Raw genomic sequence first — 72,089 nt, forward strand, 5'->3', positions numbered from 1 at the left:
TTGAAATTTTAACTTCGGAATTCAAATGGTTTCAGAGAACAGTATATTTTTGTCATCTGACCCCCCCCCCCCCAAGTCAAAATCCCTTGGGGGTGTATTGTTTTAACACCACTTTCAAATCTAAGACAGAATTTTATGTGTATAGAGGGAAGCATCAATTACTCTGTCACATTAACCCGCTCTAGAAATCGGATGAAGAAATGACCTGCAGTAACCGTGGCAATGCCAGCTCGAGGATTCTACAGTGGAATACAGGCCTGGTGGTGGTGGTGATTATTGTTTTAAGAGGAAGTACAACTAGGCAACCATCCTCTACATAACACTAATCAGAGGGAAAAGTAGAAGGGATCCGACACTTCGAAAAATGAAGATATCGGTCAAAGAAAGACAAGGGCCACGAAGGGCGTGAAAATGAAAGACTCCCTAGCCCTCGCAAACCTAATAGCGTCGGGGTCGGAAAAGAACAAGAGCTGACCAAGGGAGGTCGGATAGGATAGATGAAAGTGAGGAGCCTGGCACAAGTAAGTGGAAGCAATGCCAGGACTCAGCTGAGGGCCCCGTGGTCGCCAACCCACGCTCCAAAGTTCAGAGCCCTTGGGGCCCCTTTTAGTCGCCTCTTACGACAGGCAGGGGATACTGTGGGTGTTATTCTACCGCCCCCACCCACAGGGGGAATACAGGCCTGGTGTTTGAAGAAGGCACGTGCGTGAGTGTAGGCAAGGCAAGCATCGTAAGGCTTAAAATGAGCGTTGTCTCGGTCTTGTACGACAAGTTCTATATTTCGCCTATATTAGGCTATGCTAATGTGCCAAAAGACCTACATCTAGGAAATTCAATCTAAGGCAACAAGGTCGAGATGGTTCCAGGAATGCAAAAAAAGATCTGAGGCAGATTGGTATTTCAGACTAAGAAATTCATGACCACTAAACGTGGACTTAAACGAGATCCGGAGTATTGCAGTTCATCTCAGCGACCCCGTAAACTATGGATTCGACACCATTTTCGATTACTTTTATATCCCACCTCCACCCCTGAGGGTGCAATGGGTGGCTTGCCCCAACAGTGCTTTTCTCCAGACAGAAAGTCGTATGTGTACCAATTTATGAGTTATACTTAATCAGAAACTCTTGTAAATTATCGTGATAATAGTATGGAAACGCTGTCGTTTTAAAAATATTCTTGACGCTGTTCACAATCATTATGCTGATACGGAAATGTGGATCCCATAACCATAAGTATCTCAGCAGATTAACGCTAACTGTGAGTTCAAAATATTGAAGCAGAATCTCTCCCTTGCCTTGCCTACACTCACACACGTGCCTTCTTCGAACACCAGGCCTGTATTCTACTGTAGAATCCTGGAGCTGACATTTCCATGGTTACTGCAGGTCATTTCTTCATCCGATTTCTAGAGCGGGTTGATGTGCTGGCAATATCTCCATAACGGTTAGTTTTAGGCCCTTAAAACATGGTTTTCGGTCTTGCATAGTTTTATCCTTAGCATCGTAAATCTTAAAATGAGCGTTGTCTCGTTCTTGTACAAGTTCTATATTTCGCCTATATAAGCCTATGTTAATGAGCCAAAGGACCTAAATCCAGGGAATTCAATCTAAGGCAACAAGGTCGAGATGGTTCCTGGAATGCGAAAAAGATCTGAGGCAGATGGATATTTCAGACCAAGAAATTCATGACAGGAACGCATTCAGAAGATTGGTGAACAACTATCAAGGTTTCAAAATGGCATCAACTTTCAGAAGATGGAAAGGACCTTTGTCCGAAGGGCATAAACAGGCACTCGTCTCTGGGCTCAGAAGATACTGACAGGAAATCAAAGCCGGAACAAGAACAAGACCTAGGCACTAAAATGAAGTTGGTTGTTACCACGCAGCCCATAGAGGCTCAACTCGATGTATATATAATAATAATAATAATAATAATAATAATAATAATAATAATAATAATAATAATAGTAATAATAAGAATAAGAATAATAAGAATAAGAATAAGAATAAGAATAATAAGAATAAGAATAATTCTCACGACAAGGGCTGAATGCCACGACTAGAAGAAAATGCTAGGTTATATCCGACCGCGGAGCCAGGTTGAGTACCTCAAACGGTAGAACGCTGGCCTTCTAAGCCGAAAGTGGCGGGTTCGATCCCGGCTCACTCCTGTGGTAGGCCTGTTTGAGGGTACTCAAATGTGTCCAACTCGTGTCGATAGATTTACTGACGCGTATAAGAAATACTGCGGGAGAAACCAAAATTAAAACCAATAAAAGTATTTTGTGGGACAAAATATAATAATAATAATAATAATAATAATAATAATAATAATAATAATAGCATATAACAAAAAGTAATAAATAGCTATAGGCCACCTGTTCCTAATTTCCTTCCTAGTTTGGATTAATTACTTAGTTTATTACTCTTATATCTTCAAAACTTTCATTGGCTTGTATAATATGCTCTTATTAAATGGACATTTAACTTCGCTGAGTTATAAGCTCTTCTGCAATCTGCCCTCTCTTTTACGTGTTGTAATCTTGTAAGGCTGGTAACCCTGCACATGCGTGACCTATAGCGAGGTAGTTTGTAGCGTTCTTGATCTTCCACAAAATAATGGTGCGGCCAGGGGTGAGACAGCGGGCAGTGATGCTGGATTGTCTGTAGGATCGATAGACAATTTCGGAGCGAACAGAACGCAGTGTAATTAAAAAGATAAATGATTAATGTTACATCCTGTATGTAAGAACATAGACTAGCGTTATGACACATGTCCATATGAGTAAAGAAGGGCAAATGCCGGAAGTTAGGTAAAAGATGGTTGAACATGTTCAGCAACGCTTCAAGTAAGATATAGTCACTCGAAGTGAAATGAAATGAAATGTCGTATGGCTTTCGGTGCCGGGATATCCCAGGTCGGGTTCGGCTCGCCAGGTGCAGGTCTTTCTATTTGACACCCGTAGGCAACCTGCGCATCGTGATGAGGGTGAAATTATGATGAAGACAACACATACACCCAGCCCCCGTGCCATTGGAATTAACCAAGTAAGTTTAAAATCCCCGGCCCAGCCGGCAATCGAACCCGGGGCCCTCTGAACCGAAGGCCAGTACGCTGACCGTTCAGCCAACGAGTCGGACGTCACTCGAAGTATAAAGACAGAACCAAACAATACAAAATACAAGTAAATAACTGGCAAGAGAAGTATATAATGTGGTTGACAGCCATTTTGTCGAGCTTTCGAATGGGCTTTAGAGTTTGTTTTGAAACACCACTTATAAGCTGTCATACAAGTCAGCATTCAGAGAAGCGTTTTCGTAGCAAAGTGGTCAAGACGTTGGCTCTGTAATGTAAAATGCATGAATTCGAGTCTTTATTAAGCAATTTTTCATTTAATTCCCCTTTAAAAAAATAATTCTAATTCCTACTCTAATTTTTAACTGTGTGTCCTTCCTTCATACATCCTTTAATTGATAATTTGTTTCATTGTAATGTGCCGAGTTGAGTGACTCAGACGGTTGAGGTGTTGGCCTTCTGACCCCAACTTGGCATGTTTTATCCTGGCTCAGTCCGGCGATATTTGAAGATGCTCAGATACGCCAGTCTCGGGTCGGTAGATATAATGACACGCAAAAGAACTCCTGCGGGACTAAATTCCGGCACCTCGACGTCTCTGAAAACCGTAAAAGTAATTAATGGGACGTAAAGCCAATAACACTATTTTATCATTCTTACATGTAAACTGTGACAGACACCTTAAAGATAAACTGCGGTACACGATTTTACCAAAGGAGCATTTAAATCAGTACTGGTACAGTACATGCTCCACTCACGTTCATAAAAACCAGAACACCTTGAAAGACCAGAGATAGGAAGATGATATTCACAGGGCATGTGCATTATGTTCCGAAGAAATGATTAGCATTTGAACCATGTCGGCCCTCAGATTCAAGGTCCACATCGAAATCTCCGCGCACCACCACCGACTGGTAAAATGTGCCTGCGGCTTTCGTTGTCGCTATAAACCGAAGGTAATGGATCATTGTTACTTGATCAGACGTGCAGAATGCCTCGCAGACGTATGCGAGAACCGTACCGTAAAATGAGTGAGTTTGAAAGAGGGCGCATTATTGGCATGAGAGAACGTGATGCATCCATCCTGGAAATTGTTGCTCATGTGGCGCGAAGTGTGTCGGCAGTTCAACGGTTGTGTACAGAATGCTTCACAGCAGGCCGTAGATTACGACGAGATGGGTCTGATCGCACCACCATTACCAGCACACCCCGAGAAGATAGACACCTCATTCGAATAGCATTGCAGGACAGGTCTGCGTCCTTCTCAGCTTTGGCGTAACAGTGGAACAGTGTAACACTCGTACACTATCATGAGTGGCAGTCCGTCGCTATTTATTACGGTCTGGGTTACCGGCGCGTCGTCCACTTGCGCCTACCTTTGACTAATTTGCATAAGCATGCTAGACTGCAATGGTGTATGGAACAACGTCACTTGGGACTGGAATGGCAGCAGATAGTGTTTACGGACGAATTCAGGTTTTGTTTGTTGAAAAATGACTGCCGTATTTCGGTTCGCCGCAGAGAGGGGAAGAGGCATCTCATTGACTGCATTCGCACAAGACATACAGCACCAGTTCAAAACTTTATGGTGTGGGGTGCTATTGGGTGCAAGCACAAATCACAGTTGGTGCGTGTCCAGGGCAGTGTGACCAGTTTGACCTACGTGAATGACATCCTGCGACCCGTAGCCATACCCTTTCTGCATGACACCCCAGACGCCATATTTCAGCAGGATAATGCGCGACCACATGTTACTGCACGAACACGTGCCGCCTTGTTGTCACAGGATGTCAGACTGTTGGCCTGGCCCGCCCGATCACGGGACTTGTCACCAGTCGTAAATGTGTGGGATATGGTGAAACGACGGGTGCCAACCATAAAAGATTAACTGTGGAAACCGTTAAATGCAGCATGGATGGCTATGCCCCATGACGCCATTCGCGCCTTATACGCGTCGATGACATTACGCATGGAACAAGTTATCAGTGCCCATGGAGGACCCAGTGTCTGCTAGGCAACAGGACACATGCTGAACCTAGGTGACTGAAATGCGAATCTTTTCTACAGAACATACTAATGAACATGTCCTGCGAATATGAACTTCCTATCTAGTCTTTCAAGGTGTTCTGTTTTTTATGAACATTTGTGTATTAACAAGACAGAAATAACATACCATTTCAAAAGTGTTAAAACTATGAAACAGGGCATTTTAAGGCAATGTAGAGAAACGAAAGAAAGGAAATAAAATAAAGGAAACGAAAGGTTTGGTGCCGACTCGAACCCGCATTTCTTACATAATGGAGCCAGTTACTTTGGCCACAATGCTACGACAGATGTGCCAGACATACGGCTCGCAGGCAATATGCGGCCGACGTCATCACTTCAAATGACCCGTGCCAAAATATGAAGTTTCTGTTAAGTTTGGCATTAATTTATTTTTGTTTTATAGGTATAGGAAAAAAGCAAAGCAAAGCAAAGCAAAGCAAAGCAAAGCAAAGCAAAGTCACCTCCGTACAGGTCATGAAGGCCCTTGGAGGAGTGGAAGGTAAAGGCCTCCACCATTGTTTACCACGGCACGTGATGTGGTAGAGTGCTTAGCTCTACGCCCGGCCGCCTTTGCCCCCAGGAATTAACCTGGTACTCATTTTTGGTGTTGGCTGAGTGAACCTCAGGGCCATATGCACCTCCGGAAGTGGAAATCTCGTTTCTTAAACGTTACGACTTCCTGACGGGGATTCGAACCCACGTCTTTCCGGGCGAACCGAGCACGCCTTTACCGCCTCGGCCAGGCAGCCCCTTATAGGTATAGGAAACAAATATAAATTAGCCACACAGTAGAACACCTCATCTTTGGCAGGTTTTACTGTCTGTTAGGTCATCAGCCCAGAGGCTGGTTGGATCTTCAAATCGCACCACCAAAGGCTATGCAGTTATAGGGAAACCGCAAAAACCAATGGCAGAGCCCAAATGAGGCGTAATAGGCAAGATGAGGAGTGAATGTGCCACGCAGCATGACTGATCCTATGAGCAACACCTTTCATAACACTCAGACACTAGTTGTGCTCCAAATGTCATTACTCAGCACCACCCATACCCCAGCAGCTTCCATATTGTCACAGCCATGGATGAGACTGGGACTTCAGCGGAAGCTACACTTTGCTCTGGCCTGTGCCAAGAGACGGATACAAAAGTACTGCATCCATCAAGAAATGGCAACCGGCAATTTTTACTAATTGGGTTTAATACAGAATATCGCTCGGTTCAAATAAATGAAATCAACTATGTCGTCTTCAATTCTACCGTCCGAGGTAGCGTGTTCGCTCCTAGAAAGACGAGGCTCTGCAGCAGTCAGCAAGATACTTCGTGTTCGGTAGCACACACATTTGCGAACAGTTTTTCTCCCTCTGAAAACTGAATAAATCCAATTTATAAAGTTGGTTTCCAGGTGAATATTTAAAGTATTATGAGAGGTGTATCAAGCAAAAACATTTCACCAGATTTTGAACACGTGATAGGTGAGAAGCAATACCAGTCTCCCAGTACAAGATAATTATTTTACCCTATATGTCAGTGTAATTTTTTTAAATTTTGTACACAGACACGTATTGAAAGTCTGGTCTCACAATGTGTTCACTTACATAAAATTCTAATATAGTAGCATTTATATTATACCACTTTCAATAAAATAATGTTCTATATTCCGCATTTAATGTCTCGATCGTGGCCCGTTGTGCTCTCTTGCTTAATTTATATAGGCCGTACACCTGAGTTTGACACCACTGTGTTACTAGAACACTCCTCTGAATGCTGAATTACACTATATAACGTCTGGTTGTGATGATGTTGTTTGAACGAATCCCATAACCATTTATCTCTGCAGAAGCGGGAGCCTCGTTTCTAAATTTTTCGATTTCCCAATGGGGAATTCAACCTATACCGCTAATAATAAGAGTTGGTGTCTGACAGGTAAGGTTGGAGGGAGGAGCACTGCACGTGCCATTTCACGATGTTGCCACATTCCAGCATTCCTTTCTACATACTCTTACCCCTCGCTTCCGGCTCACTTGTTCCCTCCTTCATTCTGACCGCTGTGATCTGCTGTAGACTACCTGGCCAGGTGGTGTCGTCCCATTTGCGATCACTCTTATACAATCAGGTTCTTATCAGTGACAGTGACAGGTTTGGCAACTCCCAGCAAGACGAGCTGCCCTGAAGTGTTATCTCCATGGCAACCACACAGCCACTCCCTTTATCCCGCCTCGGCAGGCAGTAAACGGACTTCCCTCTAAGAAATGTCAGACACCAACTCTTATTATTAGCAGTATAACGTCCTTCAGTGTGAACCGAACATGTCTGTACCGCCTTGGCAAGGCCGCCCCTAGAAATATAAGAAGGGACAAAAAAAGAGGAATGTCTTAGAAAGATAAACGTAAATTGTGTACAAATAGATCATTATTTTTTGAGTAGTCTCTCTCAGAACGACAGATCAGATCTCTTGAGGACTCCAGGGAGAATATTTTTATTGAGAGAAGTTTGCGGTATGGACGAACGTAAATGTTTGCGCGCTTTATCAATATGCCTACGTGTGATCAACTCGTGAGTTAGTCTGACATCAGAATCGGATATAGAATGTTCATTTTTAAGGATAATTTTTATGTTTGGGGATAGAGGAACCAAAGAAATGTCGCTCAACTCACCAATTCATGGTTTTTATTGTAGACTACATTAGATGTTGAATGAAGATTCACTGGGCATTTTCACCACTGGGGGTTACGTATGAGCGGGCTTCCCACCACTTAATGGGGGGGGGGGGGGGAGGACACTACTGAGATTTGTAAGTTCTGCAATTTTTATCCCATATTAAAGAGGACAAATTGGGGCAAATATTCATTTATAAGAAGGGGAATTAGGGATTGGAATAACTTACCAAGGGAGATGTTCAATAAATTTCCAATTTCTTTGAAATCATTTAAGAAAAGGCTAGGAAAACAACAGATGGGGAATCTGCCACCTGGGCGACTGCCCTAAATGCAGATCAGTATTGATTGATTGATTGATTGATTGATTGATTGATTGATTGATTGATTGATTGATATTTTGTGAGTTAATTTATGTTGCCAAAATTAAGATTATTCTAAAATTTGGAACAGTTTGGTACTCTAGTTTCAGATTTATAAAACATTTTATAAAAATAATTTGAATATTTTCAAAACATCCCTTTCGTATCGTTTTTAACTCTTTTTACATTGAAAATCTTTTGTGGTAGTTCTTAGCGGTATGAGATTTATTAATGGTATTATTTGAAAAATTTCATTATTGGTGTTATTAAAGTACTTTTACTCACCCTTTTGCGTTCCGTTTAGAAGTTCTAAAATTTTGATATTTGATTCAAGATACCTCAGTCACATATCATTATTTTTCAGAATGGATACCAACTTTTATGCATCTCGCATGGTAGTGTAGGCATGCCAATTTTGAAGCCACTCGGTCATAAAATGCTGCACTAACATTTTGAATACTGAAAAATGAAGTTTTGATAAGCTAATTTTGTGTAAAATTACATTAATTGCATTATAACCTCCCAGAACCATACATATCCTTGACCTTGCCTTTTGGCCCGCTTCCTTTCCCCAATTTGTTAATGTGTTACTCATATTTACTAAGCCCCTAGATTAAAATACATGACCCTGTCTTGTAATGTATATTTACTAAGCCCCTAGATTAAAATACATGACCTGAAGATGGTTTTCCGTGGTTTCCCATTTTCACACCAGGCAAATGCTGGGGCTGTACGTTAATTAAGGCCACGGCCGCTTCCTTCCAACTCCTAGGCCTTTCCTATCCCATCGTCGCCATAAGACCTATCTGTGTCGGTGCGACGTTAAGCCCCTAGCAAAAAAAAAAAATACATGACCCTGTCTTGTAATGATAGATTACTGAATGTTGAAAGCTTTCAATAATATTAATTAAAGATGGATTATATATTCCATTAGTGTAGACCACCTTACACACGAGTGTTAAGGTACTAGCTCCAGTTAAGAATGACTGGTCATTCTAACACGCTGAACCTAAGTTGAATTTTGAGCTTGAAATATTCCCCAGCAAATGCAAACAAAAATACAAGGTACGTGTGGTGGACATTTTCTGCTCGACGATGATTTGTTGTCCATATCAGCGAACGCGGTAATTTGACTATTTCTAATATTCATCTGTGCACACATCTAAGGAAACTGTCCATGAATGGCAGCACGACCTGTACTTGTGTAATTGGTGGAAGTTCAAGAGCAAAAATATGAAGTATAGTGAAATCCCGAAGGAATTCATCGAGGAAGTGGGTGTGGCCTTTTGAAGGGATTTTTAAATGCCTCACTCAGCAGGACATTTAAAAACAGTCACACACGAAAAAAGTATATTGCAGCGTGCCCCAAGGAATGAGGTAACTTTTAGGGCAAAAAGATCATTTTTATTTTTCGGACCATTTTGGCTTAAAAACCCAGTAGGGTCTCCCTCTGTTCTGTGTAAATTCTAGACGTCGCGTATTCAGAACAGGGAAATGCATTATCATTGCTGATAGGGAGGAAAGAAACGGAGTTGTGGGAAATTGGTTTGATCTTATCAATGTGTACAGACAGATATTGTCGCTGCTCTCAAGCTAAGCGATAAAGCATTCGCATTCATACAGCATATTGTTTTTGGAGTTTCTTCTTCTTTAAGGAGTAGTAGACTGTAATTTCTAGGCACCAGCTGAAGATTGTGCATTTGGTTAGATTTTACCGTAGTCTGTTAACCGAAAAAATACCCCTTCCCCCGGTTTCTTGCTAACGGTTGAACGTCGCACGTCGGCGACGATGAGAGACAAAAGGGTTAGTTCTGGGAAGGAAATTACCATAGCCGTAATTGAGGTACAGCTTGGTGTGAAAATGGAAGTCTTGAGGATTGCAGGTGGTGGGGCTTGAACCCGAATGCAAGCTAGCTACTACACGGCGTACACCGCGTAGCCAACTCGCTCGATCATAGACCTCTTAGACTACACTGCTCAAAAGCATATCTGGACACGTCTTTAGGTGTTCCTAAATATTGCATAGTGGGATGGAGTTTGATCCATTATGGCAATAACATATCCTGTTTACATAGCAGAGGGCTCCACTATCATCCAGATGTTTGGCGGGTGTCATTGTCAGTGTCAGTTGAAAGGCACCAGTGCATCAGTGTATGCGAAGGTTGACCTATGTGGAGTGTGGTGCTTACAAGTCAGTGCTGATCGTGCGGACCGAGGCTGGCAACGAGACAAGCAGTGCAGTTACACTCCTTCCAGAAGGCTACTCGTAGAGTTACGTTGCCAGAATGCTAGGGGTTGATCAGAATAGGATTTGGTATTTGTGGAAACGTTGCCAGTCGCCCTAGCACGGGCCGCCAAGTGTAAACATCCCCAGGGAAGGATCAGTGTCGTTTTTACAGTCTACAAGCTCTCTGAAACCGCCAAGTTAACAGCACGAACTGTACAGGAGGCTTCTAGAGTAAGAGTTGGTGTCAGAAACAGGCATAGAAAGACCCATTTAGATCCGGACGACCCGCTCAAGTACCTGCACTAGACCAGGGCCTCTTAAACGCCCAAAATCTCACGCGTTCAAATTGAGGCGCAGAGTTTCCTGTACCCAGTGCATTTGTCCCATTCGGCTCGGCTCGGACCAACGCTTCGTCTTTGGGCTACTCGGCTAAGCTCGGCTCAACTCGGCTCGGATTTCGAGCGCTACGGAGCAAGTGAGGAAGAGGGAAACAGGCGGAGCTAGCTAAACAGGCGTGGGGAAAGACAGACAGCGCTGTAGCTACAAATCCAGGAGTGGAGGTCTGCACTCTGGTCAACCAAGCGAAGTCGTCTTTTGCACCGTAGTAGTGTTCAAGAACCTTGCGTGCACAGAGCATGCACCGCACTCTGAGAGGCCCCTGCACTAGGCAGACAACGTCGTGGCAGAAGACCACGAGCACATACAACGAATGGAATGGCCATCGAGAAGTCGCGGCTTGAATAAAGTCGAACAAGCCTGTGACCAGATGAAGCAATACATCTGAAAGATAAATCGACCACTTCAAACACTACAAGCCCTTGATTTGGGAAGAGTGGGGATGTCTGCCTCAACTGAACGTGCAGCCCCTTGACAGAAGCACGAGAAGACGTGAAATTGCTATCCATGCGAGGGGTTGGCAATAATAATCCATATATAGACTCTTAATTACCATGCAACCAATTTGATGTATGACCAGGGACTGCTTTGTTTATGACACGTTATGCAATGACGTCTTGTATTGCGTCCACATATTTCTTCATTTCAATTAATTGTTGCAAAAGAAGGTTTCTTTTCAATGCGCGTCTGTTTTCAGTTCAGTGTGTACGGAGACAAGCATATAACAACGTGACCAATTTTTTTTTTTAACAGTGTATAATAAAAGTAAACTGTCCGTATTTCTGAATATTCAGTTTTTTCGCACTCCCGAAGTTCGTGAAAAACATTATTTAACGATTACATAAACAGCTAGGTAGGTAGGTTATTTTATTGGCAAATTGTATCATATTTACCTGTATCTGTTATTTCTTATCGAATACCCAATTGTCAGAAATCTCCAGCCCGGAAACTTCGACTCAGACCGAGCGAGCTAGCCGTGCGATTCGGGTCGCACAGCTATGAGTTTGCATTCGGGAGATGGTGGATTCGAATCCCACCGTCGACTGCCCTGAAGATGATTTTCCGTGATTTCCTATTTTCACACCAGGCTGTACCTTAATTAAGGCTACGGCCGCTACCTTTCTAATTCTAGCCCTTTCCCATCCTTCCGTCGCCGAAAACCTTCGATATGTTAGTGTGACGTTAAACAAGTATAATAATAATAATAATAATAATAATAATAATAATAATAATAATAATAATAATAATAATAACTTAGACAGCAGTGAGTGTTGTGAGTCATCAAAACCGGCATTCTTTCCAGATATTTCAAGCTCAATTCTTGTTAAGAATTTCTGAAAATGTTCTTCAAAAGTTTATTCCAGAACTACAAGATCGTAATTATGATTTTATGCCATTGCCATTTTATAACTGCCGCGGCTAGATGTTAAGGGAATTTAATTCACGTCAGATTCGTGCTATTACCGTTTACGAGGGAAGTTTGACAACCAACTCTACGATGTCGTAATTTCGCTTTTTACGGGAAGAGTTACGGAAAAGACAAGTAGCTGTTGATTGAGTCATTTCTTCCAATTATGGCGTTACGTAATCCATCGGTTTCGACCTTGTTGGCGGTCAGATGAGCGATATAATGTATGCATTATGAGCACTCATGCGGAAAGTTGATTGGATCTTCAGTAATTCTAGCATGAACAACCATAGCAAAGGTCCAAGCGTCACGGCAGAGGCATACTAGGGCAATGATAATTGGCGTAATTTCCCGTTGCTTTTCTTCAGTATAGTCGATATCAAAAAAGGAAGCGTTTTAGCATCCAGGGGCTACTCAGAATATTGTCCAGACAAGTGGCTGCTATGTTGTCGCATTATCCCACCCTCTCAATGCTCAGTGGTCTGCGGAAAATTTCACTGGGTTAAGTATCACGTGCTCTACGCCAAAATATTTGCCTTTCATACAAACGATCGCAACTGAAACAGCTTTTAATTTTGACATAAGTAACTACATCATCGTTGTTATTATTATCATTGGTATTAATGCGCTGGCCGGATTGCATCAGTGTTGCACATTGTAGGTTCTTTGAGGGCTAGAGCGACTAATTCTGCGGTTGGGGGAGCAGATTGCGATTGCTAGATCCACCGGTAAGATGTAGCAGCGCGTGCGAGCGTTCAGTTTCATTACTGACTAACCCCATGGCACTACAGTTCCTGAAGGGCCTTGGCCTACCAAGTGATCGCTGCTCAACCCGAAGGCCTGCGGATTACAGGGTGTCGTGTGGTCAACACGACGAATCCTCTCGGCCGTTCTTCTTGGCGTTCTTTACCGGGGCCGCTATCTCACCATCAGATAGCTCCTCGTAATCACGTAGGCTGAGTGGACCTCAAACCATCCCTCAGATCTAGGTAAAAATCCCTGACCTGGCCGGGAATCTAGCCCGCGTTCAGTTTCATTACGGTAGACCTAAATTTTTATCTGAGAGTTAATAATGAGTGAGGTTGAAAACTAATGTAGATCTTACGTTTCATCAAACATTGCATCGGTGTAAGAAGAAAAAGAAAATATTCCGAAACTCTCATTGTATCTCGGCTTCTGATATTTCACATAAAAATCGTCTAATTTCATCTACAGAGTTTCAAGAGCACGTGGATTCACCGTGTACACTTTCTGTTTTTAACTTCCCCACAATTAAAAATCACATGCACTTAAATCAGGGGAAGGAAGAGGCCCAAGTCCGCGACTAATATATTATTCGTTGTACAACACTATACGTCATTATACTGATAGTTAAAATAATTAATGTTCCACAACAAGTGTAGCCTTGCAACAATAATAAAGTGCACTCAACAAGAGCTCGTGAACTAAACATTCTCATTCCTCATTTCGTACTCATACCCCTAACCGTGCACGCTATCCTCGCCACTCGGAAACAAAGCAGGCATTTCCCCAGTCCACCTGCGCGTCACCACCGGTTAAAGTGCCGATAGTTTTACGCTGACCTCTCCCTCTAAAACCACAAGCTCTGCCGCAATGTCGACAAAAAGCTCCTTGTTGTTATAGAATCCAACTGTCAGTTCTTCTGATTTTCTTGTTCTTTTCTACAATTTCTTCGTGACCACTTCGTCTGCACAATCAACGGCTCCATCCTTCCACTTGCCGATGTCAGTTTGACACTTCTTCACGTAAGACTAGAGAACATCCATGTATCGCTTTTGCTCTGGTTGCTTGTCGTTTCTTCAGTTGGGACACACCACTTACTTTGGATGGTATGATGGGCTTAGTGATGTGTGCACTGTAATGTATGTATGTATGTATGTAATGTATGTATGTAATGTATGTATGTAATGTATGTAATGTATGTATGTATGTATGTATGTATGCATGGAATGTAATGTAATGTAATGTATGTATGTATGTATGTATGTATGTATGTATGTATGTATGTATGTATGTATGTATGTATGTATGTCCAACCCTTGTCTCGTATCTTTACGGGGTCGGTTTGGAGTGAAATGAATCTTTGTAGCGATCTTTTACGACTGGATGCTCTTCCTGACGTCAGCCTCATAAGAGGAGTTAAGACGATGAAATGAATCGTGCGATGTATGATAGGAAAAGTGAAGGTGAATCTCGGTGCCGGCACATAGACTACTCTGCCTAATAGCACCACGAGGTCTGCTCAAGGCTTAACGTCTCAGTCCGCATCCTATCCGACGGACGAGTCACTATCAAGAGCTTGATATGCCCTCACTCTTAATTAACACTGCGGAGATGTTTGGAATTCAATCCAGGCGTTTGGTACGCAATCTACTGATTAGACATTTTATACCGCCAATGTTTTTAAATTTGGTTTTACAATTTGCTTTACGTCGCACCGACACAGTTTTGCGTCTTATGGTGACGATGGGACAGGAAAGGACTAGGAGTGGGAAGGAAGCGGCCGTGGCCTTAATTAAGGCACAGCCCCTGCATGCCACCATTTCTCCTACCCTGGCAGCCGACATTCAGATGGAGAAAATTCTTTCGACCAACGGGACTCGAACCGGCTAACCACGGTGTCAGAACATTAGACTTGACGCCTTAACGATCATGGCCTTCAGGTGGGCTTGGTTTGGTGATGAATGCGAAGGGACAAGTTGCGAAGTTCAGTGGTTTATGAAAACCTACGTTCAAATCCCTCCAGCGACAATTTATTGGCCTGTGTGCCAATATTCCACGTCAGAATGTCAAATTGCTTAAATCTTATAACTTATTTTGTTACTGTTTTTACTCAGGAGTTGCATGAGCCTTCTTCTTTTCCTACCGCTTTTCGCACACCTGTGGGGTCGCGGGTGCAAACTGTGTCGCACATGTGTATTTGGTCCTGTTTTACGGCTGGATGCCCTTCCCGACGCCAATCCTTTGTGGAGAGATGTAATCACTATTGTGTGTTTCTGTGGTGGTTGGTAGTGTAGTATGTTGTGTTGTGTGAAAATGAAGAGGAAAGTGTTGTGACAAACACAAACACCCAGTCCCCGGGCCAGAAAAATTAATCAGAGGCGATTAAAATCCCCGAACCGACCGGGAATCGAACCCGGGACCCTCTGAACCGAAGGCCCCAACGCTGACCATTCAGCCAATGAGTCGGACTCAGGAGTTACATGAGTAATTATTTGAAATTAGAAATGTTTTTCTTTCAGAAATCGAAAACGAGAAAATGGGCAGTATTGAGTTTATAGGGAATTTAAACCTCCGCTGGTAACGCATTAGATCATTTGTCATACGGTAGGAGGTAGTGCAAAGCGTGAAGTTACAATAAGTTATCATCCACATGCAGTATTACCTGTTATCGATAGTGCATTATTTTTCGGACTTAATATTTGCATGAACATAGCAATTCTGTGTCATAACATAGACCTAGAGGCGGGAATTCACGTGAGATTCTCTCTCTCTCTCTCTCTCTCTCTCTCTCTCTCTCTCTCTCTCTCTCTCTCTCTGTGTGTGTGTGTGTGTGTGTGTGTGTGTGTGTGTGTGTGTGTGTGTGTGTGTGTGTGTGTGTGTGTGTGTGTGTGTGTGTGTGTGTGTGTGTGCGTGTGCGTACTTTGGTGTAATACTTCAAATGAAACGCATCCTTTTTTGTAACTGGAATTGAATTGTTGCTCTCCCTTCGGTTGAAATGAGTCTGTTTTTCATTAGGTTTATATGTATTTGGAGTTTCATAACCATATTTATTGTGCTATAAAGGCGTATGAATGAGTAATTTTTCGCTCAAATATCACGGGTAACAGAACTGAAGCTTGCAAAGCGAAAACAATTACAACATTTGATATACTCTTACTGTACTTAGAACACAAACAGGGAACTAATTTTGTAATGGAACTGCAGCTTTTGAAACATGTTTTTTGAACGTATGAAATGAAAGCAGCTTGCGAATAATATATTTCCCACGTTAACATGTTTTTAAAACAAATGGAATATTATGTGATCTATAGTTTCCGTTCTTTACTTATCACGATAAAGAGAGTATATTGGTCTGGATGTTAATACTTCCACGTAGCACAGCTAATGTTTTATCTTGGTTGCCTATCAGGAGTCCGTTTTAGTCACCACTGACCTCTTACTGTTGATGCTCAAACTGATACCAGCCAACACTATTTCGAAGATAATGGTCCTCGCTAACTTTTCACTAACAGCAACTGCACTTTATAGAATTTTCTTCAACTAGAGAGAGCGCTGCTATTTACAGACATTCACTATACCCCTATCATATGCAGATTTCTACTCTAAAGAACCAATGGTGGTTTCGGCCGTTCCCTTTACTGTATCAATGACACAATAAAATGTTTTATTTAATATAACCAATGCTCCGCTCATTCGGACCCAAACACTTCACCTCTTGATTTAACACATTGGCCTGGATGTGCTTTCAGTAAAATAATAGAGGCGCCTTTGTCAGGTCGCACTAAAACCAAACCAAACCAAATCTCATCGCGTAACAGCCCCGAAGGGCTATGGCCTACCAAGCGACCGCTGCTCAGCCCGAAGGCCTGCAGATAACGAGGTATCGTGTGGTCAGCACGACGAATCTTCTCGGCCGTTATTCTTGGCTTTCTATCTTGGCCGCCATCTCACCGTCAGATAGCTCCTCAATTGTAATCACGTAAGCTGAGTCGACCGCGAAGCAGCCCTCAGACACAGGTAAAAATCCCTGATATGGCCGGGAATCTAACCCGGGGCCTCCGGGTAAGAGGCAGGCATACTATCCCTACACCACAGGGCCGGCCCTTAGTCACACTAGCTTCAACATAACGGGGCAACTGCGAAAGAGCGACCTCAAGTTACCCCACTTTCGCTTCCAGTATCATGTCACCGGGCGAGTTGGCCGTGCGCGTAGAGGCGCGCGGCTGTGAGCTTGCATCCGGGAGATCGTGGGTTCGAATCCCACTGTCGCCAGCCCTGAAGATGGTTTTCCGTGGTTTCCCATTTTCACACCAGGCAAATGCTGGGGCTGTACCTTAATTAAGGCCACGGCCGCTTCCTTCCAACTCCTAGGCCTTTCCTATCCCATCGTCGCCATAAGACCTATCTGTGTCGGTGCGACGTAAAGCCCGTAGCAAAAAAAAAAGTATCATGTCGGCACCTTTCCTTCACACTATCTGTGTAAGCTTGCTCAGAGGAATGTTCAAGAGTGCGGGGCCGAGTGGCTCAGATGGTAGAGTGTACGGGACAACATTTCAGCATGTCAGCGTCTACGAAAAACCGTTGAAAATCGGGTTTGTTGTTTCCAAGGAATATGTACAGTTTTGCCAGGAAGTTTAGGGACACACTATGACACGCGACCCTGTCCCTGTCAATGGCATAAGTGTTTTTAACTGTTATAATAATTAACATTGGAAAACTAGTATTTATTTGGGGCAAACTATCGTTTTTACAACAGTGGTTACTCCTTCTAGAAAATTGTATAGTTTTTTAAGCAAACTATTTTTTTTACTTTGACAATAAAAATCAATATAACAGAACTGTGATGCAATTTTGATTTATTGCTGATTGTTTGTAACTTATTCTATTTCAAATGAGCAAGGATGGAATGGCCAACCATTTTCTGAGTTTTGTTTTTGTATGGTCAAAGATGGGGGAAAATGTTATTTGATGTAACTTCCGATTGGAAGTACTTAACGCGCCGCGGTTTGCACAGCAGCGTTCCTTGGCAAAACGGTATGTGCTAGATTGAAATCCTCTGCCCAAATGTTGGTTGGATCTCCAATAGATCGACCATCATCTGTCATACAAGGACTGTGCGTCACTGAAGGGGCGTACTAAAGAAATTAGTGACGTAGTTTCCCGTTGCTTTCCACATCGAACCAAAAGATGCTGTTAACCCCTATGGATACACCAGCCGACCCTGTGAGCGACACTTCTGCACCATGTTATTAGAGAGGTTAGCACCACAAGGAATACCAAGCGAGTTGGCTGTGCTGTTCGAGGTGTGCAGCTGTTAGCTTGCATTTGGGAGACAGTGGATTCGAGTCCCACTGTCGGCAGCCGTGAAGATGGTTTCCCGTGGTCTCCCCTTTTCACACCAGGTAAATGCTGGGGCTCTACGTAAGGCCACGTTTGCTTCCTTGTCCTATCCCATTGTCCCCGTATGACCTGTCTGTGTCAGTGCGATGTAAAACAAATTACAAAAGTCTACAAGGAATGGTATTACAACATTGGTCATACCTCAGTTACTTTCATACTGCCATAGCCACTTCTAAGACTGCACATATAAATGAATATAACAAACTTGTTCTAGACCATACCATAAGATAGAGGACAAAATAAGCACCTTATCTCAACTAAGATGGATCAGAAGCCGAGAAACAGTTAATCACTGGAGATCGTTGGTATTACTCAGCAAGACAATATGTGAGAGTGTAGATAGTAACATCGGAGGATATGGAGCCAGAAGACACGCCGGAAGAGCACGCAGAAGTGTAAAAGTTGAGGTGGACGTGGGAGACAGCTCAGTAGAGGCGACATCGTGACTGTGACAGTCAACGCGCGAGAGAGGCGTCTTTGTACAGCAGATTGGCGAGCGTGCTAATAATAATAATAATAATAATAATAATAATAATAATAATAATAATAATAATAATAATGTTTCCCTGAAGATGGTTTTCCATGGTTTCCCATTTTTACACCAGGCAAATGCTGGAACTGCACCTTAGTTAAGGTCATGGTTACATCCTTTCCACTCCTTGCCCTATCCTATCGCATCTTCGCCATAAGACCTATCTGTGTCGGTGGGGCGTAGAGCAAGTTGTAAAAAAAAAAAGGCATCTTGCACATGCGGTTAATCTTGCATTGTTTCCGTTATCACTGTGTCAGTGATTGCAAATGTGTGTGTGTGTGTACAAGGGGGTGTTGTGTTACAAAGTGATTACGTCACTGACCTAATTCTGTGTGAAAGATAAGACAAACATCAAGAACTACTCCGGTGTAACAGAAACCCAGAATGCTAAACCACGAGTCTGTTATAAAATTTAAACATCGTTTTCGGTACCACAAACAAACATTGCGTTAATATTCATTGTTCAGCAGATAAAATTATATCCCTGTATAGTAATCTGCCGTGTCCATAATTTGATTTGTTTCTTACTAGACAGCATTTCACCACCCATATCAAATATGCTCTCATACCCAACTTATCACAAGTCTTTCGTTTCTGTAAAGTTTGAAGTTCTTATAACCCAAACTAAACCCCTTGGCACTACAACACTGACGGACTTTGGCGTATCAAACGACTAGTGATCATCTCGAAGGCCTGCAGATTACGAGGTTATGCATGGTCAGCGTGACGCCTCATCTCTGCCGTTATTCTTGGGTTCTAGACCGGAGCCGCTGTCTCGCCGAGATAGCTCCTAAATTGTCTTCACGTAGGCTGAGTGGATCTTGAATCAGCTCTTAGATTCAGACAAAAATTCTTGACCTGGCCTGTAAACTAATCCGGGCTCTTGAGCAAGAGTTATACATTGTACCCTTCGATCGTGGAACCGGCCCGAAGTTCCTGTTACGCCCATTCTAAAAGCTGTAGATGAGTAAGGAAATCAGGGGATATCGAATATTTTCATCTAGGTTTTGGAGACTTGCTGGATTCTAATATTTCTGCTATTAACAACGCCAACATTCTTGACGGAAGGTTTGGAGTATATTCTGTAGACTGAATCGAATGTCGTCTATTTAAGCTGTATCCGTTACCCTTGCGGCTAGGCCTGTTTGAGGATGGTTACGAGAAGATAGTTTGCTTGCTGTTAAAGGGATAGTATAACAAGCTGCTTCTTGGCTTCGTGGTATGGGTTTTATAACTGTAAGCTTGCATTGGAGAGACGGTGTGTTCTAGCCCCATCGTCAGGGTAGTTCGTGGATTCTTCATACCATGAAAGTACTGCGTGTATACCTTAATTAAGACCCACACCTATTCCTTGCCTATTCCAGCGCCGCCCGAAACCAGCATGTTAGTGCAACGTTAAGCAGATTTTAAAAAAGTAACTGAACAGTGGCTAGTTTGTGTCTTCGAGTGCTCACCTGTTACTCTCTTCTAAAGTGTATATTTCTTGTAAAGTACTTTCGTAAACTTAGTATTGTGTTCAGAAGTTAAACGTTTTAGGGATACATGCTGTATTGTTGGTAATTCCTTGTATCAGTGGCGTAGCGGGGTTTTCTACTTAGATGAAGCTGTTAGCTGTCAACTAAAACATGTATTGCATTAATTTGCAATTATCGTTAAAATAACACAGTAGTCTTTTAGCGTTTTAACATATACTGAATGGTTATGAAAGCATTTAAGTAAAACATTGCTTACCTTACTTCTTGGATAAGTAAGGTGACAATTAAGAAAACTGCGCCTTTGATAGTCAAAAAACATCAGAGAGAGAGAGAGAGAGAGAGAGAGAGAGAGAGAGAGAGAGAGAGAGAGAGAGTATGAATAAATGAATATTAAATCATTCTGAATGTCGGAAGAAGTACTACGAAAATCTACTGAAGAGTCCAAGTAAGTTCAAAGTTGATTGACTTATCATGCCAAGATGTTCAAAATCTGAACATAGATATCTGGGTTAAACGAAATTATAATATCGTGTACCCTCTTCAGTCCCGAAACTGTTTTCGCATTCAATATGTTATATTTTTCTAAAATAACTTTAAAATGTTCAAAAAAAAAAAGAAAGTGAAATTTTGCTATTTTTTTAATGACTTGTAGCATATATGCTACATCAGGACTCAAGAGTTGATTTTTCTACCATTATTAATCTCTTCCTTATATTTTATTGTATTATTGCAATAATTAAAGTGACATGTAGCGTATATGCTACATACGGACTGAGGAGGGTACAAATTCCCGACACGCTGGCCGTCATGGGCCTCTAGTATATGTGATGGCGGTGCTGGTGGCTCATTCTCTGCTTTAAAAAAAATAGAGAAATCTATTTCCAGTGTTCAACATTCACAGGTTAAAATATTAGACAATGTGCCATTTAATGTTTTTTTTTTCAGTATCTGCTATCTCCCACCGTGTATCAGTCAAGAGCCGGCCTGCGAATCCCTAGGTCACGGGCTCAAATCTACCAGAGGTATTAGGACTTCTGAAGGGCAGAAAATAGTCCATTCGACATTGTAAATTGTCTCTGCTGGCACATTCAGGGTTTACTCCACAAAATTAAAACTGAAGATTAGATTATCACAATCATCATCATCATCATCATCATCATCATCATCATCATCATCATCATCATTCTTCGTCTTCTTCAACATTAAGAAATGTGTTGCTGGGAGAGGGTAGCGAGGATGCGCGCGCGCTCTAATTTATTTTCCTTCTGGGTGCCCAAGAAGGTTGATTCGATCCTGGAAGCATCTAGTAATGTTTTAAAATAAAAGATGTTACACTCTACATAAACAGAAGTGAAGGAGTTCAAATAGTGGGATAGGTTCAGTTTCACTCCAGATCTGATGAAATTGCTGGAATGCTTTCTTAATTCAGTGTTATGAAGTTTCGAAGTTCTACAGGCCATGGATAACAGATTGTTCGGGCGAGGTGTGTGAGTCTTATGTGATTTTGAAAAATAATCTGTTACGTGCCAAGGAGACCCTTGGAGGAGTAGAATTCGTAACCATGTACAGGAATAGTGTGGATAGTTGGTACTCACCTATCATAGGCTGCGTGTGTCTCTGCAGAAGTGTCGACTTCCTGACACAAGGAAATAAATCTACCTATATCTTTCAGGGCGAATCAAAGGTGCGTTCTAAACCCACTATCCGAATATAGAAGGAATACCATAGCACTGGGATGCATATGGTGAAATGGATTCGCGTTTGTGTGAGTAAATTAGACTTTCGGTGCGGTCAGTTATCCCTGAAGGTATTTTCACAATCGAACCAGGCTGGAATAGCACCTCACTTGAAGTTCAGTGATCGAAGATCCGAATCATTAGTCTACATTTGCATATGATCACGGATCGCAGAACAAAACGGGTCATCAGACATTCTGCCCACACAAGTGTATGGGGTATAAATTAACAGGAATAGAATGATAGTTACGTTTGTGTCTACGTGGTGTAGGAGTAGCATGCCTGCCTCTTACCCGGAGGCCGTTGGTTTGAATCCCGGCCAGCCCAGGGATTGTAATTCAGGACTAAGCGTCGTGAAACCAATTGAGAATCTGTCTGATACGAGAGACAGCTGACCTGGTGAAGAAACAAAGTAATAGTTCACGAAGATATTCTACTTGTTAACTGTTCTGTTTTATCCTCAGAGTATCATCATATATTTGCTAGCTAGAACTTTTTCAGTGGAACTGCCCTTTCGTACCTACATTCAGAAGTGTAAATTATCCCAGCCAAGTCGTGACTGCCTAGTATTGTTGATGTAGCGGGCAAAACAAAATTTGAATATTTTTGTACAGAGCGAGTGCATTAACTGAGAAACGTGTGCGCATCGTGGAGTTCATGGACCACTCTCAGCCAGCTAGAAACTAGCAGCTAGCGACGTTTGAGTGACTTTCTAATAAAATACTATGTATTTACACTTGTAAGATGGTATAGATTTTCCTGTCTTATAAGGTAAACTGACTACTTTCATTTCCTACACATTCTGGTATTCGCTTAAAAAATGGATCAAACAGACCCTTCTTTGAATAAGTGAATTCCTACTATTCATCTCGGTAAGGTGTATGGTTTTGTCCAATATAGGCCTACACAATATTTTAATGTTCTCCAAAGATAATTATCAAAATGGGCCTAATCAAGGGATCATTAAAGATAACTTTATCGCCGAACATATCGTGAAATAGCCTACTTGTAGAAAAACATTGCCGTCACAGAGTCCTTGCCCAAGCTTTCAATTAGGAAATTGTGGAAACACAGTCAGAAAAATGACTGACTGCACGGATATCTCTCATCATTCTAGTAGTCACACTCTTAAAAAGCAACATTACGTTAAGTCAGTTAATTTAGAAAAAAAAAAAGTCACAGAGGGATTTGCACGCACCCATCACTGCTGCTTGTTTCCTAAAAACATGGGAGTCATCGATAACGGTGCAACATACTGCCGCTATTCAATCACGAGGGTTCGAACCCCACTGTCGGCAGCCTTGAAGACGATTTTCTGTGGTTTCCAATTTTCACACCAGGCCAGGCAGCCCCTTAAAAAAGATAGCGAAATTAAGAATTCAAGGTGATATTTCTTTAACGATGACATTCGACCTGTACCGGTATTTTATCTGAAGATCTGAAATCAGTATTTTTCTCTATAAACAATTATTGTAAAAGGAAAAAAAAAGAGAGAAGTACGATGCAAAATCCCGTTAGGAATTTGGCCTGTCAAGATGGCTGCTGCCCAGGCAGATGGTCTACAGATACTGAAGTTCCGCGTGACGACATCCTCGGCTTCGTTGAGCGGGTCCACTACCTGTCGTATCAGATAGTTCCTTAGTTGGTCGCAGGGGGCTCAACGAACCCCGTCCCTGTCCTCAATCCGGAATTTAAATCTTGACTGGGGCCTCCGGGTAAGAGCCTCTTCACCACGGGGCTGGGAAATAAATCAGTGAAGAATATTGTCTTTCTTCGTTGAGATACCTTTTTTACTTCATAATTAACAGATTTAATGTGTGTTTGCATTAAGATTCACCTTCGAAATTGATTCCTCATCAACAACACTGCCTGAGGTTGATGTTAGTGTGACATCTGGAAGTCTGTTATTTTCAAGCATCCAATTTTTATTTTAAATTTTTATTTCGTCTCGTGGTTTTGCGAAATTACAATAATTAGCCCGTTTAAGGATACTTCGTACACATCATCAATACTCAATACAATTATCGTCTGTTCGCTGACAGGTTATAAGAACTTGTCTGTGAGCTATGTTAACAACTGCTACTGTGAGAAGGAAAACGGATTTCTATGTGTGAAGCGATTCCGACGTCTTTTACAATCGAGTCAGCTATCGCTCTCATCCTCTTAACACGACACTTCTAAGGCTTTTTATCGCCCGTCTCGTCACACCTCTGTGTGGTTAGCATGACTGACGTGAGGAAGGAAGGCGGGGTTCAAGACATGCGAAATTCTACTCTTGGCGGTTTTCATTCATTCTTATATTACTTTATTACATTATCCTTCTTTCAGATTTATTTATTTTACGTTTGCAGATCTGTCACGACATTCATGACCATACAGAAATTGATTTATTTCCAGAGAAAATCAAGCAGATATGTCTTTAGTGAATGGAAGGTTATTTTATAATCTCGTTACTTCTTTTAAAATATCGGCATTGGGATTTTTCTTTGTTCATCTTGGTGGAATCGCGGGAAGAACATTGCGCATGTAGACTTGTCTTTGTTCAGCGACCCTTCCTGATGGAGGGATGTATTAACAGTTAAGTGTTTCTGCGGTGGTTGGTTGTGTGATGTGATGTGATATGATGTGTCGTGTGTATATGGAGATATGTCTGTTGAGATGAATACAACTACCCAGTCCTCGATCTAGGGGAATTACTTAGACGTGACAAAATACCCTGACCCGGCTGGCAATCGAACCCGGGAACCCCTGAACCGACGACCGCGACGCTGACCATTCAGTCAAGGAGCCGGGCACAGTAATCCTTATCTATATAAAGACAGTTCACGAGTCAGACCGTATGTTTCCAATCGTTTGTCATTCTAGGACCAAAACTGACATTTCTATTCTGTCTGTCTGTTACCTACCATGGGGACTAGGCTGATTCGATTTACATGAAGTTTCGTGTTTATGCTTCCGTACTCCAGATTAATATATAGCAGTGGCGTATACTGAGGGCTATCAAGGCTATCAGTGAAGCCCGGATGTCAATATTGAGAATGATGGAAGTCTAAAGCACATTGTAAAGAAAGCATCTGAAACATTGTTCCATTTACAAAACTTGAAAGCAGAGAGAAAAAAACGTCGCACATATTTCTGAGAGCAAGGCATCTGACCGACATGGTGTCCGGACATTTCGTACCACGGACATTCCGTACCACTTGATTTTTGAGGACATTTCGTACCACCTAGGTCGTTATCTACCTGCGAACGGTTTTCCCGTAATCCCCAAATATTTACGCCGGGACAATCCGTACCACTTGATGTCAAATTGGAATTCCATTTCCACGCCAGCGGGTGTAATGAGCCTCACAGGCACACTTTAGAAATCAGACACAAAAATAATTTACAACATTTGCTTGCAACATTTATTTACAACTTCCATATTATTTTAATAATTGCCCTTTAAACTATACTTATCACTTATGTTTACGTACATATCATAAGAAAGTCGATTTTTTGAAGTATGAAGCCTGAAACAAAACAAAACAATACAATAGAAATATACGTTGTGTTCGAGCGCAATGTGCCTGACGAGCACAAGGATGGATAATATTACTATTATTGCGAATATTTATAAACTACTGCATTATTTCATTATCAAGTAAGTAAAATAAAAGATTCTCATGAACTGACCGACGTGTGCTTGAAAGACACTAGGAAACAGGAAACTGCTGAAAGGTGAAAGTAGCTAGGTCCCCGTGAATGACGAATACGAGATAAGAATTAAAACACGCGCGCCAATCAGGTCAGTTGCGCCCGACTTCATCAGAGTGGTCACACCGTGCGAAGGCTTCTGCTCCAGTAGTGGACAATGGATATACAAATGAATATTCATTAGGAAATCGTTTTTTACTTTGCATTACTTTCCTTCTCTTTCAAGTGATACGGTATGTCCTCTCCTAAATGTTTTAAAGTTATTAACTGACTAATCTGCCGATCAATTGGTACGAAATGTCCTAGAACCGACTGACATTGCAGCCCAGGCTCTCGCCCCTCTCCCCTCGACTCACAATACGCGCCTTGTTACTGGATATCGGATAGGAGCGGGGACCGACGGAGGATAGGTGTGCTAGGCTTCGGTCCGTCAGATCGCCTCTGCTAACTAACAACCATGCGTTACTCGTCGTATATACTTCATCACCTCATACTTCTGACTTCATGATATACATAATAGTGAGGGAATTCCTCACTCCCGTTTACTTCTACATCCTTACTGCAGGACTGCTGTTAGAGGAGCAATATAGTTTTATTTTTATTGGTAGATATGCTAAAATGAATTGCCATCTCTCAGGTTTAGTGTTTTCTTTTGTTGGTTGGAATCGAACCCGTGATCATTGGTCGGACACCACTACTGAACTCCTGAGGAAGATAATTAACCAGTGAACGATGGGAACGACCGCTGTAAAATAATAATAATAATAATAATAATAATAATTGTTACGGACTTTTCCGTGGTAGATAGAGGTGAAAGAAGGTGCGGGCGTGAATGGATCTCAAGCTACGAAAATATAGTGCATGTAAACAAAATTTAAAATTTAATAAGGTTATATTTTCTTTTCAAAATAAATAAGTAACAAGCATGGCAGTTACAGAGTAGCAAGTCAAAAAAGGTAGTTACAATATTTACAGAAGTTGGGCTTCGAGCCCCGAATTCACAATGCTTGGGCAATCAGCTCAGTTTTATCCCAAACACAATTTTAACAGAGGGGCAGAAAACCCCATTCATACCTAGGAGCCCTTGCTCCAAATTACACTGAAAAACCTCCTCGAGGCATACAACATACAATTTTTAAAAGAGCCACACGCTCTCCAATTTAAGCCTCTCCCAGGCCACACTAAACTCCACCTTCAAGCTGTCCTCAACGGACATAACACAGGGGTAAAATACCCAATCTACTGAGGTCTATTAAACGAAAAGAAGGTTAATTAAATGACCTCTAAAACAATTTGAGAGGAGGCGAACTTGCACTCCTAATACACTTTGATTTTAAGACCTATTTTGGCTCTTAGGCCACTGATGCAAGGGCTAATCCCATACTACAGAGGTGACTTAAGAAAGGAACAATAGTTTTACGTTATCGAAGAATAGGTTGTGAAAAATAAGTTCACCTCAAAACAATATGAGTGGGAGCTCGAGAGGGTTAGCACACTCTATCCCATTATGTAGCTTTACAAGAGAATAGAAGAAAAGAGTAGTTACATTTTAGGAAAAGGTTACATGATGGAAAACGCTTCGAACCCGCCGCGAGAGTTAAACTGCCGACCTAGCAAGAAAAGAAGTTATTAATAGGCCATTACCTGGTAGTAGATCGCTGCCGAGGAAAGAGGCGCTTCCCGCCTCCTGCTATGTACTTAATACACTGAAAGATGGAACAGAAGTGGCCGAGAGACCCAAAAATCAGCAGTTTAAATACTCTCGCGGAAGTTTCTAGGCGTTAGGGGAAAGAAAACACCCTCCCACAATCATTTTATTGGCTAGGACCCCGCAACCGATACAAGTTGGGGGAAGATACATCGGATTGGTCAGAAATTACTAAAAGAAATTCGGGATTGGTTAGGTTCAACACAAGGGGAAAGAAGGGGTGAATATTGCCAACTTAAACAATGACTGAAAGAAATTTAACAAAAAACAAACTCTTGAAATTAAATTTTCTCCAACAAAATCGTTCCTTGACTCCGCACTAGGGTGCACTATTGTTGATCTTCAGTAGTGTCCTCTAGGAGAGAAAGTTCACACTTCTTACTTCAAGCGAAACAAAAACACATCAAAAATGACACAGTTCAAAAACTCAAAATTTTCCGCGTGGTGACATCTTCTGAGAAATTTGGAAATTAAGACCGTAGATAAAGTTCAGAGTTCCTCCAGAAGAGGAGTTTTAACTGGCGCAACTTTTAAATAAACGGTGTGGAAGTGTACCGCCCGGTACAATAATAATAAAGGGGCATGGCATCTATATAGGCTTGGTGTTCACCTCATCATCATCATCTGTTTACCCTTCAGGTTCGGCTTTTCCCTCGGACTCAGCGAGGGATTCCACCTCTACCGCCTTAAGGGCAGTGTCCTGGAGCTTCAGACTCTTGGTCGGGGGATACAACTGGGGAGAATGACCAGTACCTCACCCAGGCGGCCTCACCTGCTATGCTGAACAGGGGCCTTGTGGAGGGATGGGAAGATTGGAAGGGATAGGCAAGGAAGAGGGAAGGAAGCGGCCGTAGCCTTAAGTTAGGTACCATCCCAGCATTCGCCTGGAGGAGAAGTGGGGAAACCACGGAAAACCACTTCGAGGATGGCTGAGGTGGGAATCGAACCCACCTCTACTCAGTTGACCTCCCGAGGCTGAGTGGACCCCGTTCCAGCCCTCGTACCACTTTTCAAATTTTCGTGGCAGAGCCGGGAATCGAACCCGGACCTCCGGGGGTGGCAGCTAATCACGCTAACCACTACACCACAGAGGCGGACGGTGTTCACCTAATGGGGATAAAATGAATGGCGAAGACGTCATAAAAACCCAGTCCCCAAACCAGGGAAATTAACTGTATGAGTGGGTTGATTCTGGAAACTGAACCGGGGCCATCGGACCAAAGGCAAACTTTCTATCCATTTACCCACAAAGCCGGAATTTCATTTGCTAAACTTTAGGCTACCATCTCCACTGATCAGGGGTTAAGCATTGACAACACAGCAGGCTTCTCCGTTGGCTACTGGCTGCAGCTCAAAACGCTGAAGGCTTGACGTTCACTAAACCAACCATCGAAAAGAGGTAACCTAAGTCTAGTGGTAGGCCATGTCTTAATCCCAGCATACGCCACTAATATATATGATACATTTTGTTTTGTTAGTCGAATCAGTAGAGGCAGGTTTGGATGTAGATCAAAGTATCAAAGGTGACCGAATACAGCTCATTTTTAATGGTTTCGGCGTGAGGAATGAAACTGTTGAGTGCTTAGAATTCGAAAAACTATATTTAAAGCCCTACTAGGAACTGCATGTTTTCATTCTCCGCCACCACTATATGGTAGGAAGCGAGCTTGACTGCTCCCAAGTCTCCATCTATTCATTTGCTTTTTTTTAAGTTTCATTATGCTTGAGGAAGTGGAAAGGATGGTAAATAAACTCCATTGTCATAAGGCAGCAGGAATAGATGAAATTAGACCTGAAATGATGAAGTATAGTGGGAAGGCAGGGATGAAATGGCTTCATAGGGTAGTAAAATTAGCATGGACTGTTGGTAAGGTACCTTCGGATTGGACAAAAGCAGTAATTGCACCTATCTATAAGCAAGGGAACAGGAAGGATTGCAACAACTATCGAGGTATCTCATTGATTAGTATACCAGGCAAAGTATTCGCTGGCATCTTGGAAGGGAGGGTGCGATCAGTCGTTGAGAGGAAGTTGGATGAAAATCAGTGTGGTTTCAGATCACAGAGAGGCTGTCAGGATCAGATTTTCAGTATGCGCCAGGTAATTGAAAAATGTTACGAGAGGAATAGGCAGTTGTGTTTATGTTTCGTAGATCTAGAGAAAGCATATGACAGGGTACCGAGGGAAAAGATGTTCGCCATACTGGGGGACTATGGAATTAAAGGTAGATTATTAAAATCAATCAAAGGCATTTATGTTGATAGTTGGGCTTCAGTGAGAATCGATGGTAGAATGAGTTCTTGGTTCAGGGTACTTACAGGGGTTAGACAAGGCTGTAATCTTTCACCTTTGCTGTTCGTAGTTTACATGGATCTTCTGCTGAAAGGTATAAAATGGCAGGGAGGGATTCAGTTAGGTGGAAATGTAGTAAGCAGTTTGGCCTATGCTGACGACTTGGTCTTAATGGCAGATTGTGTCGAAAGCCTGCAGTCTAATATCTTGGAACTTGAAAATAGGTGCAATGAGTATGGTATGAAAATGAGCCTCTCGAAGACTAAATTGATGTCAGTAGGTAAGAAATTCAACAGAATTGAATGTCGGATTGGTGATACAAAGCTAGAACAGGTAGATAATTTCAAGTGTTTAGGTTGTGTGTTCTCCCAGGATGGTAATATAGTAAGTGAGATTGAATCAAGGTGTCGTAAAGCTAATGCAGTGAGCTCGCAGTTGCGATCAACAGTATTCTGTAAGAAGGAAGTCAGCTCCCAGACGAAACTATCTTTACATCAGTCTGTTTTCAGACCAACTTTGCTTTACGGGAGCGAAAGCTGGGTGGGCTCAGGATATCTTATTCATAAATTAGAAGTAACAGACATAAAAGTAGCAAGAATGATCGCTGGTACAAACAAGTGGGAACAATGGCAGGAGGGTATTCGGAATGAGGAGATAAAGGCTAATTTAGGAATGAACTCGATGGATGAAGCTGTACGCATAAACCGGCTTCGGTGGTGGGGTCATGTGAGGTGAATGGAGGAGGATATGTTACCTAGGAGAATAATGGACTCTGGTATGGAGGGTAAGAGAAGTAGAGGTAGACCAAGGCGACTATGGTTAGACTCGGTTTCTAACGATTTAAAGATAAGAGGTATAGAACTAAATGAGGCCACAACAGTAGTTGCAAATAGAGGATTGTGGCGACGTTTAGTAAATTCAGAGGCTTGCAGACTGAACGCTGAAAGGCATAACAGTCTATAATGATAATGTATGTATGTATGTATGTATGTTCATTTTCTCAGTGGATCCTTGGGGTTTCCGATGTTGTATTGGAAGTATCTTCTCGTGGATTTTCGTCACTGCTGGGCTTCGGATTCAGATGTACAGCGTTGTGCTGATAAACGACCTCTGGCAGCGCCGAGTAGTCCGGCTCCGTGGTCAGCTCATTGGCGTTCGGTCCAGGGTTCCCGAATTCGATACCCGGTGGGATCGTGGGATTTTAATTTCTTGCTAGTGGTTTAACGTCGTGCTAACACATTGAAGGTTTTCGGTGACGCAGGGATGAGAAATATATTGAACATGGCCTTGATTAAGGTACAGCCTTAGCATTTGCCTGGTGTGAAAATGGGAAACCACGGAAAACCATCCTCAGGCTTGCCGACGGTATGATTTCGAGCCCACCATATCCCGAATGAAAGCTTACAGCTACGCGACCCTAACCGCACGGCCAACTCGCTCGGTGTGGAATTTTAGTCGTGAACGGTTAATTCCCATGGCTTGAGGGCTGTTTGTACTATCCTCAACATTGCTACAACTCGTACACCAGACGCAACACTACCCTCCACCTCATTAACACACAGTCCCGCATACACGGCATACGACGCATAACAAAGGCTGTGGCTATAATGGTCCCACTTACTACTTTTATTCACTGCATTACGAATTAAAGGTAACGTGGACAGTACATTTATTTAGGCTACTATCTTGGGTATATAGTGTATATTTCCTTTTCGTTTGAGGATTTTTAGGTCATTTTGTAGTTAATTTTTCGGCATTCGTTAGGTCATTAAAATCCGGGCCTTGTTCTCAAGTTCAAGGCGGCCGAGCGTCGTGACGCGAATCAATCAATCAATAAAGCAATCAGTCAATACTGATCTGCATTTAGGACAGTCGCCCAGGTGGCAGATTCCCCATCTGTTGTTTCCAATTCGGTGCTGTTGGAGCTCCAGCCAAGCACTTCCACTGCCTCTTTGGTTGAAAATTGTTTGAAACTCATGGATGTGGATACTGATCACCGTGGTGGTGAGAAGGCTCTGGTGCAGATACCACGGGCATAAAGTATATTTAGAATTACGAAATAAAATGTCAACAAAAACATTTCAAACCCATACTGACTAGATACTTAATTTTGACAATACCTATCACATGACACTACGTCAGTGATCTCGACACAGCCCCGTTTGACTTTTTAAAATTCTTGAGATTGCCGAAGATTACAACGAGTATAAATGAAGCACTCTCTGGCGGTGTTGCGAAAAAGGTATACAGTATGTCCCAGGAGGAATGTTCAGTATTCAGGAACGATCATTTGAAGCAAAAAATTCGTATGGACATATGCCTTATTCCGAATGGTTTCCGAAATAGAAATTTAATGTGCATCTGTTTTTGGGCTAGTGGCGCGCACGTACGCCTGTTTCTTACCAACACAACCTCTTTGACGTTTTATTCTAGCACAGGGGTTTCCAAATGGCGGCCCGCGGGCCGCATGTGACTCGCGAAGCCATTTTTGCGGCCCGCGAGAGCACTGTAAAGGCGGCCACACACGCTACGTTTTGCTTGCATGCGCAAATCTAAGTCGCTAGCAAGACGGAACGCAGAGACTGGCACACACCATTCAGTCTTTCTCAGAAGTTATGTTCGCAAGCTTATGTGGAAACATGTCGGACGATAGTATATACGTAGCTCTTGCCATAATTTGCAAAAAGAAGAAAGGAAGAAAGACACTTTCTAGAAAGAGATGGACGAAGAACTGGCTACTGAAACGAAATGATTTTTCGCACACGAACTGACTGAGTGAATTGAGGTTAGAACCAGGGGACTGGTATAATTACTTGCGCATGTATGAAGATACGTATTTGACTCTTCTTAATAAGATAACTCCTCGAATTAGAAAATCCGACACAGTCATGAGACAAGCAATTACTCCTCACGAAAGGCTCACTGTAACACTCCGCTTCTTGCCCACTGGAAGGAATTACGAAGATCTGAAGTTCTCTGCAGCTATTTCTAGTCAGGCCCTTGGAGTAATTATTCCAGAAACATGCAGAGTAATTTATGAGGAACTAAAGGAAGAATACTGCAAGGTATGATTTATTTAATTATTTATTTAAATTGATGAATAATACAAATATATAATTATAAAAATATAAGCATCGGTAGGAAATAAATGTCGTCGTTCAAAAACGTATTAAGTTTTATACACCTTATAGACCAAAGTCAGAACTAATTATTCTAGTTCCTCTTTTCAAGTATTCACTTGTTTTCAACAGATTATTTTTTATTTTAAAACATTTAAAATCCAAATTTCAAGTAATAATGTTATTATTTTTGCGTCCCACTGACTACTTTTGATGGTTTTCGGAGACGCCGAGGTATCGAAATTTTGTCCCACAGGAGTTCTTTTACGTGCCAGTAAATCTACCGACACGAGGCTGACGTATTTGAGCACCTTTAAATACCACCGGACTGAGCCAGGATCGAACCTGCCAAGCTGGGGTCAGAAGGCCAGCGTCTCAACCGTCTCAGCCACTCAGCCCGGCTCCAAATTTCACTCTTTTATGCAATTTTAAAATGTTTTAAGCAATTAAAATGATCAAACCCTCATTTCAATTGAACTATGCATATTACTTCATAATGGTGCTTCTGTACTATTACACAATTTTACGAATCAGCTGCGGCCCGCAAACATGACTAAGGTTTCCAAAATGACTCTCGAGCCCTGTTCTAGCCCAAACCACGTCGTTTCTTTCAACCTCTTTGCTCGGGATGTCTTTCTGCCATTAAAGTAGCCTGTTGAACGCGCCGTTGTTCATGGTGTGTTGTGAGTGAAGTAGTGGGAAGGAGTGAGAGTGTATCGGAGAGAAACATCGGTTAACTGTGTTTGTACACGCGCTGGCTAAAATGTCACACATATACACTAATAAATAATATGCAGATACGGTGTATGGTATTGCTCCTGCTGCTGTCGAGGTGTAGGGCCTACCGTCGGTGCTTTCAGACACGTCGAATTCCTACCGTAGAATGTTTACCAGAGTTATCATCACATTGCGTGAAACGGGTATTCTTTCAAGTTCCCATTTTTATTTTGAACGTTTAGTTCAACAACCTGTGCAGGAACAGCAACACATTGTTGAAATGGTGCAGCGCTGTTCTGCTACCAGCACACGGCGAGTTTCTGCACGTATCTACCGTATGTCCCACGAACACGTGTGTGGGGAACATTACATGCGGAAAACTTGTACCCGTTTCAAAACGTCAAAGAGGTTGGGTGGGTAAGACACATACGTGCGCGCCACTAACGCAAAACAAATGTACGTCAAATGTGTTATATATCGGAAACCATTCGGAATAGGGCATACGTCCATGCGAAGTTCTTTGCTTCAAATCATCCTTCCTATCATATCTCTGAATATTGACCATTCCTCCTGGGACATTCTGTATAATTGATTTTGCTGAAAATATATACAGCTAATGTTAAGGTTAAAATGGATACATGAACATTCGACTGGTGATAGGTTGTTGATGGAATAGAAGCGATGTACAATGGAAAGAGAAGCCTTCAGTGTGCAGATGCCTCAGTTCCGTACGGCGAAGCGTCTCATTGTTGTGAGAAGCGTTTAGGGATATATATACAGGGTTATTCACCTAACATGTTACACGCAAATAACTTCTAAACCGTTAAAGATATCAGCATTCTGTTTTCATATTCGTAAATGGTACTCAGGGTCTTGTTAAATAACGCGCTACATAGTCTCATGGGGTGATTAACAACCGAGATATTGATACTAACTCCATATTTTTAAATGGAACGGCACAGATTTATACAGCTGATTTAAAAGTTCATCTGCGTGCAAGTTCAGATATGTAAGTATTTTCAAAATCGGACAATTACTTTTTGAGATATAAGTAAGAACAGCATGCGCTGTTTTGAATGCCGCATCAGACGGCGTGAACTCGGGCAATGGCATATTGAGGCGCAAGTAGTTTCCTGGGAGTGAGTTCAGCCACAGAATGGGTACCAGGCATGTAAGCACCTCGTACACATGTGATGGGTTTGCTAATTGAGTATGACAGGCGAACACATGACAGGACAGAAAGGGTTGATGTGTTCAAAACGAATGAAATAAATACTTTGCCTTGAAAGGAACATAACGAAAGCTATAATTGTCACTGGTTTTAGTGTACAGTTCATACTACTCTGAGTTGAGAAATAAACATAACACAAAACACCGGAAGAGCTCCTTCTAGAAAAGCAAATGTTCCGAGCTGATCGTAGTGAAATGGCAGCAACACTATTATTTGTTTTATTTTACACGCATTAATCTCCGCAGAGCTCCAGCGCGACTGTAGTAGCGTGCATTCGGGAGAGCGTAGGTTCGAGTCCTGCCTCGCCCAACCTGACATTGATTTTCAAGGTGTCCCATGTTCACCACCAGGCAAATACCGGATAGGTACCTTTGTGATAGGCCACGGCCGACTTTCTTCCCAAATCCTTCCCATTCCCATCCGTCAGTAAAAACGCTAAACTGAGCGCAGCCTTACATGTCAAAACAAAACAATACAACTTTAATCTCCCTTCCCCGTTGTGTGTTCGCCAGTCATACAATAACGTTGCACATCCAGGGTATGTTACGGTACATCACATCATGTTTACAGTGCATGCCTGGTATCCGTTCTGTGGCTGGAATCAAGGCCAGGAAGCAGCTTGCGCCTCTATGTCCTTGCCCGACTTCCAGCCGTCTGATGCGGCATGCAAAACCGCGCATGCTGTTCTTATTTATATCTCAAGAAGTAATTGTCCGATTTTAAAAATACTTACATATTTAAACTTGCACGCAGATGAACTTTTAAATCAGCTGTATACATTTGTGCCGTTCCATTTAAAAATATGAAGTTAGTATCAATATCTTAGTTGTTAATCACCCCCTTGAGACTAAGTAGAACGTTATTTTACAAGACCCTGCGTACCATTGATAAATATGAAAACGGAATGCTGATATCTTTGATGGTTTAGAAGTTATTTGCGTGTAACATGTTAGGTGAATAACCCTGTATAAAATCAGCATGAGCGCTGAACTAATATTTCTGGAAACATTTCAAAGTTTGTGGTAATATAATCCATGAACGTCTTTATTATTCGCCGTAAAATAAAGTACAAAACTACATAATGCACAGCTTTTATTATATACAGTTTTTCAAAACAAATGATATTGATGATAATTATATCAAACAGTTCTTGTTTTTGAGTCCTACCAAGATTGACACTCCACTCTTTACCAATCCAGTAATATACAGTATGAGTATAGCCTATTGTGCTACCCGGCCATCCCTCGACTTGATAGAAATAAGTATGGCAAAGTAATTGTGTAGCCCAATTCCAGTGAAAGTTAAGGAGTGGATAAGGAGATAACAAAGAAAACCTGAAATTATTCGGCCCGTAATAATCGGTTGTATTTTCAATTCAAAACGAAAATACGCATTTTCACGGTCACAATCATGTCACAGACTGATAAGAGGGAAGGCTATAGTTTAAGGACCGATGACCTTGTTGTTAGGCTCCTTTAAACAGCAAACATCATCATCATCATCATGATTGAAAACTGTATCCTCCGGTGAACTGGAAATCCACATTTCTGTATGGCCAACTGCTGATGAGCTGAAGTAAAGTACTTGCACCCCCATGTACCATACATCCCCTTTGGTTCTCTTATCGTTCGCAGTCAAGTCTGCTATTCTTCTAGGTAACCTACATTCTCCATTCACTTCACATGTCACCATTGGCGGCGGTAGTTATACACAGCTCTATGCAAAGCGTTTCACCCCAAATTAGCCTTTGTCTCCCGTTTAGGAGAGCTCTCCGTACATTGTTCCTATCAGTTTATATCGGCAAGTTTGTGCCCTTTAGCTTCAGATTGTCTGATTGTGTGGCCCAGATGATCGAGTACCGGGTTTCAGAACCCAAGTTGGCAGGTTCTATCTCCTCTGTTATTGAGGTGCACAGATATACCAGCCTCGTGTTGGTAGATTTACCGACATGTAAAGAGAACTCCTCCAGGGCAAAATTCCGGCATTTCGGAGTCTCCGAAAACCATAAAAGTAGCTAGTGGAATATAAATCCCCAAAAGAAAACTTACTTTCAGATTATGTACAAATAAATCACGTAACAGTTAGCTTGCCATACGGGAGATGGTGGATTCGAACCCCACTGAAAATAGTTTTCCGTGGTTTCACGTAGTAGTTTTCATCCCACTCCTACCCCTTTCCTCTACCATCGCCGCCATAAGACCTGTCTGTGTCGATGTGACGTAAATAAACTTCCGATGGGTAGTAAGTACACAGGACTGATAACCAGTATGTCGTTAACCAACAAATGAAGCAACAATTGTAATATTAAGAGGCTAAACATTGCAGCGAGTTTTCGTCGACAAATTACATGAGCGGCTTCATTACGTGCTTGCCTTGATCTACGTGGAATTAAGCCAGTGGACATCCGGCTTAACATGTGTCATTCATCCTAACTGTGTACTTCGCGAAACAGCTTCCGGTGAGGAGGCGGCGGCTTAGAACTCCTAGTGCTATTTCGGGAGGAAGCTCTTTTAGCCATTATGTCTAACGGCTGAGTGACGTTCTATCGTTTCATTAATATTGTGGAATTTTGAATGCTACTTCCATAAGTTGCTTTGTGATCTTCATAGCCTACTCCAACTTAATTATCAGTATTATTTTATCCGGTCTAGAAAGCCAAGAATAACGGCCGAGAGGATTCGTCGTGCTGACCACATGGCACCTCGTAATCTGCAGGCCTTCGGGCTGAGCTTGGTAAGCCAAGGCCCTTCAACGGCTGTAGTGCTATGGGGTTTGGTTTGGTTTTATTGTTATTTTATTGGTATGAACAAATGTTATTATTAAGAAGATGATGATGATGATGATAATGATGGTGCTTGGTCATCGGCCCCTAATGGTACGAAATGAGATGAAATGTAATGATAATTTAAAAGTACAAAATTCATCCACTGACCGGAATTCAAAACGTGATTATGAATGAATGGATGAATATGAATATAAAATAATCAGCGGATCCAACTCACAATACTGAAAAAATATCCAAACTCGATCCACTGACTAGAATTCAAAAATATGAACTTAAAACAATCAGTGGATCAGATCCGCAATGCCCCCACCTTCCCAGAAACTACCGTAAAACAATGGTATTACTGACCAAGTGAAAGTTTCCTTGTCGAGTAATTACGACGCCGTTTCAGCTGCAAATCTTTTTTTTTTTGCGTCGCACCGACACAGATATGTCTTATGGCGACGATGGGACAGGGAAGGCCTAGGAGTTGGAAGGAAGCGGCCGTGGCCTTAATTAAGGTACAGCCCCGGCATTTACCTGGTGTGAAAATAGGAAACCTCGGGAAACCATCTTCAGGGCTGCCGACAGTGGGGCTCGAACCCACTATCTCCCGATTACTGGATACTGGCCGCACTTAAGCGACTGCAGCTATCGAGCTCGGTTGCAAATCATTAAGCTGACTCATACTTTGTTGAAGAGCCGGGTAGGCCTACTTGTATATCAAAACAAGTTAAGTATGGTGATATAAACAGTTAAGGCTGATTCAGGCACTGAAACAACCTTGTCTAAGTAAGGAGTGCTGGGTGTTGGTGATATCACATGTTCAAACATGGTTAATTCAACCTCCCTCCCCTCCCTTTTTTGTTTTTCGGCTGCAGCAGCATAATTGGCATAAGAATATAAGACAACATAATATACGAACATTTTTCTCATTTGTCAAATGTCGATGTGAAATGCCGCTGTTACGTATAAGTACATACAACGATCTATGTGACGGAGAAGGAAATGAGGCTCTAACGAAAACTCGGTAACTTTTAACACTGAGCGGAGGTGAGTTGCTCGTTCGGTAGAGTGGTTGCCTTCTGACCCTATGTTCGAGAGTTCTATCCCGAACACGTCGGTTTCGTGTCTGTAGATTTACTGGCATGTTAATTATCTTCTGCGGAATGAAATTCCGACACATCAGCGCCTCTGAAAACCGTAAACATAGTTAGTGGGACGTAAAACCAAGTAACATTTTAAACAGCGAAATATTTCATTGCCTAATTTGATCGAAGAGGAAAATGTTGAAATATGTAAACAGTAACTTCCTGTAATAAGCATAATTTTCTAATTTCGATTAGCATTATTGTTTCATGTGGCAAAGGCTGAGAACGTGACCCATTTAAAGTGCATAAGAACGTCAGTTTCACTACAGACATTCAATAAAATTGGACGATCATCACAGGATTTTATTTAACCAGGATTTTTCTTCCCAATGTTTGGGGTCGACACTTGATGTGGATATGGCACAGATTTACGGCCGGATGCTGTTCGTGGTGGTGCTGGTGATCATCATTTTAAGAGGAAGTACAACAGGATAACAATCCTTTATCAACACTAATCACAGAGGAATGAAGGTGTCAGCAGTACAAAGGTAGGGCCAAGAAGGACGTGAAAATAAGACTCTTGAGGTCTTGCAAAACTAATACCATCCGTGTCGGAAGTGAACAAGAGTTGATCAAGAGAGGCCGGATAGGAAAGACAGAACTGAGCCTGACACGAGTGGAAGCAATGCCAGGCTGAGTTAGGGGCCCTTTGGTCGTCAACCCACGCTCCAACGTTCAGAGACCCTCGGGTTCCCCTTTCCGTCGCCTTCTAAGACGTAGGGGAAACTGTGCGTGTCTTTTACCTCCCCAATTCGGAGGCAGAGCTGCCCTCCCTGGCGTGGTGGTGGTGGTGGTGGTGGTGGTGGTGGTGGTGATTTATGTTTTAAGAGGAAATAAAACTTGGCAACCATCCTATATTAACATTAAGCAGAAGAAAAACGGAAGAGGTCCGACACTTCAAAAAAATGAAGCTATCGGCCACAGGAAAGGAAGGGCCACGAAGGATATGAACATGAAAGACTCCCTAGGCTTCGTAAACCTAATACCGCTGGAGTCGGAAAAGAACAACTTAGGGAAGTCTGATTGGATATATGAAAGTAAGGAGCCTGGCACAAGTAAATGGAAGAAATGCCAACTCGGTTAAGGGCCCCGTGGTCTCATCCCATTCTCTCAAGTTAAGAGCCCCTGGTACACTTTTAGTCACCTTTTACGACAAACAGGGGATACCGTAGATGTTATTCTACCGCCCCTCATCCACGTGGGGGAAGGGAGGTATTCACCACTGAGTGTTTATATGGTGGTTTGGTGTGTAAGTGAAGATTTCTATTACGGTGAACACAAATACTGAGTCTCCGAGCGAAAGGAATCAGCCATACGCAGTTTAATTCCTCGACCCGATCGGGAATTGAACCCGTGGCCCCCTGAATCGAAGGGCAATACACTGATCGTTCAGCAAGGAGGATATTTGCTAGTATTAACAGAAGTTTGAACGAAAGGCGAGACGTTAGTAAAGATTCATTGGAAGAAAGTAGTAGGAGTGGGGAAATTATCGATCCTTGTTTACCTGAACGATTATCGATTCCAGCTACAAAATGCATTTGTTCATTAGCAACCTCATTATCACCTGGTGTGCTCTTCACTTACCACTTATCGATAATGCCTCGGTCTCTGGAACATCCGGTTCTATTATTTAGGGAGCAAAGAGATTTCCAGCGTTAGCGAGTACGGATCTCTCCCATAAACCTGCAGTTCGTTTAGCTGTAATCACTCTGGTTCTAATGTTTTTAAAAAGGGCATCAGATCGTAAAAACTTGCTACGAAGATTAACCTCGCTTTATAACCGACCCCGTAGAGCAACGGGACAAGGGTTTGACGTACGTACTAGAACTGAGTGACTCAGATAATAACAGCCGTAGCTCAATTTGGCATCTCGACATCTCTGAAAGCTAATGGGATGTAAAAACAAACGGAACTAAGAAGTAGACATACATACATACATGCAAGCTTACATACTACTACATTCTAATTGTAGACTATTATACCTTTCAGCGTTCCGTCTGCAAGCCTGTGAATTTACTAAACGTCGCCACAATCCTCTATTTGCAACTAGTGACGTGGCATCATTTAGTCCTGTACCTCTTATCTTTAAATCGTTAAAAACTGAGTCTAACCATCGTCGTCTTGGTCTCCCTCTACTTCTCTTACCCTCTATAAGAGTCCATTATTCTCCTAGTTAACCTATCCCCCTCCATTCGCCTCACATGACCCCACCAACGAAGCTGGTTTATGCGTACAACTTCATCCATCGAGTTCATTCCCAAATTAGCTTTTATATTCTCATTCCGAGTACCCTCCTGCCATTGTTCCCACCGGTTTGTACCAGCAATCATTATTGCTACTTTCATGTCTGAATAAGATATCCTGAGTCCACCCAGCTTTCGCTCCCGTAAGCAAAGTTGGTCTGAAAACAGACCGATGTGAATATAGTTTTCTCCGGAAGCTGACTTCCTTCTTACAGAACACTGTTGTTCCCAACTGCGAGCTCACTGCATTAGCTGTACTACACCTTGATTAAATTTCACTATATTACCATCCTGGGAGAACACACAACCTAAACACTTGAAATTGTCTACCTGTTCTAGCTTTGTATCACCAATCTGACATTTAATTCTGTTCAGTTTCTTACCTACTGACATTAATTTAGTCTTAGCAAGGCTCATTTTCATACGCTACTCATTGCACCTTTTTTCAAGTTCCAATATATTAGACTGCAGACTTTCGGCACAATATGCTGTTAAGACCAAGTCGTCAGCATAGGCCAGACTGCTTACTACATTCCCACCTAACTGAATCCCTCCCTGCCATTTTATACCTTTCAACAGCTGATCCATGTAAACTACGAACAACAAAGGTGCAAGATTACAGCCTTGTCTAACCCCTGTAAGTACTCTGAAACAAGAACTCATTCTACCATCGATTCTCACTGCAGCCCAATTGTCAACATAAATGTCTTTGATTGATTTAAATTATCTACCCTTAATCCCATAGTCCCCCAGTATGGCGAATATCTTTTCCCTCAGTACCCTGTCATATGCTTTTTCTAGATCTACGAAACATAACTGTCTATTCCTCTCGTAACATTTTTCAGTTACCTGGCGCATACTGAAAATCTGATACTGACAGCCTCTCTGTGGTCTGAAACCACACTGGTTTCCATCCAACTTCCTCTTCACCACTGATCGCATCCTCCATTCCAAGATGCCAGTCAATACTTCGCCTGGTTTACTAATCAGTGATATACCTCAATAGTTGTTGCAGTCCTTCCTGTGCAATTACAGGTGCAATTACTGTTTTTGTCCAATCTAAAGGTACCTTACCAACACTCCATGCTAATCTTCTTACTCTATGAAGCCATTTCATCCCTGCCTTCCCACTATACTTCACCATTTCAGGTCTAATTTAATCTAGCTTTATGACAATGGAGTTTATTTATTTTCCACTTCCTCAAGCGTAATTCCACCATCATTTTAGTCTTCCCCATTATTATTATTATTATTATTATTATTATTATTATTATTATTATTATTATTATTATTATTATTATTATTATGTATGATACTTATAGGACAATAAGAATTACATTAAGTTCAAATCCCGTTACAAGATAATATCCGTATTTTTATTTTTATTATTATTTCATCTGTGATATATTTATATTATTATTATTATTATTATTATTATTATTATTATTATTATTATTATTATTATTATTATGCCCGTACTATTATTATTTTATCTGTGAGATTACTATTATTGTATTATAATTATTATTCAATTCCATTTTGCAATGCTTGTCGCTTGCGTGATTGTAGGTAAATGTATTCATATGTACATGTGTGTAGATTAACACTAAAGACATGTACAGTAAAGAGTTGCTGTATATCAGATGTGGATGTGACATTGTTACATTGTGCAACACTGGTGGAGTAAATGCGGAGTCATCGCTACGTCATGGCTACGTCATCGTGAGCATTTAGCGATGAGCTCAGTTCCTTTGATTTTTCTAGGGAGCCCCAGGCTATTTCACCATTGTATGTAATATCTGTCGCGAGGTGGGAGTCGATGATGGTTATTTCTGGAGGTTACGTATGTGCGTCAACCTAACGTCTATATAAGGTGGCTGCATATTGTAGCGTCAGTCATTCTACTGGAAGGAGAGGCACAGTTGGCCATTAACTGAGCGAGATGGAGAGGCCTCAGTCAGTCAACGGGAGTCAATAGTTAAACGGAAGGTGAAGAGAGAAGTGGATGGTGAACTGATGGAGTCATAGAAGGATACCACTTGCAATGAAGTAATACCATCCAGACTTAAAAAGAAGTCATATGATATGGAGAAGAAGCAGTCACATGGATACATCGGTGGCGTGCCAGATGCGACCGTGCCGCATGCGACCCGTGCCACTAGCGACCGCATAATCTGTAACCGTGTCAGATGCGACCGGCGTTGACAAGCAAATTGTCATTTGATAAGTTGTGTCATCACCCAAGATAAGGTAAGTTAAACGGTGTGCAATGCCATTTCAGTAAGTCCTATACGCAGCTACTGCCCCTACTTTACATAACACTTCTGGGAAAAACTCGTTTTACAACACGGAACATGGTGATGCGTTTACATCTTTTTCCCACCGGGCGAGTTGGCCATGCGGTTAGAGGCGCGCGGCCCTGAGCTTGCATCCGGGAGATAGTGGGTTCGAATCCCACTGTCGGCAGCCCTGAAGATGGCTTTCCGTATGGTTTCCCATTTTCACACCAGGCAAGTGCTGGGGCTGTACTTTAACTAAGACCAGGGCTGCTTCCCTCCCAGTCCTAGCCCTTTCCTATCCCATCGTCGCTTTAAGACCTGTCTGTGTCGGTGCGACGTAATGCCACTAGCAATAAAAAAGGTCCTAATCCTCTAAAATTATTTATGACTTCTTCTTCTTCTTTTCCTGCCGCTTTTTCCCACACCTGTGGGGTCGCGGATGCGAACTGCGTCGCACATGTGGATTTGGCCCTGTTTTACGGCCGGATGCCCTTCCTGACGCCAACCCTCTATGGAGGGATGTAAGCACTATTGCGTGTTTCTGTGGTGGTTGGTAGTGTAGTGTGTTGTCTGAATATGATGAGGAGAGTGTTGGGACGGACATATACACCCAGTCCCCGAGCCAGAAGAATTAATCAGAAGCGATTAAAATCCCCGACCCGGCCGGGAATCGAACCCGGGACCCTCTGAACCGAAGGCCAGTACGCTGACCATTCAGCCAACGAGTCGGACAAAATTATTTACGACTTAGGCCTACTTATTTATCGTGTCCTATTAGTACCAGGAGTGTCCGAGGACGTGTTCGGCTTGCCTGGTGCAGGTCCTTCTACCTGACTCCCTTGGGCGACCTGCGCGTCTGGATGTGCGATTATGATAATGAAGTAGGGAGAGATGAAACCCGGTTTCGGCACGTAGCCTACTCCTTTCGAATAAAACCAAGGGGTCTGCTCAATGCTTTACGTCGCCATCCGAAGGCTGAATCACCATCAACAGCATCATATCCCCTCACTCCATTTGAACACTGCGAAAAGTTTTGGATTTGAATCCCGGCTTTTGGTATGCAGTCTAGTGATTAGAAACTGTCTACCACCAACTTTCCTACCCGGCCGGCCAACATTCTGTTGGTGAAGTGGCTCCGACGGTTCAGACGGCTGGTCTTCTGACTCCAACTTGGCAGGTTCGATCCTGGCTCAGTCCGGTGGTATTTGAACGTGCTCAAATACGTCAGCTTTGTGTCGGTGGATTTACTGGCACGTAAAATAAGACCTGCGGGACTAAATTCCGGTACCTCGGCGTCTCCTTAAACCATAAAAGTAGTTACTGGGATGTAAAGCCAGCAACATTATTATATTTGTCTTTCGACCAACGGCACTCGAACCTGCTAACAACGGTGTCAGACCTTTATTTTAGAAAAGACTAAGTTAGCTACTTAAGCAATCTGCCACTTGGTGACAGCCCTTAATGCAGATCAATTGTAAGTGATTGATGGGTCGCATGCGGCACGATGCTTTTCCACTCGGTCGTTATTGGCACGATAATGGCCGGGTCGCATCCGGCACGGTCGCATCTGGCACGTAACCGATACATCACCAAATTAGGCGTGACACATCTATAGTAAACACCAGATCTAAGGAATACGTCGTAATTACACTCAAAGTGTTGAAGGTACAGTCAAGTGAAACAGTGAGGGATATATTTCGTATAAATTGTTAAATGTCCGGTCAAGAAGAATACAAATTCATGCCTAGTTTCTTTCAGTTGCAATGTCATAATTTCATATTCACACCTGTTTTATCGCAGCAAGACTTACTATTTTTATATACAATTTAAAGAATATATTTTGTTCTATCAAATGAATTCATAGTATTATTTCAATGACAGAATTAGCTAACCTCAAATTAAATGGGCAAACCGAACGCCAATCTCCTTTTCCCAGAACTTATATGGTATGTTGTCAAAAGTAAGCTTATTACCCCACACCCTAGAGATAGTCAAGATTCTCATTCTATTATTGCTGCACTGAGTGGCAGCTGGCGCCCTTCAAATAACGTTTGTGTAAGTAAGCAGGTAAGAAGTAAGTGTGAATACAAGGTTCGACGATTGTGTATTTTATTTAATGAATATTAATTTTCAATATAAATTCAGTAAAGGAGTTAGGAAAATTACAATATATACAATTTACAGTATTAAGACCACTTTTCAAATATGGACAGAAAGGTCTGCATACCATCTAATTCCTTCTGGAGATGCTGAGTGAAGTTCATCCAAGCAGCCGGGATATGCACGTAGAGATCACTCCTGCACAATATGCTTGATGGTTTGCAATTCAAAACCGCAATCACACTGGGGAGAATTTACCAACCCCACTGATATAGGACTGCATCAGTTCGACCAGTACCACATCGAATCTTGTTTACCTTTGACCAGACTGTCCGAGGTGGATTAAAGCCAGCAAGCCTTGTACTGGGATCACGGATTGAAAGTAGGCCATGAGGTGTCGAGTTTAAACATTCATCTCTCCACGTCGTCCCCATGAACTCGGTTGTTCGCGACACCACCAAGATGATTTCCGTTTAAGCTGAGAATATTTTTAAAATATTCCCTTCACTTGTTCAGTGATTCCCTGGGATCTATGAGTTCACCTGAATTACCCAAAACGCTGTTCAATTCATTTTTCCCTCCCTTCCTAAAATGATTACTGTCGAGAAAGGTTTCCCTGCTACTTGACGTAGCCTTTCTAGGTTCTTACAAACATCTTCCCACGACTTCTTTTTGGATATAATTTTTTTTAGCTCCGTTTCTTTCATGAACGTACAATTCCCTGTCTTCACCAGCCCTTGTTTAAGCCATTTATGATTAGCCTTCTTTTTACGTTTACAAGCGGCTCTCACTTCACTCTCACACACCAGGATGTTCGCTTTTTCCCATCTTTACACACAGTTGTTCCTAGGCATTCCCTTGCTATTTCTACTACAGCATCCCTGTATGTCACCCATTCTCTTTCTATATCACGAACCTGCTTACTGTCCACTGTTCGAAACTTCTCATGTACTTCTAATTTCCTCGTCCTGGGAATTTTCTATCCTCATTCGTTTGCTGACAGATTTTACTTTCTCTATCCTAGGTCTAGAGATACTTAGTTAACTACAAATCAGATAGTGGTCTCTATCATCGAAAAATCCTCGAAAAAGCCGTACATTTCTGATTTCGAAGTCGGTTAAGATATAGTCTATTATGGATCTGGTCCCCTACCCACCTATGTGTAGCGGTGAATACCCTTATGCTTGAAGAATGCATTCGTAACTGCTAATCCCATACCAGCACAGAAGTCCAGCAAACACTTCCCATCCCTATTAGCTTCCATATCTTCCGCGTATTTACTAATCACCCTTTCGTATCCTTCGGTTCTATTTCCAATTCTCGCATTGAAATCGCCCATTAGTACTATCCTATCCTTGCTGTTGATCCTGACTACGATGTCACTCAATGCTTCATAAAACTTGTCAACTTCATCCTCATCTGCACCCTCACATTGTGAATACACTGAGACAATTCTCGTCCTAATTCCTCCAACTGCCAAATCTACCCACATCATTCGCTCATCTACGTGTCTAACAGAAACTGTGTTGCGTGCAATAGTATTTCTGATGAAAAGTCCTCCCCCACACTTTGCCCTTCCGTTTTTAACACTCTTCAAATACACTTTATAATTTCCTTTCTCTTCCTAGTTATCTCCCCTTACTCGAATATCACTTACTCCTAGCACATCCAGATGCCTCTTTGCTGACTCAGCCAGTTCTACTTTCTTTCCTCCATAGGCCCCATTGATATTGATAGCTCCTCACCGAATTCCATTTCGTTCGCCAAGTTGTTTCCGTGGAGTCCCTCGCCTGTCAAACGGGAGTGGGACTCTGTTACTCCCATATGTCCGAGGCTTACTTAAAATGTTCTGAGCTCGGTAAATTCATGAAGCAGGATGCTACCCTACTTACACATAGTCCAAGTGAGGATCTCTCCTCTAACGGGTTATAATAATAATAATAATAATAATAATAATAATAATAATAATAATAATAATAATAATAATAATAATAATAATAATAATAATAAATGTTATTTATTTTGCGTCCCACTAACTACTTGCACGGTTTCCGGAATTTTTTCCCGGAGGAATTCTTTTACGTGCAAGGTTGCCGCTTTTGAGCACCTGCAATTACCACCGGCTGGATCGAGCCTGCCTAGTTGGGCCCAGAGGGCTACCGTTCTACCGTCTGAGCTACTTAGGCCAGCAAGTTGGTCTCAAAACAGACCGATATAAAGATAGGTTCTTGCGAGAGGTCATTTGCTTCTAACACAATACCGTTGATCGCGACTGCGAGCTCACTGCGCTAGCCTTGCTACACCTTGATCCAGTTTCACTTCGTATAAAACTGACCTGGGGGAAATCACATCTTAAATATTTCAAGTGATCCACTTGTTCCTGTTTTATATTTCCGACTCTACATGCAGTCCTTAGGTTTCTTTCCTACTGACATCACCTTAGTCTTGGAAATGCCAATTTGCACATATACTCACTGCATTTCTTCTCTATCTCCGAGACATTAGATTGCAGTCTTTCAGCAAAATCAGCTATAATTAAACATCCCTTGCTTTGGGTTATGGACAATGACACACCCAGCTGTCGGAATTTATTCTCACAACAATTCCTTTACGTACTGGAAGTCAGTGACATTGAGGATATGTAAACTACGTCACGAAGCTTGGTTCGTGAAATTTTGTAGGAAAAATACTACTTAAAACGCAGTTTGCAACAGTTACTTATCATTTGTAAAATTTCGAAAACCGGGCGAGTTGGCCGTGCGCGTAGAGGCGCGCGGCTGTGAGCTGCATCCGGGAGATAGTAGGTTCGAATCCCACTATCGGCAGCCCTGAAGATGGTTTTCCGTGGTTTCCCATTTTCACACCAGGCAAATGCTGGGGCTGTACCTTAAGGCCACGGCCACTTCCTTCCAACGCCTAGGCCATTCCTATCCCATCGTCGCCATAAGACCTATCTGTGTCGGTGCGACGTAAAACCCCTAGCAAAAAAATTTCGAAATTTCTTCGGGATGACCTGTTCTCCTTACACCAGCCACCCTTCGCGGAAGGGCTAGATTTCCGAATAAACTTGGTTTGACTTTCTGAAAGGCTTCTCTTGCCACAATAACGAAATATATATTTTCTTGTCCAAACTTGAGATTCTCTAACTCAAACCAAGAAGTCATTTAACGTGGATTGGCGCCAAGTAATTTACGAAGAGTTTTGAAAAGTGTACAAAAGGTACTTCGTCAAATAAAACTAATGCTGATATATTTAAGTCATTAAATCATGCAATAAGGGAAAACACAGTGACAAGATGCATGCTTATAAACTTCACCCAAATCCCATGATTAATACTTTCGGACATTATACATGTAGAGTACACTACAGTTCCATTTCATGTGGTTGTATTGAGTTTGATTAGGAATTTGTATTTAGTTCTTCTTAAAATATTTGTCTTCTGCCTACTCATCTTCTGTCCGGGATATATTGAGCATTTTTCTATGAAATCCTACTTTTAGGGCTTCCAGGCTTCCCCACTTAAACTCCATAAACACAAAGTAGACCAAACTGTACTCTACCACATGTTGTCAGAGTTTTACGTTCCAAAAGTCATCACACAGTCATTTATATTAGGGCTCTAATTTCCATTTTTAACAAAGTTATTTATTCTTTCTTTTCCTTTAGATTTGTTGATCTTTGGAATATTGTGTAATCAAGTGTCCGTACACTTGTTTATAAGTCAAAGGTATCTTTAAACTATTAGTTTTTCATTCCGGACTAAAGGCGTTAGTTCCAGTTTCATATTTGTAACGATGGCTTTTGAAATGCCGGTACAGAAGTTAAACATTTTATGTTTTAGGAGTTTGTGGCCATGTGTTCAAAGTCTACGATTACTTGTGTTCATGAAACATGTCTGAAAAAGCAATTTTGATTTCGGTAGTAGCATGTAAATATAATTACTGAGACTAAGTACTTAGAACATTGTTAAAAGAATAGGAATTCAAATCTCACATATGTGCAGCTTCTTAATCTGCCGACTATTAAGTCGGAGCTATGCCTGGAGGCCATAGGAGGATAGTACTGACGTTCACCGCCTGGGCTCAAGGTCGTGAGATCGAATCCCAGTACAACCGGTGGTCATTTTAAAACTGGTTTAATGCTAGACACCCGTGGCTCTAAATTGTCAAAACATATTAGGAAACTTATTTAAGGACAATATTCAACGTCTTCAAAACGAATCTACAACAATTGAAAGCACAATAAATTGTTGTTGTTGTTGTTGTTACTACTACTACCGGGCGAACTGGCGGTGTGGTTAGGGGCGCGCAACTCTGAGTTTGCGTCTGGGAGATAGTGGGTTCGAACTCCACTGTCGGCAGCCCTGAATATGGTTTTCCGTGGTTTCCCATTTTCACACCAGGCAAATGCTGAGGCTGTAAATTAAGGCCACGGCCGCTTCCTTTCCACTCCTAGGCCTTTCCTAACCCTTTGTCGCCATAAGACACATCTGTGTTGGTGCGACGTAATGTAAATTGTAAAAAATATATTATTATTATTATTATTATTATTATTATTATTATTATTATTATTATTATTATAATATGCGAATAAGCCCATTAAGACTACGCAAAGTACTTAGAGGCGTGCATTTGCCTTCCTTTGTGCCCATATTTCTTCATTTTACTATTGGCTTCCTTTCTGTCTTCAGACCAGGTTGTTCCAGTCTCCTTTTTTGGTCTTTCCTCTGGGTTAACTTGCCATTTGTGAATTTTGGATCTGTTTTGGACATCTGCCGGTGTACTTCCTGCCTGTTTCAACTCGGTTATGATTTCACTAATCCACTTCATTGTATCTGTTTTAGCTTTACTCCTGTTTTCCTAGAATTCGAATTTGGTTAAGTCTGTCTGGATGCATCTTTTTAATATGTCTATAGAATCTTAGCGTGAGTTGTCTAATGTCACTATGAATATTTGTGTAGTGTTTGTTTTCCTTTCTCCCTCTAAGTTAGTATTGTCCGTCGGTGCGTTTTGGGCCGAGGATTTTTCATATGATTTTGCATTCCTTTTTCTCATTGTTTTCAATTTCTGCTTTCCTGTTCAGAATTAGTGTCTCTGATCCATACTTCACTGCACATATAAACCCACATCCACCTGAGGTAGAATTCATTATACTAGGTTGTGACTGGAGCAGGGAGAATTCGCTGCGAAGTCGAAAATTATAGTTTCTGTGTCATTCTCATATTTTGTTGGCATGCCATAGTGCTGACAACTAGTGGTAGAATATTCATGGAATGCAGAAACTCGCTAACCCCACGGAATAATTTGATTTGTGATTTCCACGTAAAATAAACAGCTTTGTAGCTGACTATTTACCTTCGCATTTAGGCGTTTTTTGCTATGCAGGGATGGTAGGCTAACCTTGCCATATTTTTCAGTCATAACCTCGAAAATGACAAAGTAGAGATAAGTGGTTTTTTTTTTTTCTATGGTTCAGTATTCTGTTAGCCTCAGAAGGCACTCATGATAGTACGATATGTGTCTGGAGAGTAATAAGAATAAGCAATGTAGAATTCTGGACGGGAACATTGTTTCGAATATTGGGCTTAAGTAATCCGTGTTTGTTTTCTCTTACCAGTCCCGAATTGGCTTGCATGGAGGTGACTTGGGGAACATTCGTCCAAATAGCTTGTACCCATTACAGTGAATTAGCAATTATCCCTTTACGTGAGGTAGTCTGTCCCTCGCATAAAAAAGCAGAGCCTTGTTCAGCTTTGAGATGTTTTTCTTCCTCCTGCTCAGGTAGAGGGACGGTAAGCCTAGGGAAGCTCTTTATCCTGTCCTGGACACCAGCTGCTACCTGCCATTCCCCGTCCCGACTTATTTCTTCTTCAGCTTCGGAAAATGTCTTTCTCTACAGTACCTTGGCCTATAGCACCTAGTTACACTTTTCATAACTGCTCGACCTTTTCTGGGTCAATTACTGGTCACTGCATCAAAATCGATGTATTACACGTTTCTTCATAGTTTTGAATGTGCAGGGGCGTAGGCAATGTGGGGACAGGGGGGGGGGGGTTACTGGGAGTTAGAACCCTCTGCCCCATGGAAATTTTACAAAAGAAAAATAAACAGAAACTAACAATAAACTAAATGAAACATTCAGAGACATAATTGTAGAACCAACAGATCTGTTGAATCTATTTTCTAAGGAGCCTCGAAATCCTGGCTACGCTGCCGAATGAAATCAATATAAAAATCCAATGAATGTCATGGTCTTTGAAAAAAAATGGATGCAAAAATTAACGGAGAAGGTTGCTGTTGGGCTCCTTGGTCCTCGTTAAAGCCAACACGCTACTTTAGCAACAGACAGTGGTCGAGTTAGGAATGAATTACCGCTGGTATGCTAGCATACACCGCTGTTTAAACAAAATGGTTCAGGTATTTTTGGAACATTGGTTAATTCTTCCTCTTTTCAACCACTTTCATCGCAAAGGAAAATGTACAGTAACTGAGAAGGTCGTTGAGTGCATGACATCATCTACAGGTAAGTCTCTCCTTGGCACAAACTACCTCGCTTGGTTGGCTTGTTCCTGAAAAACAACATAGCCTATGCTCGAATAAATAGAGTGAAATGGTTTAACACAAGCGCAGATGTGCTGAGAGAGATTCTTGCCTGAATATGTCATTCTTTCGATTTTGAAATTATTTCTTTTCACTTACTTGATTGTGTCAATTATTTAGTCGAAAGGAAGATCTCTAATATAATTATATTGTGTTTAGGCAGTTCAACCCTGTCCAGTTTTGACTGAAGGATATTATTAACTCTAACAATGTTCCGGCTATTGTATACCTACACAATGAGACAAGAACATTATAGATCCCACTATCGGCAGCCCTGAAGATGGTTTTCCGCGGTTTCCCATTTTCACACCAGGCAAATGCTGGGGCTGTACCTTAATTAAGGCCACGGCCGCTTCCTTCCAACTCCTAGGCCTTTCCTATCCCATCGTCGCCATAAGACCTGTCTGTGTCGGTGCGACGTAAAGCCCCTAGCAAAAAAAAAGAACATTATAATGCATTTTTTATTTGCTGCACATGCTACATTACAGTTACACTTCCGGACACCGAGCGAGTTGGCCGTGCGGTTAGGGGCGCGCAGCTGTGAGCTTGCATCCGGGAGATAGTGGGTTCGAATCCCACTGTCGGCAGCCGTGAAGATGGTTTTCAGTGGTTTCCCATTTTCACACCAGGCAAATGCTGGGGTTGTACCTTAAGGCCACGACCGGTTCCTTCCCCATTCCTAGGCCTTTCCTATCCCATCGTCGCCATAAGACCTATCTGTGTCGGTGCGACATAAAGCAAATAGCAAGAAAAACAACAAAAAACGGACATATCTCCATGGTTTTTATATGCTACACATTGTACATTACCTTTGTATTTCATGATTAACATAACACCCATAGCTCCATCTGCGATGGTTAGTAGGTGAACTTTAGGGGGCCCCAACCACGCCCCCAAATCAGCGTGGCGATCAACCACAAGCAGAGATTCACCAACTAGTCGAGACATGTGACGCGTAGTTCTGGCACGAGGCAGTGAATTATCTCTCGAAGGAAGAGAGAATTCATGTAGTACAATATCGTACGCCATGATACCTCCCTCAGTCGAGAGAACATACAACAGCTGGCTCGTGTCAGAACTCGGATCGGTCTTCGGGCCAGAGCTCACCTTAACAGTTGCTAAGGAAAGCTCTGCACCTGAGTTCTCGGCTTGTCGATGAATCTCATCACCTCCGCTGGGGACATTATTGTATTTGCATCGATATCTAGTGGGTGCGGACCGCACAGGGAACGAGTCTCCACCTGACGGCATCATTCATTTAATATTTATATTTCTGGTACATCTTATCGAGTAGCATAACAGTGTCGTTAGATCAAGGGCGAAGATAATCCTAAAGTTCCCAAGATCTTAGTTTCAATCACACATGAGAAGTTTGTGAAATGCTGAACTCGCTACGCTGTACGCGTCAACATGACAAACTCCGTGATTTGTTTTAGTTTTCACTCGTAGGACAGAAAACCAGAGTGCGATGTCTGATTATTTAAACCTACGTCAATTATTTAATGGAAAGGAAGACCTTTTGCATAATTATATTGTGGTTAGGCAAAATTGTCCAGTTTTTATTGAAGGATATGATCACGATATTGTTGAATTGTTCTTAAGATACAGATGAAATCTCGATCACAATACTATTTGGAAAATATACTCCATTTCAAACATTTTCAGTGATTAATTAGTTTAAGATTCTGATGTGAATTCATAGCAGTGTTAACATGCAGGCTAAAAGCCTGAGAGTGAAACAGCTGAATTTGATGATAGAGTGATGAAATTTGAAAAAAGTCGTGGGAATGGGTGCTCATTTGTGCTTCCTGAACCTAGCTTTATTCCTCCTGTGGGTGGGGGCGTTAGAATAACACCCACGGTATTCCCTGCCTGTCGTAAGAGGCGACTAAAAGTGGCCCCAGGGGCTCATAACATTTGAGCGTTGGTTGACGACCACGGGGCCCTCAGCTAAGTCCTGGCATTGCTCCCATTTACTTGTGCCAGGATCCTCACGTTCACCTATCCTATCCGACCTCCCTTGGTCAACTTTTGTTCTTTTCAGACCCCGATAGTAATAGCTTTTCGAGGCCTAGGGAGTTTTATTTTCACGCCGTTCGTAGCCCTTTTTTTCTTTGGCCGATATCTTCATTTTTTGAAGTGTCAGATCTCTTCAATTTTTCTTTCTGGTGTTTTAAAGAGGATGGTTGCCTAGTTGTACTTCCTCTTACAACAATAATCACCACCACCACCCAGTTTCGTGTCTGACAGGTGGTGCACTGAAGAATATTGTTGGCATTGTAGTTGTATAATGATCTGCCGCTTCCGCGTAACCTTCATAATAACATTGAATGTTGGAGCAGCACACCTTGCCAAGGGGCAGGTTAAAGTGTGAAGTAAATTCCTTTTCGTGTATACCTAATCGGTTTCAATATAACCGGAGGTTGTTTCGGTTCGATTGAAGGTCCATTCGGTGGCTGATGATATCCTACGTGGTATTTTATAATCTGTGGATAGCCTACGCGATTAGAATTGAGGAGCTACCTAACGGTGAGATAGCGGCCCCGGTCTAGAAAGCCAAGAATAACGGCCGACAGGATTCGCCATGCTGGCAGGCCTTCGGGCTGAGCAGCGGTCGCTTGGTAGGCCAAGGCCCTTCAAGGGCTGTAGTGCCATGGGGGGGGGGGGTAGCATGTTAACAGTTGGACGTTGAAGTTACGAGTAACTGCCGAATCAGCCCAGCAGCAAAGCTTCTTTCGAGAAGCTTAGCTGGCGCGGAAAAATTCGGCGTCCGCTTGCGAAAACTGAATCTTTGCGGACCAAGTGAATCCACCAATGGCTTTATTGTAATCCGATAATAAGTTTCAGGTTTTTCTCTTTTCATATTTTTTTGTTATTGAATTATATTCTGGCATTGGCAATGTACGTTAACATAACTCAATAACAATAAAACAGTTTTTCTGAGGTCTTCATTTTATCCACATTTATGTCGAATTTTTGTCAGCTGTTTTACTGTCAATTTTTTTATTCGGTGCCTCACATTTTTAGTAAAAAATCCTTTTTATCCCACCTCTTGAATTTTATTTCCTTTTCTTATGCCACCCGCCGATTCATGTCAACAAGTGACGGAAGAACCCGGAACCCTTGAGTACAAAAGAATCTACATTTACAAGAGCTAGAGGCAGTTGTTGACAGTCGGTAAGCAAGGGCGAAATATACTGTCGATAGGGACACCAAGGATCAGAAGCACACAGAACAGCCTTGAACAGTCAGTTTTATGTATAACTGCTGGTTATGGGACGAGAAAACGCGCCGGCTAAGTTTCTCGAAAGAAGCTTTGCTGCTGGGCTGATTCGGCAGTTACTCGTAACTTCAACGTCCAACTGTTAACATGCTACCCCCCCCCCCCCCCCCATGGCACTACAGCCCTTGAAGGGCCTTGGCCTACCAAACGACCGCTGCTTAGCCCGAAGGCCTGCCAGCACGACGAATCCTGTCGGCCGTTATTTTTGGCTTTCTAGACCGGGGCCGCTATCTCACCGTTAGATAGCTCCTCAATTCTAATCGCGTAGGCTGAGTGGACCTCGAACCAGCCCTCAGGTCCAGGTAAAAATCCCTGACCTGGCCGGGAATCGAACCCGGGGCCTCCAGGTACGAGGCAGGCTCGCTACCCCTACACCACGGGACTGGCTAACATGTTACCCAGCTACTTTAATTTCTCCAGGGGCGTAGCCAAGACGGTGTTACTGGGGGTTAGAACCACCCCCATGGAAATTTAGAAAAAGAAAATAAACAGAACCCGACAATAAACAGTAAACAGTAGAGCCATAATTGTAGAACCAACAGATCTGTTGAATATATTTTCTAAGAAGCCTCGAAAGTTTGAATTTAGATTGTAAACTGAACATACCATTCACTGTAAAACTGTTGACATTGACCTTACTGTTCTTGTTCTGTATTTTAATGCAATATTTTGTAGTGTACTGCAATCTGAATATCAACATAATTCACTTGCGCCAGTGTCCTTGCATGCGTACACCACACATACCCGAACACCTTCATTGTGTTTTATCATCAAACTACTCCCCCACTCCCCGTCGGCCGATACTGGCTACGCTACTGTGAATGTGTGTTCAAACACCATACAGTATGACCAGCTGAAAGATAAGATTTTTTAAACACTCACGCGCACTGGTGCCAGCTGGCATTTTCCCGTCAAACTTTCCATACGATACCCAGTCCCTGCTATGGTCTTTCCTAATAAAAGTATTTCTTGTCTTACTCCTTAATGTACAGTACACGATACACTTTCTGTCAATAAACTTACGTAATTCTATCATATTAAGTGTGTTGCGAATAGCGCTTGGAGCAATTTTAACGCGTGTTAAGCCTTTAAACTCATTCTAAATGAATCGAAGTGCATCGTTTTATTGACAGTGTCGTAAACATCCGTATGTTAATGAGCCATGAAGTCTCTGATAATATGCTGCTTCCTTTTGATCATAATTGTACTCGGGGTCTTAATATTCAGCCGACTACTTTTTGTGTACTGGTGTTCTTGTGTTTTCCTTGACATTTGTCATAAGTTGGCAGCTTCAAATTAATCACCAACATCACCTCTCCAAAGTATTTGTCACCTCGGTGCTTGACCGTTTATACTTTGTTATAGGGAGAACACCTTCCGAAATTTCGTACGTGTGTTCCAAATTCTACATTCAGTTCCATAATCTTCAGTTAAACCTTTAAATTAACCGCGATAACCCCACTACTTGTGTCTCCTTGGTTAAGTTTTTTCCAGAGAAAGGGTGTTGGTCTTCAGGTGGCGCGCCCCACCCCATCAGGGTGGGGAATAAAAGCTGTAATAAAGACAAAGTTTTGTTCTCCTCTTATTCTGGAAGTTTAGGTTTCTGGCAGTATGTCATTTTTATGTCCTTACTTCATGCCGATACTTCCGTTCTTCAGTAGGTTTAAACTGAATTAGTGGCATTTGCATGGAGGTAGAATTTAGTGACCGCTGTGTCCGAGTCGTGGTCAAACACGTACCGCGGGACAGGATTCGTTTTATTATTATTATTATTATTATTATTATTATTATTATTATTATTATTATTATTATTATTATTATTAATTGCAAACAAATTTATCTTCAAGATAGAGTCGATGTACTATGGGGCTGTGATGTGACAAGTAACATACATAAGGTAAAGGGTCCAAATTTTGTCCCCACTAGTCTTTTGGTCTCTCAGCCGAAGGAGTTAAAAATTATGATAAGGGAAGCTTAACTCTTTTTATTCAAATGGTACAACGTTTAGAATTTCAAAATGTATATTTCGTAAGAAAGTGTGAGGAAATTTGTAAATAAATACTAAATGTCAAATTAGAAAAAAGTTCTAATTTCGTCCCCTATGGTTTATTTAAAAATAAGCATCATTGTTAAGAATATAACTCATAAACTAAAATCAGTAATATATACTTTATGAAATGTTGCCTGGTATTAGAAAAATGTTTCAAACGATTAACTATTATTCCCGACAGTGTTCAATATCTCACTGTAAATAGGTGGGTGAGGTGGGTTGGGGTGGGGGGCAATGTATCTAACAACAAGGTCGGTGCTCGGCCATATTAACGTTGAAACGCTCCCAATACGTCCTTTGACGTTCGACATTGGTAATTTTGGACTCTTTAGTATTCTACAACGCCGTTTTATCGTCCTGAATATGTTTTTGATAATTTTGAAGCCCTTTATTGTCCATACACTGTGACATTTTGCGAAAAACTATTTTTAACACTTCTTCACACAATAATTTTCTCAGATATCATTTTTTTTGGTCGTGCCGTATACTTTTAGAACTCGCCGTAATGTATGAAATGACACGTCACACGACGTGCTACCACGCTGGAGTTCGAAGCTAAACTAATTGTTAGCCGCGCGGTACAACCTCAAGATGGCGGCGCTATGGCATCACCCGCTGTACATTGCGCCTTCTTGTTTACAGTGGGATATTGAACAATGTCGTCACATGTGATATCGAAATGTTTGCGATTTTAAAACGTTCATGCTTTTGTAACACTTATCGATCCAAGGACAGTTTCGAAGCTATAGACGTATTCTACGTTAAAACTGGAAAAGTAGAAAATGAAAAATGAGAAAGAAACAATTGGCGACGTTCCTAAACTCGGAAGAAACTATTTGTGGGGCAAATAGAGGCTAATCTTGGCATAGCTGTTGCTTAGAAACGACAAAATGTTGACCTAGTCTCTCTTAAATAAATAGAATGAATTAATGAATGAATACCTCGACCCCGTATCAAGAAACGAGGCAAAGTGGTGGACAAACAGTGAATGAATGCATACAGTGCATCTCTTATCTTCCGTCCTATAGACAACTTTATCCCGATAATTGTCGGAATAGCCTTGGCCTTTTCCGGATAGTGTCAGAAAATCAGCTATATGTAGGGTTGCCATACGTTCCGCAAAACCGCTATTGTATCGGATTCAAGACCGAAAAATTTGTCTTGGACTGATCAGAAAAAAATTCTGTTAAGCACTTTGACAAAGTACAATGTTCTGAAAAATGTGTTTGGTATAGTAATAAACTTTCAGTGTTATAAATGCGTGTACCACACATTATGATAAAATTATGTATTTAGTGCGAAAGAACTTTTACCATTGTCATTATATTACATATGCTTTAAATGAACCTCTTTTATCGATAATCCGGCGATTTTTGTCACTCATATTTCTGTCCCGATTTTGTGGAAGAGAAGTACATTTTCTTTTCTTTGTTATTTGTTTTACGTCCCATTAACTACTCTTTTACGGTTTTCGGAGACGCCGAGGTGCCGGAATTTAGTCCCGCAGAAGTTCTTTTACGTGCCAGTAAATCTACCGACACGAGGCTGACGTATTTGAGCACCTTCAAATACCACCGGACTGAGTCAGGATCGAACCTGCCAAGTTGGGGTTAGAAGGCCAGCGCCTTAACCGTCTGAGCCACTCAGCCCGGCCAAGAGAAGTACAGTGAGTCGATGAAGATCCCTTCAAAAGGAAGTGGTTTCCGTGCAAGTGGTGCTCCGAGCAGTTGTCATTCTGTATAAAGTGCTCAAAGCCCGTCGCAACTCTCCCTTTTCTCTAGGATTAATGTTAAGGTGGATGATAATCCTGTTCGTTTGTCCTTTAAAATTGTTACCAGTTACCACAGTTCCGTAAACTGAGAACGGCTGTAGTGGCGAAGTAGTCGGCCGAGCGTACGCCTTTACCACCGAAGTGTACAACCGCGCTTGGCGAATAATTAATATAAATACTCCATTTAGCAGCACAAGTTGTGTTGTCCATGGAAAAGGGAGTGAAAGCCTTCCTTAGTGGTCGCACACCAGTGCTGCGTGCTGAATATTAAGGTAAATGAATGATAAATATTTGTATGGCAGTGGAATTCTATATTTACTTAAGTTGGATGCTGTATAAATATCACAGTCGGTTAATGAGTCGTCCAGATCGTGCCGCTTTCAGAGTTACCGTGTAATATAATGTACTGTAATTTACAACGCACGCTACCTGGCCACTGGGTATGGAATCTAATCCGTATTATAGTAGTAGTAGTAGTAGTAGTAGTAGTAGTATATGGCGTGTACAGGACTTTACGTCCCACTAACTACTATTACGGTTTTCGGAGACTCCGTGGTACCGGAATTTTGTCCCGCAGGAGTTCTTTAATTGCCAGTAAATCTGCCGACACGAGGCTGACGTGTTTGAGCACGTTCAAATACAACCAGACTGAGCCAGGATCGAACCTGCCAGTTGGGGTCAGAAGGCCAGCGCCTCAACCGTTTGCGCCGCTCAGCCTGGCGGCTTTCGAATTAATGTCGATGGGCGGCACATACTTCTGTGAGGATGGGTCCTACTTAGGATGAAATCTAATGTTAGAGTCCTGGAGCCAGAGAAAGATTAAAATGTTAAAATCCACAACCCCGCCGGGAATCCAGCCGGAACTGTACCAATCGCCAGCGTGCGAACCAGTTAACCAATGAGCAGGAAGTAGTTGCTGTTCTAATCATCTTTCATTGCTGTCACGAAATAATTTTTTAGAACGTCCCCTTGTAGCATATTTGGGCCAGGTACAACTCTCATTGAAATTTTAACCTCAAAGTTGCGTATTTCTTCCGGGAAAATAGAATTCACATTTAGCCATTTGGGAACTGTTATCTGCATGCGACATTTTGCCCATCGCAGGACGACTTCCCTCGAAAACACCCTAACTGTTTCTTTAAGTTTCTGCTCAAGATCACCTGAAATAACTCGTATTATTAAATGATTTATTATACCGGTATATCTAAGAAGTCATCTTTCCTTGACTCCGCGCTGTTCCCGTACCATAGATGAGAAAGTTGCCGCCTGGATAGCCTACCCGCCGCCACTGAAATAAATTTATTTTATTAGCGCAAATAAGCAGAAAATATGGATGCATAGGTCAGAAGTTCACTGGTACAGTCATATATTATGGTTTAAATATAGAATGCAGCTATTTTTAATAACCATTTGAAGTAAGTAAACTCGTGTCCTCATCCCGAGGTGGTGCAGCTCTTTTCAGGCACACCCCCAAAGGAGGTGAGCTGCATGCACCATTTCAACCACATACCAGCCCTTCTGTCATTCTTAAATTTCTGGCAGTACCGGGAATCGAACCCGGGCCCCCGATGACGGCAGATAATAACACTAACCGTTACGCTACAGAGGCGGACACTATTTGAAGTTAGTATTACGGATATAATAAAGCCTCCGTGGCTCAGACGGCAGCGCGTCGGCCTCTCACCGCTGGATACCGTGGTTCAGATCCCGGTCACTCCATGTGAGATTTGTGCTGGACAAAGCGGAGGCGGGACAGGTTTTTCTCCGGGTACTCCGGTTTTCCCTGTCATCTTTCATTCCAGCAACACTCTCCATTCTCATTTCATAGCATCTATCATTCATTAATAAATCACTTTGGGAGTGGCGACCCCATCGTACTAAAAGCCTATATCTGCTTCATTCATTACATCCCTGACCCGGTCAATGACTGGAAAACAGGTTGTAGGTTTTCATTTCATTTCATTACGGAAATAATAATCTTACGTTTACATCTTAAAATGTAATCTTCATGGAAGCCAAACTACTGTCCACAACATTGATTTTCACCTCATGCAAAACTGCATAGGCTACCTGTAATATTTACTTCCGTGCCTTCCATTACAAAGATGACTCATTTAGTATCACTTTAAGGTCTGTTAACAAGGCCAACGATACGGCGACTGAAGAACGACAGCGAGCAGTTGGGGTTTATGTTATCTAGTCATAACAGATATCTAGCGAAGACTTAAGTCGTGTATCCCAACATTCCTTGTACAACGAAGAACATATTTTCAGTACACGATAAGACGGAAAGGGGGCTGCCTGGCCGAGGCGGTAAAGGACGTGGGTTCGAATCCCCGTCAGGAAGTCATAAAATGTAAGAAATGAGATTTCCACTTCCGGAGGTGCATATGACCCTGAGGTTCAATCAGCCTACACCAAAAATGAGTACCAGGTTAATTCCTGGGGGCAAAGGCGGCCGGGCGTAGAGCTAACCACTCTACGCCATGAAGTGCCGAGGTTGCGGATAGTGGAAGCTTTTACCTTCCACCCCTCCAAGGGCCTTCATGGGCTGTATGGAGATGACTTTGCTTTAATAATACGAACAATGAAATGGTCCCACTGTGGGACGGTGGGATTCGAACCTACCATATCCCCATTGCAAGCTCATAGCTACGGGACCCTAATCGCACGCCCAACTCGTTCAGCCCGTTCAAATTTATTTTACCTGGTTCCAAGGGTTGATTCGAGGCCCATTCAGTCTACGTTAGAACAATAGAGAACTTACGGCGAGACAGCAGTCCCGGTCTAGAAATCCAAGAATAACTGCTATAGGCTAGGGTTAGACGGCCGAGAGGAATCGTCCCACTGAGCACGTGTCACCGCGTAATCTGCAGGCCTTCGAGTTGAGCAGCGCTCCCGTGGTAAGCTAAGCCCATCCGGGGTTGTAGTGGCAAAGATTGATCCGTTCAAGGTTGCTGGATCGAATGAGTGCTTAGCTGTTGAAGAACTCGTGAACGCATTTCACTAAAATACAGTACCTTCTTCTTACAGGCGTTAGTGATGTCGATGCGTAGTCCCTTAAAGCCTCTTGAAGGGAACAACTACAGTCATCATCACCACCGCCACATGTTTAAGAAAATCGGGACCCTGTGCTAAACAACGTTCTGGTCTTTGTGAAGTGTTGATTGACTAGCCGTCCGACTCGTTGGCTGAACGGTCAGCGTACTGGCCTTCGGTTCAGAGGGTCCCGGGTTCGATTCCCGGCCGTGTCGGGGATTTTAACCTTAATTGGTTAATTCCAATGGCACGGGGGCTGGGTGTATGTGTTGTCTTCATCATTTCATCCTCATTACGACGCGCAGGTCGCCTACGGGAGTCAAATAGAAAGACCTGCACCTGGCGAGCCGAACCCATCCTAGGATATCCCGGCACTAAAAGCCATACGAGATTTCATTGGCTAGCTGTGAGTGTGTGAGTATGGGTAAGGTAAGGGTTATTCTGCCCGAAGGCAGGTCCGAACCTCCGCCGAGTTGTTCCTGAGTCGGAGTTAACGTGCGGTAGGGTGGCCAGTTCCTTTCCGCTCCTCCATTCCCTTACCCCCCACCAACAGCGCGTGGCAACCCATCCAACTCCTGACCACGCCCAATGTTGCTTAATTTCGGAGATCTCACGGGATCCGGTGTTTCAATTCGACTACGGCCGTTGGCAGTGTGTGAGTATGGAGTATGTAATAATTTTTTATTGGAACTTTGACTAAGCGAGTGTCTGAAACAACTTACAACCTACTCATTTCCCTTCGTAGTTATGTTATTCGAGGATGAGTCCCTCAAACCTGACGTAATTTTATATCATTTTTCTGAACCGAACTCAGTCTAACCGAATGAGAAGGGAATTCGTAGATTTCGGCTGCAACTTCCACGTTTTGCTTTGGTATTTATTGAACGTTTTTTTCTTGCGGAATAGTAAAAATCTAAAGTTAACCGATGTCCCATAGTCCTGGAAGCCGGTAATTGAGTCTATTGAGTTATGAAATAAATTCCTACTTGTCTTTACAACACAAACTTCATTTATTAAGTTATTTAGTTCATTTAGATGGGTGAGGCAGACTTTTTCAGAGAAGACTGTACTTTCACGTAGCCTGGAAATATTTTCGTCTTTTTTTCTTCAGGTTTCCTATCCAGCCCCTGTGGTTACGTCTCAAAAAAAAAAAAAAATCCCGAGCTAACTGTAGTAGAAAATAGTATCAAAATTCACGACTACAAATTAGTAGCTACATGAACATTCTAATGAGTTTCAACATTTATTACTCCGGATACCAGGTGTCTGCAATGACTTCAGGAGGGATGAAGTGCGCGGTGACTCAAGATTCCCTTCGGGCCATGTTTGTCCATCCACTCTTAGATTGGGAACAGGAATTATTACCCTACCACAGGCCAAATTCTCCAAGTATAACACCGATATTTACTCAGTTATTCTGCTCAGTGTCATCGAGCAGTGCACAACTTAGAATTCATTACACCGGACGAGTTGGCCGTGCGGTTAGGGATGCGCAGCTGTGAGCTCGCATCCGGAAGATAGTGGGTTCGAACCCCACTGTCGGCAGCCCTGAAAATGGTTTTCCGTGGTTTCCCATGTTATACGAGGCAAGTGCTGGGGTTGTATTTTAATTAAGGCCACGGCCACTTCCTTCCCATTCCTAGGCCTTTCCTATCCCATCGTCGCTATACGACCTATGTGTGTCGGTGCAACGTACAGAAAAAAAATCATTACTTCGCAAAAGGGTAAACTAAATTTAGTGCAAAACGGTTATACAGTAGGTTAAAAAACAGCGGAAAAAGTCTAGCGAAAAAGTATGGTTTTGCCATAAGACTGTCATCCGCGTCTGCCGGTTAAGTTATAATAATTGCAAGTAACTATAGCGTTTTAAATGAAGCAGCCACCAGTGTGTACCTAATGTTCGTGGGTTTCTCAACTTCCTGTCGCGAATACTTTGTGCGAGGCTACAAGACAGGACCACCTCTTGATGAGAGAGGTGGCATTTACAAGAGGGCACGCTGTTCCGGCTGGCGCTAACAATGGACCTTTTCGCACAATTCTGATTACATTTTCAAATATCTACAGTCGTTATATGGGTAGGACGGGCATCTATCCATTCAAAGAAGAACTGGCCCGGCTCGTGAGTTTTGAGACTGGCCTAGGTAATGAAACCTACTCTTACTTATCCTCTTCTTGGAATTCATTATTTTGATACTCGTGAGTTCTGAGACGACACGGCTTAGTCCATACTAGAGCGTTCTTCTAAATGAGCTGAGCTACTATTTCGCAAGACAGGGTAAATTATTCTTCAAACAAATGAAGATATATTATCACTAACGGGATGTGTATTGTAATATTACTAACGACTGTAATTTTAGAAGAGATCTAATCTCATCTTTGAAGAGATTTTGTTCCGTTACAGGTAAACGTCAGTATTGGTGGTTGGTTTGTTATGCAGTGAATGTCACTCCCAGCGCTAACAACTGCTCCGAGGGGTGGCAGCTTCGGTTATGTTCCGCGGTTCTGTGTACCACACAACACGAGATACGAGATTGGTGTGGTCGTGTCGCATCTTGTCTTGCCTTGTGGCTAGCGGCAACATTAGAAGAGGATCGAGCATTTGTGGTAGAGCTGTAGTGTGGTTACACGTGTTTCTGATCGATTTGCTCCTAATTCTGAGCTTGTGAACAATTCATTGCCTCTTCTGCTTGGCAAACCGATAATGTATTTAGAGTAAGCTCTGAGACATCATGACATTTTCACCCAAGCACTATCCGGGAGATGGAATCGAAAGGTATACTGTATTCTTGTGGTTTGCATTCAACGTGAAATGAAGGTGCTAAGTCTTGTCAAATTACTCTGTTTAATTGTTTTAAAATAAACATAATTAATAGAAAACACGTCCGACGAAGGGAAGACCACCAGTATACCTAGTAACAAGTCTCTTGCATTGATATAACGCCATCGGTTCATGCAGTATTCCGCCATCTTGAGGTACTAAAATAGGCGTGTCGCGCGGCTAATAATTAGTATAGCTCTGAACTCTGGCGTGGTAGCACCTCGTGAGATGTCTCTTGATTCTTCCCATTGAATTCAACAACTATATGACAAAAACAATAAAATAGTTAACATTTTAGAAAATTATGGTGCGAAGCAGTGCGAAAAATGTATTTCGCAACATTTCGCGACATATGGACAATGAATAGTTTCAGAAGTGTCGAAAACGCATTCGAAAGGATAGAGTGGCTTGTCGAGTGTCAAAAGGCTATCGGGAGCGTCTCAAAGTCCACGTGCTCGACCGTCGCGAGCCGAGTTCCGAGCAACTAGAACCCTACCCGGGCACACACATTGCCCGTGTGGTGGGAAAATACCAAATCCATTCTAACTAGATACTTCATTTTGACAATAACCCATCATATGGTATGTATTCCCGTGACAGCCACGTTCGATTTTTTTTAAAAAAATTTAATATTGCTCTCGAAGATCTTAATCTTTCGCTCTGATAGTGTGAAAGTGACTGAGGTACGACTGATGCTAGAAACACCATTCCTAATGTAGATAGTCTCCTCGATAGCTGCAGTCGCTTAAGTGCGGCCAGTATCCAGTATTCGGGAGATAGTGGGTTCGAGCCCCACTGTCGGCAGCCCTGAAGATGGTTTTCCGTGGTTTCCCATTTTCTCACCAGGCAAATGCTGGGGCTGGACCTTAACTAAGGCCACGGCCGCTTCCTTCCCATTCCTAGGCCTTTCCTCTCCCATCGTCGCCATAAGACATATCTGTGTCGGTGCGACGTAAAACAAATAGCAAAAAAAAAAAAAAAAAAAAAAGTGTAAAGCTGTCGCTCATAAGGTCGGTTGGTGTATACATTTCAGTATGTTCGGCAAACCGATAGGCAATACTATCTTGATTCGGTGAGAAAGCAACGGGGAAACTACCTCACTCCTCATTTACTTAGTACTCATCTTCAGTGACGCCTTGTCTAATATTGTGGCAGCTAATGGTGGAGCTGTTGGCTGAGTAGACGATACACGTACTCCGTCGCCATTGCCACGGTGAGAAAGAAACTCTTGGTCATGTGTTAAGATTCTACAGACACGGAGAGCTTCTAAGGAACTCACGCCACCGTCATGTCAGATCCTTCATCCCTGAAGAACTGAGAAAGAAGTGAGTCAGTTTACATGAAGAGGTACACAGACTGGCAATAAATGACAGATAATACATTGATAATGATGGCCTTTAAATTAAATAGTTGTCCGGGATTCGAGATCAGACTGTCAGGTTCGAACATCATAGTGGCCAGCCAGATGAGGTCATTGTAGAAAAGAGAATTTTTTTTTTTATGAATCTACCATCCTTTACTACAAATGTGAGTACCACCTCTTGGAATCTGGCCCCGCGGTGTAGGGGGCAACGTGTCCGCCTGTCACGCGGCGGTCCCGGATTCTATTCCCGGTCGGATCAGGGTTTTTAAATTATAATTGATTAATATCCCTGGCCTGGGGACTGGGTGTTTGTGTCGTCCTTAACGTTCCTTGCCTCACATTCAACACTCTACACTTCCGCAAATCCACTTACACGCAGGTTCCTCTCAAATGGTGAAAGTAGTGGCAAAAGATCTTCACCTCTTGGAAATTGAAGAATTGGGGTTGATGTTGCCATACCTCCTTAGTTTGCCGGCACAACTTCCAACGAAATGCATCCATGAAATCGCGACTCTCATCCTCCAAAGCTGCAGTCATATCGTTTGTTTGCACGTATTTCAGAGGTTTCATTAATGAGTACAACTTTATAGATACAATTTGATATGTATTACCTTGTTTTAATGGGAGCTTGTAAAAATAGGTGTTGCAAATATTATAATAATAATAATAATAATAATAATAATAATAATAATAATAATAATAATAATAATAATAATAATAATAATAATAATATATCAAGGATCTTTAACATTATGTCTAGCAAACTAAGTTTCCAAGCTCTCGTGGAAGGCATTTTACTAACGGAGTTGTGTGTAAGGAAATAAACTCTGTCGCAAAAACTTCACTTGTAACTGTTCCAAGAAGTCTGTGCATCCATGAAATTGTGACTCTGCGGTTGCCAGTGATTGTTTTGTTACTTTACGTTACTTTAACGATTGGATGTTAGCCATCAAATCCATTACTTTTGTTTCCCATGTGTGCTTCTCATTCAATTTGACAGCTGTTTTCACACAGTGTTTGGAAGAAATGGTTACCTTTTAGATACACGTTTTAATGAATTGTGAGAGCGTTGGCCTCGCGGTTTGGGTCGCGTAACTGTAATTGTGTAATTGCGTAACTGTGATTTTGCGTTCGGTAGATGGAGGGTTCGAATCCCATGGTGTCCTATTTTCACACCAGGCAAATGCTGGCTGGGGCGATAGATTAAGGCCACGGCCGCTACCTTCCCAATCCTAGCCCTTTCCTATCCTTGCGTCGCCGAAAACTGTCGATGTGTTATTGCGACGTTAAATAACTAGATGATGATGATGATGGCGTTAGTTTTATTCTCCTCGCAACAAGCTGCCAGCTTTCGAAAGCAAATCAGCTTATAGGTCTGTAAGTGTATATATAATCGAGAGAGAGGAGAGATAAGCCCAGGCTCGTGTTTAACTGTTTATCTCAGTTATAAACTGGAGAGATGAGAACTCCTGCTCTAGGCACGTAATATATCCTTCACGTGCTGGTTCACATCAAAGGGAATTTTCCTTGTTCCATTCGAAAGTGATGACACATCTCCAAGCACCGACATGTAAACACGGAGTTCGTAAATGAACTGTTCATATGAGTCGCATTAAATAGAACCGGCAGGCTGTAATTTTCTCCTTCCATCACGCGTCAAGCCTCTCCCCCCCCCCCCACCTTTTTTTTTTTTTAAAAAAAAGCGCAAAATTCCAATGCTGTATCCGCTGTTCTACCTATGGTCAGCTTCCTGCACGCGCTCATTCTCCGCTACTCCCTCACCGCGCCTTGTTTACTTGCCCGCATGGAAGTGCTGAACTTCAATGTGACCAGCGTTATACAATCGAATAATGTATTTTGACTGGAGAAATAAAGGCCATTAGGTCCTCTCTTCAATATAACCAGAAAATACAATATTTACATGTGCAGAATTAAAATAGACTGCAAATGAAACATCTTACAGCTACTAAACAATACAGAAAAATAACGATAATAATAAAGAAATGATTATGATTCAACAATTATAACATACTTTAGTATTCAAAAAATATAAACTAAGCTAATTGCTATCATCCTTAATAACACTTCACCGAACACGATAGCTGCAGTCGCTTAAGTGCGGCCAGTATCCAGTAATTGGGAGATAGTAGGTTTGAACCCCACTGTCGGCAGCCCTCAAGATGGTTTTCCATAGTTTCCCATTTTCATACCAGGCAAATGCCGGGGCTGTACCTTATTTAAGGCCACGGCTGCTTCCTTCCCACTCCTAGCCCTCTCCTATCTCATCATCGCCATAAGATCTAACTGTGTCGGCGCGACGTAAAGCAAATTATTAAAAAAAATCTAAAACAAAACAATATTAATTGACTAAATCTATTTAACTACTATTTATAGTTGGTTATTTAAAAGATCACTCCCGTTCGAATTTTCCACTTCACATTGGTTGTACTCACGAAGATAATCGAACATACAACCCTCTGGCACGCCGAACCCCTGCTCTCCAACACAGCCTCTATTTCACTTCACAACTTGCCGCACTTCCCGTAATCAAGACAGTCTTGCTCCTCGCAGACGCACTGATTCTCTGCCCCCCTACACATTTTAGCCTAGCCAGCCAGCCCCCACCCTCTCACTTCACTCTCGGCCTTCATCATTGTTTCAATACCTAATTCGACTATGCCGAAGCCAGACATGAACTTGGTTTTCTTCTATCACATGCCGGCCTGAGTGGCTCAGACGGTTGAGGCGCTGGCCTCCTGACCCCAACTTGGCAGGTTCGATCCTGGCTACATCCGGTGGTATTTGAAGGTGCTCAAATACGTCAGCCTCGTGTCGGTAGATTTACTGGCACGTAAAAGAACTCCTGCGGGACCAAATTCCGGCACCTCGGCGTCTCCGAAAACCGTAAAGAGTAATTAGTGAGACGTAAAGCAAATAACATTAATTAATTAACGTCTATCACATACCAGTTTATTCAAACAGAACATATTGGACACCTGAGGCACATGCTATGTTATTGAATGCAAGGTACTATCTATTCGTCATGGTACTACTTTACTGCAATTTGAATTCGTGATCAGAATTGTCGTAAGTATAAAACACTTCAGTCTTCACATTGCCACGGTGTTCCCTTAACTTCCAAATTAAAGTGAGTGGCTGTTACTGTTTCTGTGACATCGTTCTTCTTTATCTCTCTTTAGTGGCGAGCAATAGTAGACTATTTTATTTACCTTCCACTTGCCCCGATAACGCTGCTTAATGTTCCTTGTGTTCGGCTCCATGGCTAAATGGTTAGCGTGCTGGCCTTTGGTCACAGGGGTCCCGGGTTCGATTCCCAGCAGGGTCAGGAATTTTAACCTTAATTGGTTGATTTCGCTGGCACGGGGGCTGGGTGTATGTGTAGTCTTCATCATCATTTCATCCTCATCACGACGCGCAGTTCGCCTACGGGAGTCAAATCAAAAGACCTGCACCTGGCGAGCCGAACTTGTCATCGGACACTCCCGGCGCTAATAGCCATACGCCATTTCATTTTTTTCAATGTTCCTTGTGTCCTAGTGAAATCTATCACAGAATTACTTGCTGACACAAACAAGATATGGGAATGTAAGAATTGAATGTTGCATCAATTGCAGACTTTTTTAAGAAGCTGACGATTCTGTCTTTAACTTTTCTGGAGGCGAAGTCGGGCGAATATCAGGTCCATGTAGTACGGTTCCACCAGCTGAAAACAAACGCGCATGAGCGATTTCTTTCCTGCTTTTTGTGTTGTAGCTTCTTACATTACATACGCAAAAGCAGCAATTGTCTACGTCAGGGTCAGCCAACTGGCTGGCGTGTGGTGTAAGAGGGCTCGTGTGACGTCGGAGAGCCCATGTGACGTATGAGCGCAGAAGGTGGGGAGCCGCTGTCGTAGAGTGAGACGAAGAGACAGCCTCGCTTTGTTGTAAACACGTGCAGTGCCATACGTGGTGTTGGTGGTAGTGGTACAGTACGTATGGATGAACCGGGCACATCACGGTGCGACAAGCTACCTACCCCTTCAATCTTCGTATCTTTGTGGGAAGATCTATATTTATTTGTTGAAGAAGATAGGAATGCTACAGCTTAGTTTGTATATGTAGAAATAAAGTTGCTTTATAACTCTTATGCTACTTCAAAATAAAGCTACGTTACAATAAAATATGTAGAGAGAAATATGTTCTACACATACCGCATTGTACCTGCAGCCCTTGGGCCTCCGCCTGCATATGACGTTGTGTTTCCCCTCGCCCCTCTAGCCATCACTTCTCAGTTGCAGTACTAAGTACTTCGTTTCGCTGCCGGAGCAGAGTGTGTGACGTGTTACCTGTCATCACACATACAGGCAGTTGGCTGACCCTGGTCTACGTAAATTCGAGGCTCATGCCAGATCATTAGAATAACAAAGACATTTTAGCTTTCTTTCCTTGAGGCCATTTTCAGTCGTTCCATACGATTAAGACTTTTATCCAGATCTCGTAGTTTCATACCAAAGAAGGCATACCGGTAAGCCTGTTGTGGCGTCTTTTTTTTTCAATAAAACTACCGCGTATGTGTCGTGATGGCACCGATGCCGGGAATCGAACCAAGGTATATTAAGTCCCATAGCATATATTAAGTTAAGGAGATTAGAATTGAACTAGTGGATCCCCAGTACAGGAGACCACTAGGAATGTATAAACGAAAGGATAAAGGGTTTTCTTACAAGAAGAATTATGGTAATTAATTGTGTAAAATGTGCTACTTTATATTTGAAACATTTAGAATTGGATATGTGAAATTACTTGTTCTTAAAGTCCTGCTACGGAAGGCTTATGAGTAACTTGTTATTGAGTTGTAATCTTATCTATGTAAACTGACCAAGGGTTGAGTAAATGAACAGTGGCTAGCTACAAGCACAAATCCAGCATTCAGAATAATTAGCATTGGGAGAGACAAGGAAAGAATACATGACTCATGGAAGGATGGAGCATCGGAAAATCTCCACTTCATGGCAAAACATTCCACTCAGTGAGAGATATGAGTTAGGCTGAGTGAGACAGAGAATAAGTGGTTCTGAGATTGACCACCATAGCACCACCTACTGGAGAGGGATCCCAGTTGGGGGTAGACTAGTACTAGGGTGGGAGTTCCCCCTCTCACTAGTTAGCAAGGGCCAGACCAGGATATATATACAAGCTGCAGAGGCTTAAGGGATATCTTTAGTCTTGGACAGGAGAACGCTCTACGTAGGTCAAGAACGTCGGTAATAAGACTGGAGGTGCTTACATTCAGAATGAGAGAGAGGAGTAGGACATAGCTGCGTTAGAAGTGATATTGGAAAGACTTAGTCTCTCAGACAGTAGTGGGAGATGCGGACGTAGGCTTAGAGACAAGCTAGAGGGCAACTCTCAGGTTTTCAACATAGACTCTACCCAGGTCGGAAGTCAGTATTCTAAAAGCTTCCGGAGCAGGCACATCACTGAAGTATGCTGTAAATAGACATTGTAAATATGTACGGTAGTTGGGAAGTCAGAGTTGAATTCAAATATATATCATATTAAATGGGACTCAGTACTTCATTTAATGGTTCAGGGCACCCAACCCACAGATTCTCCAAGCCGCTCGGGAGAACAAATCGTCCAGAACATCTCGGGACAAGGTGAGTCACGACAGACTTACGTTTTGGTGTCAGGTATGTGGGGTGCCCTTAGTTCGAACTCCGACGAACAGTAGAACCATATCAGTCCGATGTTCGCGCACTTCGAGAAGAAGATTGTCCGAAAACCGCGCATCGCAGAAGATTGAACC

The sequence above is a fragment of the Anabrus simplex genome, chromosome 1 (genome assembly GCF_040414725.1).
Source record: "Anabrus simplex isolate iqAnaSimp1 chromosome 1, ASM4041472v1, whole genome shotgun sequence".
Taxonomy (NCBI): domain Eukaryota; kingdom Metazoa; phylum Arthropoda; class Insecta; order Orthoptera; family Tettigoniidae; genus Anabrus; species Anabrus simplex.